Raw genomic sequence first — 72,089 nt, forward strand, 5'->3', positions numbered from 1 at the left:
CATCCCCATGGAAAAGAAATGCAGAAAAGCAAAATGGCTGTCTGGGGAGGGCTTACAGATAGCTGTGAAAAGAGGAGAAGTGAAAAGCAAAGGAGAAAAGGAAAGATTTAACCATCTGAATGCAGAGTTCCAAAGAATAGCAAGGAGAGATAAGAAAGCCTTCTTCAGTGATCAATGCAAAGAAATAGAGGAAAACAACAGAATGGGAAAGACTAGAGATCTCTTCAAGAAAATTAGAGATACAAAGGGAACATTTAATGCAAAGATGGGCTCAATAAAGGACAGAAATGGTATGGACTTAACAGAAGCAGAAGATATTAAGAAGAGGTGGCAAGAATAAACAGAAGAACTGTACAAAAAAGGTCTTCATGACCCAGATAATCACAATGGTGTGATCACTCACCTAGAGCCAGATATCCTGGAATGTGAAGTCAAGTGGGTCTTAGAAAGCATCACTACAAACAAAGCTAGTGGAGATGATGGAATTCCCATTGAGCTATTTCAAATCCTGAAAAATGATGCTGTTAAAGTGCTGCACTCAATATGCCAGCAAATTTGGAAAACTCAGCAGTGGCCACAGAATGGAAAAGGTCAGTTTTCATTCCAATCCCAAAGAAAGGCAATGCCAAAGAATGCTCAAACTACCACACAATTGCACTCATCTCACACGCTAGTAAAGTAATGCTTAAAATTTTCTAAGCCAGGCTTCAGCAGTATGCGAACTGTGAACTTCCTGATGTTCAAGCTGGTTTTAGAAAAGGCAGAGAAACCAGAGATCAAATTGCCAACATCCACTGGATCATGGAAAAAGCAAAAGAGTTCCAGAAAAAACATCTATTTCTGCTTTATTGACTGTGCCAAAGCACTTGACTGTTGGACCAACCTAGACAGCATATTAAAAAGCAGAGCCACTTCTGTACCGACAAAGGTCCGTCTAGTCAGCACTATGGTTTTTCCAGTAGTCGTGTATGGATGTGAGAGTTGGACTATAAAGTAAGCTGACTACCAAAGAATTGATGCTTGTGAACTGTGGTGTTTGAGAAGACTCTCAAGAGTACCTTGGGCTGCAAGGAGATCCAACCAGTGCATCCTAAAGGAAATCAGTTCTAAGTGTTCATCGGAAGGACTGATGTTGAAGCTGAAACTCCAATACTTTGGCCACCTGATGTGAAGAGCTGACTCATTGGAAAAGACCCTGATGCTGTGAAAGATTGAAGGCAGGAGAAGGGGACGACAGAGGATGAGATGGTTGGATGGCATCACTGACTCAATGGACATGAGTTTGAGTAAGGTCCGGGGGTTGGTGATGGACAGGAAGGCCTGGCGTGCTGTGGTTCTCAGTGTCGCAAAGAGTCGGTCATGACTGAACGATTGAACTGATGAAATAACAGCCCTTGGAGACGGAAATGGCACCCCACTCCAGTATTTTTGCCTGGAGAATCCCATGGACGGAGGAACCTGGTAGGCTATAGTCCATGGGGCTGCAAAGAGTCAGACACAACTGAAGTGATGTAGCACGCACACCTGAGATAGCCACGGAGACAGTCCTGCCCTAGGAGTGGCTCTTGGCCCAAACTGGCTGCCCTGTTGGGTCTTAGATGGTAATACCAGGCCAAGTCCCTGTGCCCCAGAAACTAACACAGGATTTTCTAAGCGATTCCTAGAAGGAGGGGAAGTCCTGAGCCCTGGTGTCAGGAATTGGGGCAAGGTAGGAAGGGAAGGTGGTGGAAGGGGTGGATGTATTAGCAGAGCAGCAGGAGTGGCTGAGACATCTAGTTCAGCCACAGGAGTTAAGGTTTGAAGCACCGTATCCTCACTCTCATTTCCTTCCTTTTCTTCCTTTCCCTGATGTAACAGCCCACATGCTTGCACATAAAGGACCTCATCATTCTTCCTTGCTACTTCACAAAAGAGCCATAGGGGAGAAAGCTTTGTAAAGCTGTAAATAGCCATTGGTTCTTTCTAACCATGAAAAGAATGCACTTTTGCTTTGGCACCAAGCCACCGGGAGGAATTCTAGGATGGGGCTTTTGGTGATTTTAAGAACCAAATGGAACCTTTCTCTTTTCCCTGGGAATATCCCACTCTTGGAGAGGAGGAGCTTTTTCCCCCTGTTTCTTTCCTCCATTTGACATCAGTAAAAGTTTTGAATATCACAAATTTGGTTTGGCTGTAAATGGAGAAAAAATTGCTGTTGCTTGGTCATTAAGTCATGTCTGACTCTCTTGCAATCCCATGACATGTAGCCGGCCATGCTCCTCTGTCCGTGGGATTCTCCAGGGGCAAGAGTACTGGAGTGGGTTGCCATGCCCTCCTCCAGGCCATCTGCCCAACCCAGGGACTGAACGTGCATCTCCTGCATTGGCAGCCGGATTCTTCACCACTGAGCCACCCAAGAAGCCCTGGAGCAACAGCACCAAAGAAAAAGAGATGAAAACCCTTAAAGGACAAACAGAAAATCCTAGATAAATCTTCAAGTCTGGTCTTGTGGTTTTACATATACCAACAACACCGGAGAGCACAAACTATGTAGTTAACATGGCACGGTGGACAGAACGTGGTACACAGGGCCCTGTGCTAACCCCACCTAAAACCCCTTGTGGAGACCCTGACACGTACTGAGGCCACACCTTCTTACAATAAAATATCTTCCTCTCAGTCAGGGGTTCATGGCCCTCATTAGAGCACTTGCCCAAAGTGTGCACGGGGGGAATCTTCTTTAGGGGTAGTGAAACATTCCCCCCTTTTAAAGCCAAATTCAAGACCGACAAAACACAAATGGCAGACAAATGCTAGAAAGAAAACAGAGAACTGGTTCACGAACTGGGTGAAAGTTGAACAACTATTTCCTCTTTCCTATTGGGTACCCCTCCTCGAATCCAAAAAAGCTGACTTATTCTGGAGAAAAAGTCCCTACAGAGAGGAAATAAATTTTCTGGGTGTATACACTGGAGCGGCCTACCCCACTGTAGGGAGTATGTCCTCTCCCCAATGTTGATTCCTTCCTCCAACTGCCAAGCGCTGGATCAGCCAGTGCCACCTTGGGGAATTTGGAAGCAAAGACTGGTATCTGCAGCTGCTAAGAGTCTCACCCAGAAACCTCCCAGGGTGGCGAGGGGACTGGGGCATCTGGCCACAGGCAGCAAGGCCCCTGGTTGGCTCTCCAAAATTTGTTACCTTGTCCAAGCTTGCACTGCTTGCTGTGTTGTAGGCACGAGTTCCGGGAAACTCACTCAGGACAATGCAGATAGTGGAGTGCAGTTTATTACACCGGTGGGCCCAAGGCAGCGTCTCCTCTTAGCCAAGGACCCCGACCAGTTTTTGTGAAAACCTTATATACCCTAAGTATATGTGCCCAAACCCACCTCCCCAAATTCTCTGAAACTAGTCTGAACAAAGGAAAAGAAAGATACAATCAGTTAACTGGTATACCTTAAGCCTAGGGAGTTAACACTGGACACTTATCAATAGGCCTGTGGTCATACCCCAATAAGCATAATAGAATGTATGATTCTATTTGGTCACACAGAAAATTAGGGTATTCTTTTAGGCAACGGACAGTCTAGATACGAGCCCTGGGGCTCTTCCTTCCTGGATCCTGGTTTTCCAGTTGGTGTGTCGTTTCCATAGATACTGGGTGTATAGCTCACAGTCCACAGTCTGGCCCAGGATGGATCCTGCTTTCAAGATGGAGCCTGTTCTGTTTCCTCCTTCTTTAGCACTGTATGCCAACAAATCGAGAAACAAGTTGTTGGGACAAGGAAGAATGACTTTATTCAGAAAGCCAGCAGACCAGAAAGATGATGGGCTCAGGCCCCGAAGAATCCTCTTTCCTGAGTTAGGATTCAGGCTGTTTTCATACCAAAAGGGAAGGGAGTCAAGTCAACCATTTCCTGGTTCCAATCAGACTCAGAAGGGATGTGTTCCTTTCTTCCTTCCTGCAGCCACTCACCCGTGGGCCTAGTCGGGGATGTTTCCTGTGAGCTAAACAAAGGTGTTTTAATTTAACACTCCCTACCTGGGAGGCAGGGTTCCCAGAGATGGGCCATTATGTATAATTCAAGCTTACATGCAACATCCCTTTAGTGATTAACTTGCAGAATACAAACGTTCTTCCCTATTACAATGGAATGACATTTTAAAAATGCTGAAAGCCTGAAATTTCATATCAAACAAAATATCCTTGCTAAGCACTCCAAAAAAAATTTCATATAAACAAGGCATATCTGCCCTACAAGAAAAAAATAGTCTGTAAACCAAAAGGAAATTAAATTCAATGATATTTTGGAACTGCAGTTAGAGAGACTATTGACAATATAAGTGGTTTAAAGCTACGTTTCTTTCTTTTCTTAAATTCTTTACAAACAATTGACTATTTTAAATTCATATATAGTGACTGTGTGGGGCTTCCCACGTGACTCAGAGGTAAAAGAATCCACCTGCCAAAGCAGAAGATACAAGCTTGATCCCTGAGTTGGGAAGAGCCCTTGGAGTAGGAAATGGCAACCCAGTCCGGTGTTCTTGACTGGAGAATCACATGGACAGAAAAGCCTGGCAGGCTACAGTCCATATGGTCAGCAAAGGGTTGGACATGACTTAGAGACTAAACAATAAGAACATAATAACTGTATACAGTATAATAATAATAATAATATAATAATTATATTATATATTATAAAATAATAATAATAACAGAGTTACAGTAAATGCAGAAGATGAACTTTAACAATAGCACAAAAGGGAGCAAATGGAATTGTCTTACCTTCGATGTGAAATGGGATAACATTAATTAAAAATAGAATGTTGTAGAGAAATGAAGTGACAACACGGAGTCGGTCAGAACCTCCTGCCCCACTGTCTCACAGCCTCAGACTGCATGTTTATGTTCTGTAAACAGCAATACTGCTGACCTTGGGAGCACTGGGCCATGGGCCACTTTTGTCTGTCTTAGGGTATCAGTAGTCTTTGAAGAGGAGAAGGCAATGGCTCTTGCCTGGAAAGTCCCATAGACGGAGAAGCCTGGTAGGCTGCAGTCCATGGGGTCGCTAAGAGTTGGACACGACTGAGCAACTTCACTTTCACTTTTCACTTTCATGCATTGGAGAAGGAAATGGCAACCCATTCCAGTGTTCTTGCCTGGAGAATCCCAAAGATGGGGGTGCCTGGTGGGCTGCCGTCTATGGGGTTGCACAGAGTCAGACACGACTGAACTGACTTAGTGCCAGGAGCCAGCGTGAGGAACTCCACCTGTGGCAAAGGTCATGAGGAAGGAGGCTCGGCATACGCAAAGGCGGGATCGAGCCTCAGGAGTCCCCCTGAAAATTCTTGAGCATCTACCCCCAAACCCAGAGTCTGCCTATTTTCTGCTTTGTGCTCTCACCTACACCTCTGACTTTTATGGGGGGCTGTCCCCCACTACCTCTCTCTGAAAAAAGAGTTAACTTACAGCTCCTGTTAATAAAGTTCCTGGGTGTGATAGTGTTTCAACCTACAAACTCCTTTGGAAGTCCTCTAGCCTACCTGAATAGGTTTTTCTGGCCACATGTGATTGTTCAGAGCCTCCCAACTGTGAGAGGCATGAGATGTTCTAAACTGTCTAAATACAGATTCCTTTGAGCAGTTAAAAGATTGATTGGAAATTGTATTGGTGAAGGGTTTTTCACTTGTTGGGCCAATGTTTGCTGCTAAGTTTCCATATCCCTTACCTGCTGTGTCCCTGGCAGTGTATTGATTAATATAATTGGTGTAAGTAGTAGTTTTAATGTTTGTAACCTTAGATCCTTGAGTTAATTCTTTTTCTTGTTGTAGCCCACCACACCTTTGCCCTATAGGAATGCAACTTTATCTAATGCTTTTGGAGGGTGGCACCTGACTAATCACCTTTAGAGAAAAATAACTTTTCTAAAGAAAGGGTCTTAAAATGTTAACAGGCCTCAGGGCCAGAAGATAATGCAAATCACCTAAACTTTTACATATGATAAGTTTGCAGGAAGAAAGCCTGGCTTACTGCATGACTCTACCCCTTCCCCCATTATCCTCTAGACATAACTTAAGGTATAAAAACTACTTTGGAAAATAAAGTGCGTACCTTGTTCACCGAAGCTTGGTCTCCCCATGTCGTTCTTTCTCTCACCTTCTGGCTGAATTATTCAGCCTCTTTTCTCCACTGAATTTTCTCGCTGAGCTATCCTTATTTAACCACTCTTTATATCTTTAATTCTATCGTATCCTGATCGCCAAAGCCATCTCCCCTTCGAATTCCCTGGATCCACCGGGGCTGGACCCCGGCAACTTAGCAGCAGCAGTAACAGTCTTTGAAGACTCGCTGCTGCTGCTGCTGCTTCCTGGGGTGAATAAACATGTCTGCAGTCCCCACAGCTCCTCGAGTCTTCTTCCAGCTTCCCTGATCTGCAGTTCCGTTCAGCCGCTCAGTTGTGTCTGACTCTTTGTGACCCCCATAGACTGCAGCATGCCAGGCTTCCCTGTTCACCACCAACTCCCAGAGTTTACTCAAACTCATGTCCTTTGAGTCAGTGATGCCATCCAACTATTTCATGCTCCGATGTCTCCTTCACCACCCACCTTCAATCTTTCCCAGTGTCAGGGTCTTTTCCAATGAGTCAGCTCTTTGCATCAGGTGGCCAAAGTATTGGAGTTTCAGGTTCAACATCAATCCTTCCAGTGAACACCCAGGATTGGTCTCCTTTACGATGGACTGATTGGATCTCCTTGCAGTCCAAGGGAATCTCAAGAGTATTCTCCAACACCACTGTTCAAAAGCATCAATTCTTCCATACTCATCTTTCTTTATAGTCCAACTTTCACATCCACACATGACTACTGGAAAAACCATAGCCTTGACAAGACGGCCCTTTGTTGACAAAGTAATGTCTCTGCTTTTTAATATGCTGTCTAGGTTGGTCATAACTTTTCTTCCAAGGAGTAAGCGTCTTTTAATTTCACGGCTGCAGTCATCATCTGCAGTGACTTTGGAGCCTCAAAAAATAAAGTCAGACACTGTTTGCACTGTTTGCCCATCTATTTGCCATGAAGTGATGGGATCAGATGCCATGATTTTAATTTTCTGAATGTTGAGCTTTAAGCCAACTTTTTCACTCTCCTCTTTCACTTTCATCAAGAGGCTCTTTAGTTCTTCTTCACTTTCTGCCACAAGGGTGGTGTTATCTGCATATTTGAGGTTATTGCTATTTCTCCCAGCATTTGGCATGGACCAAATGTCTTATGGACTTCTTGGATAGGACCAAATACCCTGCAAGGGCAATGACAAGTGTCCTTGTAAGAGGGACACAGATGGAAATTAGAACACATAAGAGAAGACTATGTAAAGATGATGGAAGTAGGGAGAAAAGGTAAAGTGATGTAGGATCACAAGCCTAGGGATGTGGAAAACTTCTTCAGGCTTAAAAGGCAAGGACATAGATTCTCCCCTAAAGACTCCAGAAACTGGCTTTGCCAACACTTTTATTTTTATCCCATAAGACCCACTTAGGGCTTCCCTGGTGGCTCAGAAAACAAAGAATCCTCCTGCAATGAAGGAGACTTGGGTTTGATCCTTGGGTCAGGAAGATCCCCTGGAGAAGGAAATGGCCGCTTACTCCAGTATTCTGGCCTGGAGGATTCTATGGACAGAGGAGCCTGGAGGGCTACCATCCATGGGGTCACAAAGAGTTGGACATGACTGAGCAACTAATGTTTTCACACTTTCACTTTCAAGACCCATTTTAAGTTTCTGACTACCAGAAACATAAGGTAATAATTGATGCTTTAAGTCACTAAGTTTTTAAAATAGTTTTTATTGCAGTATAGTTGATTTACATGGTTTACAATTTTCGGTTAGTTTCAGGTGTACAGCAAGGTGAGTCTGTTATATGTTTACATATATCCACTCTCCTTAGATTCTTTTCCCATGTAGGCCATTACAAAGTGTCAAGTAGAGTTCCCTGTGCTCTACAGTAGATCCTTATTAGTTATCTATTTTATATATAGTTGTGTGTATATGTCAACCCCAATCTCCCAATTTATCTTTCTCCTCCCTTATCCCCTGGTGACTATAAGTTTGCTTTCTGTATCTGTGACTCTATTTGTTTGGTAGATAAGTTCATTTGTATCCCTTTTTAAGATTTCACATATACATATATCATGTGATATTTGTTTTTCTGTGTGGGACTTACTTCAGTCAGTGTGACAACCTTTAGATCCATCCAGTTTGTTGCAAATGGCCTTATTTTTCTTTTTATGGCTGAGCAATACGCTGTTGTACATTTTTACCACATCTTCTTTATCCATTCCTCTGTTGATGGACATTTAGGTTGCTCCCATGTCTTCAGTTCAGTCCAGTCACTCAGTCGTGTCCGACTCTTTGTGACCCCATGAATGGCAGTACGCCAGGCCTCCCCGTCCATCACCAACTCCCGGAGTTCACTCAGACTCACATCCATCAAGTCAGTGATGCCATCCAGCCATCTCATCCTCTCTCGTCCCCTTCTCCTCCTGCCCCCAATCCCTCCAGCATCAGAGTCTTTTCCAATGAGTCAACTTTTCCCATGAGGTGGCCAAAGTACTGGAGTTTCAGCTTTAGCATCATTCCTTCCAAAGAAATCCCAGGGCTGATCTGATCTCCTTGCAGTCCAAGGGACTCTCAAGAGTCTTCTCCAACACCACAGTTCAAAAGCATCAACTCTTCAGTGCTCAGCCTTCTTCACAGTCCAACTCTCACATCCATACATGACCACTGCGAAAACCATAGCCTTGACTAGATGGACCTTTGTTGGCAAAGTAATATCTCTGCTTTTGAGTATGCTATCTAGGTTGGTTATAACTTTGCTTCCAAGGAGTAAGAGTCTTTTAATTTCATGGCTGCAATCACCATCTGCAGTGATTTTGGAGCCCCCAAAATAAAGTCTGACACTGTTTCCACTGTCTTGGCTCTTGTAAGTAGTGCTGCAATGAACATTGGGGTGCATGTATATTTTTTAAATTTTTGTTTTCTCAGGATATATGTCCAGGAGTGGGATTGATGGATCATATGGTAGATCATGTCACTGGATCATCAGTCACTAAATTTGTGGTAATTTGTTACAACAATAATAGGAAACTAATACAGCATAGATCTAAAATCTTATTGAAAATATGAAGTTATGCTATACAATTCGACTTAACCAAGTTTCTGTGATAAAAAGCTAGTCAGAAAACCAAACTTTCACTGATGGCCACATAATTGAATTCAGTATAGTACCTCAAGGCACTTTTAAGGGTACCCAAGACCAAAAGCAATGATGCTGAAGCATTTTGAAAGATCCGTTGGGAAACTTTGTAGGAAGAAGAGAAGAACACCAGAGAAGAGACTTCCAAGGAGACATTTTATTTTCAAATTAGAAGCATGAAAAAGCAAAATTCTTCCCCGAAAGAAGTCTTCTTCAAAGAAGAAAATGGGATATGTTAGCACTAATGACTGACACTGGGTAATTTCAGCTCTGAGACATTTCTCACCGTAAAGGAAAAGCATGACAGCAAGGAGCCAAGCTTCTAATGTTTTGTAATATACAAGAGAATGAAGACAAAACTATTATAGCACTGTGGCCTGAGCAGGGCCTGAGCCCCAATAAGTGGATGGCTTTGTTGCTCGTGTAGACTACCACATTCTTTTGCACTGATGTTTTTTCCCTGATAAGAAACACTTGAAATGGACGATAGTCCCATCAGCAGTATCTCTTCGGGGTGCATTTCCTCTGATGCCAGCCACAAAAAGCATTCTTGAACCCCAAACTGAGCAATATCTGTTGAGTTTTTTCTTTATCTTCTGCCACATGGATATAAAATGGTATTTTTTTTTTAATGCTATACTGAGGCAACCCATTTGCCACATGTGGCCTTGGCCTCGGTATTTGGGGAAAGTGTAACCCATTCTTATCTCACAGGACTGTTCTGTCAGAAACCAAAAGATGGATTTCCCTTCTGAACTCAGAATACCAAATCCTGCAAAATTCTGGAGACAGTGTTCAACATATTTCAAGCTCTTCTCATTTTTTCCCAACTCCGAGTGCTCATTCACAAGCCTTGCATGCGAGACATCCAAGAAGATGTTCTGACAGGTTTATTTCCTGTCAAGAAAAAAATGTACATTTATTCAGCCAACATTTAGAAAGCATCAGGATGGCAGAAAATATGACACCTCCCTTTCCTTAAGGATCCACAGCCCAGAGGAAGAAATAGATGTACACTCCACACACACACACACACACACAACTATTTATATGCCTGTTTCAAAATGTTCCCAAATACTTGAAAGTGAGAAAATCCTCGGTCATTTATGATACATTTAATAGCAGAGAGTCAGCTAGATACAGTATAGCATATCTCAAAAAGTCCAACCAAACACATCAACAAAGGAGAATAACAGTGTATGTTCCTAAAAGAGCAAGGACTATAAGCCGTGCAACCTTCCATGGGGCTGAATTTTCTTTAAAGTTTCTTGTGTGAAAAATGTGGGATTGAGAGGTACAAGTTATGATGTATAAAAGGGATAGGCTACAAGGATATACAGTGCAAGGAAACATATTTATCATGTTGAGATGACTTTTAAATGAAATATAGCCTAAAAAATATTGAGCCTCTATACTGTACACCTGAAACTAATATAATGTAAATCAACTAAACTTCCATTTAAACATTTAGATTTCAAATTATACTTCACAAAATATCTAAATACACAAGACAATGTTTCTTCCAACAGATAGTTCAACAAAATGTACATCTCAGGGAGATGAGAGCCATGTTGATCTTATGGATTCATGTGTCCCAAAACCCATCACCACATACCACTAGAGAAGTACAAAAATGCAGTTTCAGGAGCAGAAACATAGGAAAAAAGGATATTGGATTTTTGTGTGTGTGTGTGGTAATAATCAGGATTTTAGCCCTGATTCTATTATTGGACAAGTTACCTGAGACTGCGTTTTCTCATCTGCAAAATCAGCATTACATCTTCTGTGGGAAGGAGTGGTTGGCGCAGAAGGAAGATCTCAAAGAAGTTGTCCCCCTTCTCAAGGAGGAAGAGTTTCCAGGAACCTGTCAGTTTCAAAGTCACTTCACATTTGCCATTGGGTGGGATCACAAGGGCTCTCAACTGTCTACACATAGGTGAGGCTTTCTCTCTATCATCCTCAAACTGATTCTGGTCCTACTTCCTCAAAGATCTCCAGCATCCTCACGTGCCTTCCTCCTGTGCTACAGTTAAACCCAGAGGGTCAAGATATTCAAATATATATTTGGGTTTAGAGGAAATAAAGAGCCACCTTAGGAGAGACACTTCATTCTAGATTTCCAGTTATAATGTCAAGTATTATTTAATCCCTATCTACCATTTTTCTCCATGCAAACATTTCTTTTACAATTCTGATGGGAACACAGTTGAGCCAGAGCAGGGTTCAAATATTATTGACTCTCCTGGCTAAATCAATTCTATGTGTTTAGTGTATATTTAGATTTCATTTATTTTTTGATGTTACTATTATTATATTATATATTATTAAGTAAGCATAAATGGATATCAGTGGAAAATAATCGTTTCCTTTTTCTCTGATTCCTTATCACACAGTTACCTTCTCCAGAGGCAACTAGTGATGTGACACATTTATGTAACTTTCCAGAGGCGTTGTTTGGAATGTCGGGTGTGCTCTACTGTGATGATGCACTGGCTATATGGTTCTGCCCGTCTTAGTTGTTGCTGATGTTGTTGCTTCACTAAGAATATATTTTTGCTGTTGCTGTTGCTTTAGAATATACTTTTGGAGTTGTTTCCTTATTAGTTCTCAGAGGGCTACTTCATTCTTTTTAACGACTGTATATTATCCCAGCATTTGGACTGTACCATAGTAAATCTATCCATGTCCCTACTGAAGGATGGGTTTTTTCATATGCTATGCTATCATATGTTCATACATCATGCACACCATCCAATTTGGTAAAATCTTCCATGTAATGCATGTATTATTTTACCCAGGCATTTCAATTCTAGGAGTTCAGTTTTCAGTAATAGTTATACAACTTGTGTGATGATCTATTTGTGAAGACATTTATTGCAGAATTTCTGTTATCAGGAAGAACTGGAGAGAAATCAAGTGTGTAAATACGGGCACACAGAATTGTACATCTCCCTCTTGTGGTCTATGCAGCTGTCAACATAAATGAAGGATGCCTGTACGAGCTTACGTGAAAGATCTGTATAATACATTGCTGAGTGAAGAGTAAACTGCAGTAGAGGCATGCATACGTGGCAGAGAAAAAAAAACAACAAAACAGCTCATACATACAAAGTTCTAAAAGCAATGCTAAGAGTATCTACATGGGGACAGAAAGATTTTTGGAAATCCAAGTGGGCAAGCCTTCACTTTTTACTTTGTATATTTGTATCCTTTGCATAGGGCTTCCCTGGTGGATCAGTGGTAAAGAATTCTGCACTGCAAGAGATGCAGGTTTGATCCCTGGGTTGGGAAGATCCTTTGGAGAAGGAAATGGCAACCCACTCCAGTTTTCTTGCCCAGGAAACCCATGCACAGAGGAGCCTGGCGGGCTATAGTCCATTGGGGTTGCAAAAGAGTCAAGTACAACTTGGCGACTACACACACATACACACACACGCACACACACACACACACACCCAGACTTTGCATAGTATGAAGCTTTTTTTTTTTTTTTTTTTGGTCAAAAAATGAATAGTTTCAGTAAAAGTTTTTCAATTCTACCATGATGTCCAATATTCTTCCAGGAGCACTTTTGTGAGATCTAAGGAAGTTGATATGTGGAAAATAACCTACTCTAACAAAGTTCCTGCCCAAGCTCAACAAACATTACCTAACACGGTTCCCTTTCTTACCTGTGCAGCTCTGAACACCATTATAATTTAGTCTCAGATCCTACATTTACAAGTCTGGCCCATAGGGCAACTGAACTAGTCTATCAGAAATTTCAGAAGCAAAAGGTAAAAATCTCTCCTTTTATCTTCAAGCACTTTAGGAATTTTTAATAACTTCATCAAATCCATCTTGTCACCACTCGATGCCTCGAGTGTTGGTTTTTCAAACACAAAAAGCACGGTTCTCAGATAATCCACCTGCACTGATTTTGAAGCTGCAACTTTTTGTATTGCCTCGCCCAAGCTCTCTTGACATCCTGTGGAGAGGAGAAAAGCAAACATCATTCCCCCCCCTTTCATATCTACTATAAATTAAACGGGACATCTTTGGCTTTAATTTAGACCAGTCACCTTGAATCTGGAAGGCTTGTTCCCAGTTGATGACCTGCGGGCACGCTAGGACTTCCTCTAACTTGTCAGGAGCTTTGGTGAAGATGTGCTAAGTGTTGGTATAATAATCCAGGTCATCCTTCATCTCCTGACATAACAAACACCAATCACATTTACATAGTGATAGCGTTCACAAAATGCTTTGCCTTTGTCCCGAGTGCTAGAGACTAATTTGCTGGATAAGCTTTGTTGTTGTTGTGTGAGAGAGGTGCAGACATTTCCGTGGACTCCCTTGTAGAATAAGCCACTGGAAGGGGCTCCTTCCTGGTGGTGCCCTGGAGTCAACTGCCCTTGGGACGACGGGCAAGCAGTCCCAGTGTCTGAGATGGAAAGTGCAGCAGAAAGAGTGTGTGTTAAAGGCCTGAGAGTGGGGGCCTGAGGGGTGGAGGGCTGGGGTCCAGGCTCCTGGTCTGTGAGAAGGTGCCACCTCCGCTAATTCTGAAAGTGAATTCCCAGGTGGCGCTGGTAGCAAAGAACCCGCCTGCCAGTGCAGGAGACGTAAGAGATGCTGGTTCAATCCCTGGGTCAGGAAGATCCCCTGGAGGAGGGCACTGCACCCCACTCCAGTATTCTGCCCTGGAGAATGCCATGGAGAGGGGAGCCTGGTGGGCTACAGTCCACGGGGTCACACAGAGCAGGACACGACTGGGCCACTGACACTTTCGGGTTAGTTCTGACCCAGCCCTCTGGAGCTGGCACGGTGATCTGCGCTCGGTGTGCCCGTGAGAACAGAGCACTGATAGAAAATGTCCCCACGCCGAGCCATGGCGCCAGAGCGCACAGAAGCACCCATGCACAGGGCCCGCTGTGCCCCCAGCCGCCTGTATGCCCCCTGCTGCTGGCTTGCCCCTGGGGCCCGCTGCAGGTGACACTGTGTTCTAGCACCTCTGATGACTATCTATACGGATAAGGGGGACGGGCCTGTTAAAGTATTGCTACTCCGGGAAGGATGGGATTCGCGACTCATACTCCCCTGAAAGATGAAGACGCTCATATGAAACGAACATGGCATCTACTGTTTCACAAACCTCTGACATCGTCATTTTTGTCAACTTCATCTTCTGTGTTAGGAAAGCAGCGGTCTTAGACCTCACACTCAGCACTGCTCGAAGTACTGTCGGATTGCGGTATGGAGTCACAGGGAAAGCAAAACACTTCCTGACCATTTGCAACCGCAGGCATCCAGGTTGAGGTGGATGCCTCTCATCCGAGTCTTGACAGGAGAGAGCTGACTGAATGGAGTTCTAGAGCAACTTCCAGGTCCTGGACTATTGGCTCTGCGGTCTACTCCCGCACTTCGTCTCACCATCCTGCCCTCTCCTCCAAGCAACCCTTCCCAAATCTGCATGAATCAGATGTGTCAAGATCCTTCCCCCTGCCCCCCGCCCTGCAGGCCCCTCACTGCAGCCCCTCATCCCTGTCCTGAGGGTGAGTGGCCTGACCCTCAGGAGCCAGGGTCTCACCTCCTTCTGAGGCCGTATGACGACTGTCTGATACTCTGGTCAGGTGTCCACCAACACCTCCAGGTTGAACAGGTTTTTATTTCTAATGTGAAAAAGTGCCGGGGTCCAGCCCCGGCTGATCCAGGGAATTCGAAGGGGAGACGGCTTCGGCGAACAGGATACAATAGCTTTATTTAAATATTAATTAGAGATATAAAGAGTAATAGAATGAGGATAGCTCAGCAGGAAAATTCAGTGCAGAAAAGAGGCTGAGTAGCTTGGTTTACACGGAAAATCAATATAACCTGTGACATCAGGTTAGCTCTGACCATGGAGGCTGCAGGCGCCCTCTTGAATAGCGGAAGGTGCTGCACCTTAGGCACCTTCTCGAGTTGATCTTAGAAGCCCAGACAAATAAGTGGTCGCAGAGGACCTCCGTGCTCCAGATGGAAACTCAGCCAGAGGTTGAGAGAAAGAATGACATGGGGAGACCAAGCTTCGGTGAGCAAGGCCCGTAGCTTTATTTTCAACAGGGGCTTTTATAGCATAAGTTGCACATAGAGGATAATAGGGGGTGTGAAATCATGCAAAGTCAACAGTCTTTGATCTTTATCAAAACCAGCGTTTCTTTTCTGCAAATTTATCGTATACAAATGGTTTAGGTGATTTACATCATCTTCTGGCCAGAAGGCCTATTAACATTTTATGACTCTGACAAAGGTTTGTCAACCATAAGACTTATTTTCTCTAAGAGTAATTATTTTAAGGTTTGGCGCCATCCTCCAAAGGTGTTAGATAAAGTTGCATTCCTATAGGGCAGAAGTGCAGTGGGTTTACAACAAAGGAAAGAATTTATTACCTTAAGGGTCTAAAGTTGCTAACACCAAGGCCACTACCTATTTTTTCTACCTACCAAGTATATTAATTAATACACATCCAAGGATACAAAACAGGGGATGTGGAAACTTGGCAGCAAGCATTGTCTCATCAATGAAATCTTTTACTAGTTTTATTCTGACAGTTTTCTGACTCTCCGAGAGGCTCTAAGCTATTTGAATATCTTAAGCTTCCCATGCCTCTTGCGGCTGGGAAACTGTAAACAATCGTATGCATAGCTGTAGGAGTCCAGGTAAACTTGTCAGGCGAGTTAGGGAGCTATCTGAGGGGGTTGGATTTAAACACTCCTAATGTCCAGGAACTTTATTAACTGGAGCTGTAAGTTAACTCTTTATCAGAGAGAGCGAGATGGTGGTGGGGGACAGCCCCCGTAAAGTCAGAGGTGAGAGCACAAAGCCATAAAGTAGGCAGACTCTGGTTTTGGGGGTAGATGCTTGAGAATATCCAGGGGGACTCCTGAGGCTCGATCCCACCTTTGTGTATGCCGAGCCTCCTTCCTCATGACCTTTGCCATGGGCGGAGTTCCTCACGCTGGCTCCCGGCAGAAAAGGCTGCCATACACCTACAAGAGCAACAACAAAGCAGGAGAGGATGAAGTTTCTCTTTGAGACAGGGTCTTGTCTGTGGCACAGGAAGTAAAAGCAGGAGTTAGAAGGACTTGATGGGGGACTTCCCTCATAGTCCAGGGGCTAAGACTCCCAGCCCCCAGTGCAGGGGGCCCAGGTTTGATCCCTGGTCAGGGAACTGGATCCCACTTGGCACAGCTAGGGGCTCACGTGCTGCAGCGAGAGATCCCATGCGTGAGAGAGGCCCGGTGCAGCCACAGAAGCAAATAAACATTTTTTTAAAAGAAGGACTTGAAACAGCAGGACTGGTGGTTCCAGGATGGCATGTCGCACTATTCATCGAAAGACAGCCACACGTCGCACTATTCATCGAAAGACAGGCACACGCCTTCATGGTGATTGCAGCCACAATTTATTCTTCCCTCCACCATGCTCTGCCCCCCGTCATGTCCTCAGACCCCTCCACCCTGGCTCCCACTCAGGGCCACTCACAGAGGCTCACAGTTCCACTGGTTCCAGTCACAGGGCATGGGCACATGGTTGAGGCTCTGACTCATCTTCTGCATGATCTGGTTCTTGGGGTCCACGTGAGAGTACACGGGGAAGCCCCGCTTGAGCAGACACTGGGCCTGCTGGTAGACGGCATGGGTGACGAGCCCCTGGGCCCGGTACTCAGGCAGGGTACCTGCCATCCGCATCTCTCCCGTCTGGTCCATCAGGGACCAGGACACAGGGGTCCCCTCAAGCCCCAGCAGGCAGAAGTTGGGGAAACTCCGGATACAACGCTCGATGAACCTCAGGCTCCTCTCGTTGCCGCCAAAAAGCCAGAATCTGTTCACCACAGCCGCATGGCTAAGATCCGCAGATGAGAGCTTAAACATCTCTGGGTTGCTGTGGGTGTTCCAAGAGAAAAGCACAGTCTGTGAGTTTAGAGGTTTGCATCTGTCCCCACCTCTATTGTCCTGAGAGACAGAGGAGGCAGAGGAGAGAGGGCACGCAGAGTCCTGTACTGTGGCTGAGCTTGTGAGGATGGAGGATGAGAAAGAGTCTGCTGCTGCTGGACTGAGTGAGCTAGAAGGGCAAGACAGGTCAGAGAGGGCCACGCAGGCCTGACACATCCAGAGGAGAGGGCCTGGTGGCCTATTTTAAGCAGGGATAAACACAGCTTGAATTACATTTTTTCAAAAAGCTTATTCTGGCTGCCTTGAAGAAGATGGATTGTGGGGACCCAAGGTAAAAACAGGCAGAGAAGGCTGGAGGCTACTTGTGTATGAGAGGTGTAAGTGGTGCAGAGTAGCTTTTATCAAACTCACATGGCCTTGGGTTTGCCATCGCCGACTGGTAAGTTCTTTACATCCAGCAGGGATGGAGTCAGTTCCTTTAGTGTCTCAGATGCCACATAGAGAATGTTTTTATATCGCTTGACTTTGAAGGATTTCGTGGCTGCAAGATTTTGTATTACTTCATTCAGGCTGGACTGTGTACCTAGATGGAATTATAAGGAGACATGCCATGATTTAAGTCCATCTAAGGAAAAGCTCTCCAGTGGAGTAGGAGTATCTGAGGGTTTATAGACAGAGAATTTGGGGGGATGGGCTTGGGGCTGCTTCCCTGGTGGCTCAGCCAGTAAAGAATCCTCCTGCGATGCCAGAGACCTGGATTCGATCCCAGGGTTGGGAAGATCCCCTGGAGAAAGGAATGGCAACCCACTTCAGTATTCTTGCCTAGAGAATTCCACTGACAGAGGAGCCTGAAAATCTACAGTCCATAGGGTCACAGAGAGTTGGACAGGTCTGAGCCACTCACACGTTTGTGGTGCTGCTGTATGACTGGGGTTATGTAGTCAAGATCTGTACAGTTTTCCTTGTTTTACAAAATTGAAAACATGTCTAGGAATTCATTCAGTCATGGTCATACCAAGACCTAAGTCTCCTGGGCTACATAACCATGCGGTTCTGACGACCAAAGAAGGTGAGCTATCATCATTATAGTTGCCACCATGTATGGAGAACTTACTGTGTTTCCAGTATGGTAGATGATTGCAGAGATGATTGCAGGAATGGTCCTCAGTTTGCCCACATGTCCTTGTATCCATTCCCTGGAATAGCCCCCCTCCTGCACTGCATCTGACCTTGACCATATGACTGGATTCCACCAATTGGGAAAGAGTATATTGATGCAGGGAGGGGCTTAAAAATGCTTGCACATTGTGGCTCACCATGTCTTTGCATTTCTGTTTCCTTGAGATCAACACTGCGTGAATAGGCCTAGGCTAGCTCGCCGAGGACGTGTGCGCCTATTGTATGACCACAAGTAGCCAGCCCTGACAGTCAGACCATCATTCAGACATACGCTAGGCCATGCTAGAGAAACCAGCCAATGGCCCACCCATCAGCTGACTGCAGTTGCATATGAAAACCCAGAGGAGACCAACAGAACAACCGCCTTGCCAAGCCCAGCCCACCTGTCAGTTCACAGATTTATGAGCTTTCCTATGCAGTGAAATGGACTGAAACATCCGGGCATTGTACTCAGCAATTCCTGGTCAAGATTTCACTGAATCTTTTCAACAATGCTTTGTTTTGGGTCCTTCATTGGAAGGACTGATCCTGAAGCTGAAAGTCCAATACTTTGGCCACCTGATGCGAAGAACTGACTTGTTTGAAAAGACCCTGATGCGGGGAAAGATTGAAGGCAGGAGGAGAAGGGGATGGCAGAGGATAAGATAGTTGGATGACATCATTGGCTCAATGGACATGAGTTTGAGCAAGCTCCAGGAGTTGGTGATGGACAGGGAGGCCTAGCATGCTGCAGTCTATGGGGTCACAAAGAGTTGGACACAACTGAGCAACTGAACTGAACTGAACTGATTATTCTCAATTCTATATATATAAATCATGATCTCAGATAATGTGTCTGGCTAGGATCATATAGCAAAGTCACAGGCAAATGCCATCCTAGGTGGTCTGACTCTGGAGGGGATGCTGTTAACCACGACAGCTGTTCTCTGTGACCTGAGAGGTGATCTAAGAACAGAAGTCTCTGGGGCAAGCTCTGCTCTGATACCCAACCATCCTAAGATATCCTGCTTATGTCTGCAAAGTGTGGCACAAATCCTTGGCTATCTGGGGACTATATACAGTCCTCTATAGAAGCCATACAAGCTTGGAGGGCGTTTCTTCCCCCCACCCCTTTTTTTTTTTAGATAGGAGATTCATATTTTATTTCTCCACTGACATATTTACAGCGAATATAAATTAAAGGCCTGCTTGCACACCAAACCCAGGTCCTTTTGGTGGTTCAGTCAAAGAGGTAAGACCTCCAGCTGGCTCACAGGAGAAGCGTGCACTCTTCGGCCCAGGTTTTGGGCTTTTGCCAGCCTTCAGTTCATCAATAATTTCTTCAATATCTTTAGGTGTCAGATCCTCATAGTAGTTGTCATTTATTTGAACCATTGGTGCATTTACACAGGCCCCTAAACATTCGACTTCTATAAGAGTGAAAAGTTTGTCAGGTGTAGTCTCTCCAACCTTTATTCCAAGTTTTTTCTGAATGGCTTCCAGTATGCTGTCGGAGTTTCGGAGCATGCAAGGTGTGGTAGTGCAGACTTGAATGTGATACTTTCCAACAGGCTTTCGATTATACATTGTATAAAAAGTTGCTACTTCATACACTCTCATTGGAGGTACTTGTAAAATTTCTGCAACCTTGTTCATAGCAGAGATGGGCAGCCATCCATTCTGTCTCTGGGCTAAATCCAGAACTGGAAGCACAGCTGCTGCCTTATGCCCTTCTGGGTAGTTTTTCACAATGGCCTCTATCCTCTTATAGTTTTCTGGTGTGAAATCAAATGGAGTATCTGGGTTATTCTCAGGAGTATCTCTGTGCACAAATAAGGCTCCTCCAGCTCCATTCTGAACAGCTGTCTTATGCAGATTTCTTATATGTTTTCCCCAGTGGGCGGCGAGGCCGGCCGCGAGGGCCCGTAGCGCCGCGGAGAGGCGTTTCTTCCCCTTTACATGTACAGTTGTAGTTGAACAACAACAACAAAAATGTTGACAGCAGGCTGAGGGTCTGGAGCTTGGAGAAGGGACATAGATGACAAGAAGAAATTGCTAGGATGGAGATGTGAGTCCATTCCTGTTACTTACTTTGGATCTGCAGATGCTGTTTCCAATTGATGACTTCTGGTAAGTCAAGGAATTCCTGACAATTCTTAAGATCTTCAGAGTAGACATGGTAAGTATTAGTGTAGTGATCAAGGTCATCTTTCATGTCCTGTTATCATAAAGAAATGGGGGACAAAATAAATTTCTTATTTTTCATAACTTTAATACTTTTTTCCTAAAATCTACTAAACTGTGGTATTTTTCAGTACTAAAATATTGCTGTCTGTATTTGTGCACTACGAATTTTTCTGAATCATTTAAGCTATGAGGTATAAGCTATAAACTATTCAGATATTCAAATTATGATGAAAAACTGAAGAATATTATATACATTGTGTCAAAATTTCCACTCAAACAAAGGCACAACTATCTAGAAACCACTTTTCTATATTTTCATTTCCTCAACAGGGATAAAAGCAATTGACAAGGAAAAGTTTCTGTTGCAAGAATAAATTTTTCTTATTTCAAATACTTGTTGAATATACCAACTAGAGGATGACAATATTAAATTTAGATATTGATAATTCTGGGTTGAAATTTCTATCTATACTTAATTAGGACAAAGAAGATGAAAACCTATTTGAAATGCTTACTTACAATATTAAACTAGTTGAACAAACTGTAATTACAGAAAAACAATGAAATCATTTATGCAGAAAAATCCTGTCAAATTATTAAAAAAGGGGTGAGATTATGTGGAAGAAAAAGTCACAGAAAAACATAACAGCTAGTGCAGAATTATAGAATTTTTAAAATGTTTGGAGTATGTTTCATAAAAATACATTCACAACTCAGCAATGACATCATTAACAAATTTTGTTTATTAATATCCCATTGAAGATAAAAGATCAAATAATTTTATTTCAGTTCAGTTTTTATCAATATAAGTTTATTCATTAAATATGTTTTTTTGTTTCCAGTTTTTAAATAACATTATTTTTAGGAAAAGTATATTTACATATTTATAAAGCTATAATTTTGCTGGATATTTTTAATGAACTTAGAATGTTTTGTCTTTGAAATGTATTAACTATTTAGTTTTACTATTTTTTAATATTTTTCCAAAATGCATACAGAAATTCTAATATAAGTTTGCTTTTATAATCACCTTAGCTAACTGTCTTATTTTATACCTTCCTATTTTTGTCCTTGCTACTTTCTCTGGTTAGAATGGCCTCCATTCTTTTTCGGCCTAACAAAGATGTATTTATCAACAAAATCCAGTTCCGATGAAACATCCATTCAGAGGTGTCTCTCACCTGATTCTGTAACGTCCGTCTTCAACCTCCACAGCTCATCAGTTTTTACCAGTGATTTCTTTGTATGCTGTACATTTTCTATTCTTGTACACTTTGTGCTAAATTATCATTTATTTATCTATCTATATTTCCCTCCAGACTCTGAGGTTCTTGAGGACAGGGGCCTGTTCACTATCACTGCATTTCATCTCCATATCTCCAGGGTCCACCACACTGCCAGGCACATGCTAGGCACACAGCAAAGATAAACATAACACATTCATTCCACACCTGGTCCCTTACCTGCTCCTGAGGGCGGATAACCACTGTCTTAAAATCAGGCCACTTGTCCACCAGGGCCTTTAGATTGAATGGGTTTCCATGGTTCATGTGCACGACGGTCCCATAAACCTGCAGTGTGCAGAGAAAGTGAGGGGGTCAGCCTATCAGGAAGGGATAGCAAAGTACCTTCTTTGATCAGGACAAGGCTTATTTCTATGAAATCATGAAATTTTATAGTGGGAAAAAGACAAATAGGGCATCTATGTCAAAAATCTCCACGTGAAACATTTTTTTTTTTTTACCTGAAATGAGAAATTTTTCTGCCCATCTAACATAAATCAAATTGCCAACATCTATTGGATCATAGAAAAAGGAAGAGAATTCCAGAAAAACATCTAATTCTGCTTCATTGATTACACTAAAGCCTTTGACTACATGGATCACAACAAACTGTGGAAAATTCTTCAAGAGATGGGAATACCAGACCATCTTACCTGCCTCCTGAGAAAGCTGTATGCAGGTCAGGAAATAACAGTTAGAACTGGACATGGAACAATAGACTTGTTCCAAATTGAGAAAGGAGTACATCAAGGCTATATATTATTGCCCTGCTTATTTAACTCATATGCAGAGTACATCATGCGAAATGCCAGGCTGGATGAAGCACAAGCTGGAATCAATATTTCCAGGAGAAGTATCAATAACCTCAGATATGCAGATGACACTATCCTTATGGCAGAAAGTGAAAAGAAACTAAAGAGCTTCTTGATGAAAGTGAAAGAGGAGAGTGAAAATGCTGGTTTATAACCCAGCATTCAAAAAACTAAGATCATGGCATCTGGTCCCATCACTTCATAGCAAATAGATGGGGAAACAATGAAAGCAGTGGCAGATTTTCTTTTCTTGGGCTCTGAAATCACTGTGGATGGTGGCTTCAGCCATAAACTTAAAAGATTGTTCCTTGGAAGAAAAGCTATGACATACCTAGACAGCATATTAAAAAGTAAAAACATCACTTTGCTGACAAAGGTCTGTCTAGTCAAAGCTATGGTTTCTCCAATAGTCATGTATGGTTGTGAGAGTTGGACCACAAAGAAGGTTGAGCACCAAAAAATTGATGCTTTCAAGGTGTGGTGCTGGAGAAGACTCTTGAGAGTCACTTGACCAGCAAGAAGATCAAACCAGTCAATCCTAAAAGAAATCAACCCCAAATATTCTTTGGAAGGACTGATGTTGGAGCTGGAGCTCCAATACTTTGGCCACCTGATGTGAAGAGCTACTCATTGGAAAAGACCCTGATGCTGGGAGGGATTGGGGGCAGGAGGAAAAGGGGATGACAGAGGATGAGATGGTTGGATGGCATCACCGACTCAATGGAGGTGAGTTTGAGCAATATCTGGGAGATAGTGAAGTACAGGGAAGCCTGTTGTGCTGCAGCCCATGGGGACCCAAAGAGTTGGACACGACTGAGCAACTGAACAACAAGAAATATAAATCATACATGCATATGGCAAAATATTTGGACAAATAAAGTTAGTGATCTTAAGAACATCATTCTTTTTTTTTTTTTTTGTAGAATTTGTTATCTTTTCCCAGACTGTCTTCTAGTCATACCCATGTGCTATGCTTAGTCACTCAGTCATGTTTGATTCTTTGCCACCTCATTGACTCCTGAGACCTCATGTTTGACTCTTTGCCACCCGCCAGGCTCCTCTGTCCACGGGATTCTCCAGGCAAGAATACTGGAGTGGGTTTCCATGCCCTCCTCCAGGGGATCTTGCTCCTCCAGGGGATCTTGCCAACCCAGGGATCGAATCCCGGTCTCCCACATTACAGGTGGATTCTTTACCATCTGAGCCACCAGAGAACTTCATGGACATACACAATTTTACAAATGTAAAATGATCAGATACATGATCTTCCCCCCACTGAATAAATCGTGGAAGTACTTCTATGTTCATAAATATAAAATTTTTAAAATTGTGTTCTAATTGGTGCAGAGGATTCCATTATATAGAATCAGTACTACAGTTCATTCATACCTTTGCCTGTTAAAGGTCATTTCAGCTGGTTCCAAATTTTCATTTTAACAGATAGTTCTTCAAAGAGCATGTGTGCACAGACATCTTTGCATGGGCACCTGCTATTTCCTTACATTATCCAGAAGGTAATTACTAGTTGAAAGGTTATGGACACATTTAAAACTCTTTCACATGTCTTCATAACCCCTTGGTGGCAATTTCCTCCCACCAATAAGCAAAGGCTACAGCAAAATGCTCAAGAGAATGGACTGTGGAATCTGGCGACCTGAGTCCAGTCTGGGAATCCCAGCCCCACCATGTTGCACAGGCTGTTGAGAGAGAGGGAAAAGCAAGGAGAGAATGTATGAGGGCACCCGTGGGTCTTAAATACTCTAGTTGTTTGGGGGTTGGGGAATGCAGCAGTGAATGAATTCTACCATGGGCCTCGTGACTCTTGTGGACATGAAACCTCTGCAGATACCAGCATGGAAACTGCCAGAGACCAAAGGTGAAAATAAAAAAAAAACAAGTTATCCAGTTGAATGACTTCTACCATGGTTAATGATGACCAAAGACTGTTCAACATCTTTCCCTCCTCCCACTCTCCACCTCACGTGAACTATTGATGTTAGATCATGGAAAAAGAGGAGAAAAGTCTATGTTGACTGATCTTACCCGAATGTATTGTTTTCAGCCATGAATGGAGGCTTGAAATAGAAATTCAGCGGAGTCTGGCAAAATACTGGTGTTTTTACACATCTGCATCTGGGGGGTGTAAAACTATTTTATGCGCTTGTGTTTAGTCGCTCAGTCGTGTCTGACTCTCTGCAGCCCCATGGGCTGCAGCCCACCAGGCTCCTCCATCCATGGGATTCTCCAGGCAAGAATACTGGAGCGAGTTGCCATTTCCTACTCTAGAGGATCTTCCCAGCCCAGGGATAGAACCTGCGTCTCTTGCATCTCCTGCATTAGCAGGAGGATTTTTTACCACTAGCACCACCTGGGAAGTCTGTAAAACCATTTTATATTAATATATGATTCATTACAAGACCTGAAAATATGTGTAACTGTTACTCTTTCTTATTCCTCTGGCTGAATTAATTAAAACCTTTTTTCTATTGAACTCGGAACATAGTGAGTCAGGCAACTACTCTAAATTGACTCAACTGGAGTTCACACACAAAATGTACTGAATAGCCAACACTTAGAAGGGCAGATAGACATTATCTGAACTGAGACTCAAGTACTGAGTTCCAGGTTACAGTTCCATTAAAAGTACCTGGCAAACAACTACTGTAGATTTGAACTAGAGTATAATGTGCATCTCCAATATACAACCAATGCTGTTTCTTCAGGAAAGCTGGGGACCCAAGAGGACCACCTTTTCTTAACACAGAGATGCTCCAAATAAGGGCCCTTGGACCCACCAACAGTTTTCTCGAAATGTTTGGAGTCTACTTAACTTGAGGAGAAAGTTTTAGGCTGAAGAATATTAAAAAATAGCTACTCACCATAAAAAATATCTTAAGCAAATGTTCTTAAAATGTATGACTGATGCTATCTCTAAGAAAAAATTGACTGTTTCTCTGAGAGTTTGCCTGGATCTTAAGGATTTATCAAGTGAAAGAAGTTCACTAAAACTAGGTAACAGAGATTTGTATTTAGTGGGATCCACTGAAGGGGGTGCTTTTTTAGTTTTAAATTAGTTGATCTGGAGTCATTTTCAGGCAGTAATTTAAAGACAGGGTGAGTTGTTTCATTCGTCTATTTCGCTCTTTTTCAATATTTATTTCGCTGCCCCAGGTCGAAGTTGCAGGATGAGTGTCTCTGGTTGCTGCCTGTGCCCCTTTAGCTTGGCACGTGGGATCCAGTTCCCTAGCCAGGGATCGGAACTGGGCCCCCACCTTGGAGTGTGGTGTCTGAACCACTGGACCATTAGGGAGTACCCCCATTAGTCTATTTCTAATAAATGAAGCCATATGATCTAGAAATAAAATACTGCTAACATTTTCCACCTTTATACTGAAAGAAGGAGCAGAAAAATCTATTAGAGAGTGAGGGGGTGAAAAATGCATTTACCTAATCTCAACTGTATGCATCTTGTAGGAGTGTCTGACAAAACAGTAGAAATCTAGTTTCTAATCTGACCTAAGAAACAAAAAGTATTTCAGGGAAAAATGATTGTTACACACACACACACACACACACACACACACACACACATTGTTGCTGTTGTGCAGTCACTCAGTCATATCTGACTCTTTGCAACCCCATGGACTGCAGCACAGCAGACCTCCCTGTCCTTCATGATGGCCCAGAATTTGCTCAAACTCCCCACAGACACATGGTTGCATTTAAATTCCACTGGAACAGACACCATCCCTTTCATTGCTAAAGAAAAACATAGGCGAGGACCTCGGCCAATCAGTAGAGCTGCTATGGAACAGTGCTGGATGGGGGCGTTTATGAGTATTCCTTATTTAATCCTAACGTTTCTGATCAATTGTCCTAGGTGAACAGAGATCCTCAGTGTCAGCCTGACTATCAAAATAGCCTGATGTGCAGTATGTTCAGAGAAACTTGGAAATTTAAGTCAAATAGAAACTGAGTCATTGGTAATTTCAAAGGCGGCTCATGATCTGGCAACTGTTCCTTTAGGGAGAAAAAGTTAAAAATTAACATGCAGTCTTAGCTAATTTTGTAGGAGAGCTCTGGGCAAATTCCCAGTGCTATTATGGAATGTTTCTTAACAAGGAGCAAGGGAACACTTTTTTATTCAACTTGGAGAAAAAAAAGCAATGTTAGGTCTCAGGCATTCCTATGTTCATACCATAGCACTGCAGCTCACTATCTGGGGCACCGGGCAAATCACTTCACCAAGCCTCCATCTTCACAGCAGTGATGTGGGCATAACAGCGAACATCTTGCAGAGAGGTTATGCACATTAAACCAGAGGAAACATGCTCTAAGGCCTGGCACAGAAGAGGCACTTAGCAAACACTAGTCTCTCTTCTTCATTCACAGGAACTTCCTAGTCCTCACTCTCCAAGGGGAAAACTCCCCAAGAATTTGCCATTCTGACCTTTAAGGACATAGGAAGGCTCTTCCTCAAGGATTTCTCCAGCATCTGCAGCATCTGGGCACCTTGCAGCAGGAACATCACGCAAGACACGTAAGCCTAGAGAGACAACCAGGAAACAGCCATGAGTGAGAGGAGCTGGAGGAGATTCAGGAGCAAGAGGAGTGAGTTCTGTGCTCATTGCCAGAGCCCGTTTCAGTGTCTCTCTTCTATTTCTCACATGTATACAGCTTATAGTCTAATCATCTCTAGTTATAAACCAATATATACATAGTAATATAGAAAAACCAAGCAAATACATTGTCCGATTTTCAATACCTAAAAATGAAATGTCTATTTGATCCATGTGTCAAAGAACTGGCTCATTCATTCACATTGTATTTGTTTTTAAATTTTTTTGTTGGCATATCGCTGATTTACCATGCTGTGATAGTTTCTACTGGACAATGATCCCTGTTTGTTTCTTACTTCAGACAGAACAATCACTCCCTTTTCTCTGCTCTTGTAAGTGCTTTTGCATACCTGCATTACATAACTTGTTACTCTGGGCTAGAGTTTACTTTTCCAGACTGTATTCACCTCTGGGGCAGGAACCTCATCTTATTTATTATCTTATCTGTTACAATTCTTGCACTCAGTTCAGTTCAGTCGCTCAGTTGTGTCCGACTCTTTGTGACCCCATGGACCGCAGCACACCAGGCCTCCCTGTCCATCACTGACTCCCAGACTTTACTCAAACTCATGTCCATTGAGTCGGTGATGCCATCCAACCATCTCATTCTCTGTCATCTGGCACATAACATGCCCTCAGTAAATGGGTGATGAGGATGATTTGATGCAAGAAATGCTGTATTTACCTGTTTAGTAACTCCACCTTCCAGAGACATAGAGATTGATTAATCCAGTCAACATATATGTATTGAGTACATAATATATGCTGGACATGGGAAAGGTTTCCAGTTGCTTTGTACTAAGGTATGTCTTGAAGAAAAGTCCAGACCCTTGTCATGTATTGGAGGATTTTTTAAAAAATTTTATTTATTGTATCTATTTACTTTTGGTTTTACTGGGTCTTCCTTGCTGTTCAGGCTTTCCTCTAGTTGCAGCGAGCCAGGGCTGTTCTCGAGTTGCAGTGCACAAGTTTCTCACTGAGGTGCACGAGTTTCTCACTGAGGTGCACAAGTTTCTCCCTGCATGAGTGAGTTTCTTCCTGCAGAGCGCGGGCTTCTCATTTTCTTGCGCAGGCTTCTTGCTGCCCAGCACGAGTTTCTCCCTGCAGTGCACGGGCTTCTCATTGCAGTGCAGGAGTTTCTCACTGCAGTGTGCGAGTTTTTCACCGCAGTGCGTGGGCTTCCCACTGCAGTGGCTTCTCTTGTCACAGACCATGGTTTCTAGGGCACGTGGGCTCAGTAGTCATGGCCCCGGGCTCCAGAGCACAGGCTCAGTAGCGGTGGTGCACAGGCTTACTTGCTCCGTGGCATGGGGGATCTTCCAGGAACAGGGGTAACACCCGTGTCGCCTGCATTGGCATGCAGACTCTTTACCGCTGAGCCACCAGAGAAGCCCTATTTCAAGATCTTAGGACTGTAAAAAGGATAGCATTCCTGAAGGCTAATCTTACCTTTCATCTCGAGGCAACTCATAAGGAATTACCCGAGTATAAGATGACCCCTGTGGGGTGAGGCCAGAATAGCCATCATTAAAAAGTTTAGGAATAATAAATGTTGGAGAGGCTATGGAGAAAAGCGAACCCTCCTCCACTTCTGGTAGGAATGTAAATGGATGTCGCGGCTATGGAAAGCAGTATGGAGGTTCCTAAAAAAACTAAAAATAGGGTTGCCCTTTGATCCAGCAATCCCACTCATGGGCACATATTCACACAAAATAGTAATTCAGGAAGATACACGCATCTTCTGTTCATAGCAGTGCTGTTTACACCAGCTGAGACATGAAAACACCCTGGAGGCCCATCGCGAGAATGGACAAGGGAGACACGATATAATATATATACACACACGCACACATATATATACACAGTGGAATAGTACTCAGTCATAAAACAGAATGAAATAATACCATTTGCAGCAACATGGACGGATCTAGAAATTATCATACCAAGTAAAGGAAGTCAGAAGTAGAAAGATAAATACCGTGTGATATCACCCGGAAGTGAAATCTAAAATGTGACATGAGGGAACATATATGTGAGTCAGAAACCAACTCACAGACCTGGAGAACTGACTTGCGGTTGTCAAGGGGAATGGTGGTCGGGAAGGGAAGGATTTGGAGTGTGGGGTTAGCAGATGTGAGCTATTACATAAAGGATGTTAGGGTCAAAAGCAAAGTTCTGCCGTACAGCACAGGGCACTATACTCAACATCCTGTGATAAACTATAGTGGAAAAGAAAGTCAAAAGGAATATATAAAAATATATATGTGTTCAATATGTATAACTGGAGAATTTTGCTGTATAGCAGAAATTAACACAACATTATAAATCAACTATACTTCAACAAAGTTTTTAAACAATCTGTGGGGTGTAATATCACCATATATCCTGAAAAGCATAGGGTTTAGAACCATCCTTCAAGGATCCACACAGGAACCAACAACCAAGCTTGGTGGGTAGACTGAAAACAACTGAGCCCGAGATTCATCAATCAAGTAGACGGACAGCAACCAAAACAGGAATCTGGACAGACTACAGGGCTTTGGACACGCTCACCAAAGAGTGTGTAGTTCTGAGCTGCAGAACTGGGTAACATGCAGCGTCCTGGGGAGTGAAATCCGAACCTTTGACTTAGTTATTCCCAGAAGAAGAAATTAACCCAAAGAAAACAATCCAAAAGGAACAAAAAACGCTCTCAGCAGAAACTGATTAAGCTACATGAACATAATAAGCAAGGACTGAACAACAGCACAGTGTGCAGCCATGAGAAAGGAAATATGAACTATGATATAACTCCATGATGGTCACGTCATTCTTCATACACAGCGACAGGCGAGAAACAGCTCATATACCACATATGTAGGCATAAATTCAAAAGAGAACACAAAAAGATGGATTGTGGTGGTAGCAATATAAGTGAATGGTAGTAGCAATATACGTGAATTCTTTAAAGCAAGTTTATTACAGCAGATCTGCTCTGTATTCTTGTCCTTACTCATCTGCTCATTTCCTCTCTGACATGAAGTACAACTTTCTTATCATTCAAGGAGACAAAACACTGCCTATCTTAAAATATGACCAGAAGGATTAAACAGGGTGATGTTTAGAGTGTTGTCTTCACATATTCAGTTCAATTCATTTCAGTTCAGTTGCTCAATCGTGTCCGACTCTTTGCGACCCCATGAATTGCAGCACGCCAGGCCTCCCTGTCCATCACCAACTCCCGGAGTTCACTCAAACTCACATCCATCAAGTCAGTGATGCCATCCAGCCATCTCATCCTCTGTCGACCCCTTCTCCTCCTGCCCCCAATCCCTCCCAGCATCAGAGTCTTTTCCAATGAGTCAACCCTTCGCATGAGGTGGCCAAAGTACTGGAGTTTCAGCTTTAGCATCAGTCCTTCCAAAGAACACCCAGAACTGATCTCCTTTAGGATGGACTGGTTGGATCTCCTTGCAGTCCAAGGGAGTCTCAAGAGTGTTCTCCAACACCACAGTTCAAAAGCATCAATTCTTCAGCGCTCAGCTTTCTTCACAGTCCACTTCTCACATCCACACACGACCAAAGGAAAAACCATAGCCAAGTGCTCCATTTACCCACACACTTCCGGGAAAAGCCCCAATATTTCCTCATTCCTTTATTAGTTCAGATCTGGAAAATGCAAGATTTTTTTCATGGTACCTAACAAGTTGCGTTTTCCAGAATAGGTGCTGGATACACTTTTCTTAAGTTCAAGCTATTCCTTTCTCTTATATTTATCATTGTATTCTGAGCATAAGACAATATGAGCACTTTGATTTGTCTTACGTAAGTGGAGAAGATGTCACAGAGCAATGATTATCCTTTTTTTTTGGAACGGGTACTTACCTGGAAAGCTGTCTTCACACCAAGCCTTGTGGGAACACCTGAAGAGGAGCCCTCTGTAGATGATGAAATTTCTCTTTGCTGCAGTCAGTTTGGTGGTGTCTTGCTGAGTGCCTTTAGGGATGCTTTCTGCAGAAATTGCTAAGCGGAGGCTTGCGATGTGGACCTTGCACTGAGGCAAACAGTTAGGAGCAAGTGTTCATGAAATCCAGCCCTTGCTGTCTGGGTCTCGTGTTGCAGGAACGGGTTCTGAAAGGTTGGGAGGCTGCCAGTGTGCACGTGAGCTCCTCTTTGTGAAACACCAGGCTGCTCTTTGCCCACAGGCCCTGCCGTTACTCTGCAATCCAAGCTGCAGGAAACCAATAGGCCGGATCCCGGGTCACGCTTGGTAGACAGTACCTCCCTCCTCCCCTTCCCGGTCTCTGTTGTCGCCGTTGTTTAGTTGCTAACTCGTGTCCAACTCTTTTGCAACCCCATGGACTGTAGCCCGCCAGGCTCTTCTGTCCAGGCAAGGAACTGGAGTGAGTTGCCATTCCCTTTGTCAGGGGATCTTCCCCACCCAGGGATCAAACCTCATCTCCTGCATTGGCAGGTGGATGCTTTACCGCTGAACGCTGCAATGAGTAAGATATTAGGAAAGATAGGGCTCCAGTGTGATTTGCATAATTTGATCTCCCTTTTTACGTATATTCAGAGCCGATCATTTGCAAGAATCCTAAAGCTGTTGGGATCCTCCTTTTCCTAGGATGAGCTGTGTTCTCTTCCCTGTCCATTCTGAGGCTACAGTTAAACATCCCCACAATGGGTCAACTTGGGCCTGAGTTTCACTTTTATCGAAAAGGAAACTAAGACTCAGTGTGGCTGAGTTAGACAGAATTTCAGTCCAGAGCCTTTCACGCCAAAGTGCCCTGGATCCCACCCAAACACTTGTCCTACCACCCTCAGAAAGGAAGGAAAGTCGGGTTCATAGAGAAGATAGTCCATTGGGTGAAACAACCAAGGAAGGACGTTTGAATTATATGGGTTCTTGTCCTCATCACTCTTATCCTTGTTTACGGGTCAGTGGGCAGTTTCTTTATGGAAGGAAGGAGTCATTCTGGTTAGAGGAGCAGGGACAGGGTGATTAATGTCTGGAAAGTCGAAAAAGCTTGTGCGCTCCTTCAGTCCATAGACCAGCACAGCACAAGTTTACACACGGTTACCTCTGCCTTCCTAGAATATTATTGCTCCATCTTGTTTCCTAAATTATTCATTACTCTTCCTCCAAGGTTAAAGGCTGTGGAAGCGCTTTTGTCTCAGAATGGCCATCATCAAAAAGTCTACAAATAACGAACGCTGGAGAGAATGTGGAGAAAAAGGAGACCTCCTACATTTTGGTGGGAATGTAAATTGATGCAGACACCATGGAGGATGGTATGGAGGTTCCTTAGAAAAACTAATGGACGGACCATATGATCCTGCAATCCCACTCCTGGTCATACACACGGACAAGACAAAAACTCTCATTCAGAAGGACACGTTCACCTCAGTGTTCATAGCAGCACTATTTACAATATCCAGGACATAGAATCAACCTAAATGCCCATTGACAGATGAAATGAAGAAGACGTGGAATAGCTGTCTTCACTCCCATGTTCATTACAACATTATTTACAATAGCCAAGATAAGGAAGCAACCTAAATGTCAGAATGATGGATAAAGAAAGTGTGGTACATACCTACAGTGGAGTATTACTCAGCCTTGAAAAAGGAGGAAACACAGCAATATATGACAACGTGGATGAAACTTGAGGACTTTATGCTGAGTGAAATTAGCGAGTCCCAGAAGGACATGACTCCACTTACACGCGGTATCTAAAGTAGTGCTGCTCGTGGAAACAAAAAGTGGAGTGGTAGTTAGGAGGAGAGGGAAACAGGATGAGCTGCTTATCATTGAGTATGAAGTATCCACTGTGTAAGATGAAAAAGTTCTAGAGGCCCGCTCTATGATAGTGCGTTCACAGATAACAACACTGTCCCATACTCTGAAATATTTGTTTAGATCCCATACTATTTTTCAAGTATAGTAAAATAAATACATAAAATTTAAAAGTAGGGGGACAAAGCAGTCAGAGACACAAAAGACATATTGCATTGAGGGAACAACAACAATTGCCCTTGGCTTCTTATCACTACAAAGTTAGAAAGCACAGCATCAACAGCATAAAAAAGGCTTCAGGAAAAACATTGAAAAAATTCTACATTCAGTGCAAATATCCTTCAAAGTAAGCAGTTAATGTACTTCATTACTGGAATCTGTGCTGTTTTATGTTTTCAGTACTCAGGAAATTCCAGTGATATGATGATGATCACAGATGTGATATAGAAATCCTGTCTTAGATCAGCAGTTTCAGTTCATCTTCCTGAAATGAGGAAGTACTTCTTCCTCAATGTATCAGCTTGGAGAATTTTTTTTTTCTACCACTGATACAACCCCGGTATCTCTCTTCTCTGATAATCATACCCGTGTTACACTAATTCATTAGAGATGTGAGCATTTTGTTGTCTTAAAGTTTTGTGCTGTGCTGTGCTTAGTTGCTCAGTCACGTCTGACTCTCTGCGACCCCATGGACTGTAGCCCGCCAGGCTCCTCTGTCCATGGAATTCTCCAGGCAAGAACACTGGAGTGCGGTGCCGTTTTCCCTCCAGGGGATCTTCCCGACCCAGGGATTGGCAGGTGGCTTCCTCACCACTGAGCCACCGGGGAAGCCCCGTATACTCTAAATAGAGAGAAATTCGACAGTGCTGGAAACAGTAGTGGAACACTGGAATAGGGAGTTGCATTCATCCTTTATCGATTAAGGGCACTTCCTTACTAGCCATAAGTGTTACAAGAAACTTATGAACCTGTGAAATAAACCAGACAAGGAACAGGGATACTGCCAGATGATATCACTTAGACATTTTTTTAATGTTTCTTCAAAGCATTAACTTTACTCTTTTAATTTATTTCTTAATTGGAGGGAAATTGCCTTACAAAGTTATGTTGGTTTCTGCCATACAATAGCACAAATCAGCCATATTTATACATATATCACCTCCCTCTTTATACATGGGGGTCTTGAAAAAAAGTTGAACTCATAGAAGCACAGAATAGCGTGGTGGGCGCCAGGGTTGGAATATGGAGGAAGCAGGAGGGTGTGCAGGACTGAAAGGGAAGTCCGTGGGTGAGCAATGAGCAGGGACTCTGGGGTTCTGTTGACCGTTCACCGTGCTCCCACCCCAAACAGCCCACGCTACTTCCCCACTGATGAGGATTCATTCTTCCTTCCCGCCCAGCCCTCTGCCTCTTTGGCCACGTGTCCAGCTGACCCGGCGCTGTCTGGGTGGAGGCCCACTTCACAGGGGCTCACAGTTTCACTGGTTCCACCCATGGGGGATGGCGATGTGATGCAGGTTGTGACTGATTCTCTGCATGATTTTGTTGGCTTTGTCCGTGTGGTTATATGCGGGGACACCGAGCTGGTCCAGAGCCTGGGTGTGGACAGCCAGCATGTGGGAGATGAGTCCGTGGACTCGGGCACCGTGGCCCCCATCCGGATCTCTCCCGTCTGGTCCATCAGGGACCAGGAGGCAGAGGTCCCCTCGGGCCCCAGCAGGCAGAAGGTGGGGAAGGCCCAGATACAGCACTCGATGAACCTCTGGCTCCTCTCATTGCCACCAGAATGCCAGAATTTATTCACCAAAGTGGCATGGGTAGGATCCATGGATGAGAGCTTAAACATCTCCTGGTTACTATTGACAAAAAGGAAAAAGAAAATAAAAACTCGTAAGTCATACATACTGAGAAATATTATACATATTGTTTGCCCCCAAATGGTCTTCAGATGATGCATTTGAGAGCACAGGGAAAGGCACAGATTCTGCAAAAAGGCTACCCAGATTCGTAATTCAAAAGCTGTGTGATTTCAAACAGGAAACATGCTGTCTCTCTGCCTCCTTCCTTTATAAAGTGAGCCTATCAATCGTACCTTCCTCAAAAACTGATAAAAGAGCAATTACACCGTAAGGACCCAGGACTTTTGCCTACCCGCAGTCAGTTCAATTCAGTCACTCAGTCATGTCCGACTCTTTGCAACCCCATGAATCGCAGCACGCCAGGCCTCCCTGTCCATCACCAACTCTCAGAGTTCACACAAACTCACATTCATCGAGTCAGTGATGCCATCCAGCCATCTCATCCTCTGTTGTCCCCTTCTCCTCCTGCCTCCAATCCCTCCCAGCATCAGAGTCTTTTCCAATGGGTCAAGTCTTCGTATGAGGTGGCCAAAGTACTGGAGTTTCAGCTTTAGCATCAGTCCTTCCAAAGAACACCCAGGGCTGATCTCCTTCAGAATGGACTGGTTGGACCTCCTTGCAGTCCAAGGGATTCTCAAGAGTCTTCTCCAACACCACAGTTCAAAAGCATCAATTATTCAATGCTCAGCTTTCTTCACAGTCCAACTCTCACATCCATACATAACCACTGGAAAAACCATAGACTTGACTAGATGGACCTTTGCTGGCAAAGTAATGTCTCTGCTTTTGAATATGCTGTCTAGGTTGGTCATAACTTTCCTTCCAAGGAGTAAGCGTCTTTTAATTTCATGGCTGCAGTCACCATGTGCAGTGATTGTGGAGCCCCAAAAATAAAGTCTGACACTGTTTCCTCATCTATTTCCCATGAAGTGATGGGACCAGATGCCATGATCTTCGTTTTCTGAATGTTGAGCTATAAGCCAACTTTTTCACTTTCCTCTTTCACTTTCATCAAGAGCCTTTTTAGTTCCTCTTCACTTTCTGCCATAAGGGTGGTGTCATCTGCATATCTGAGGTTATTGATATTTCTCCCAGAAATCTTGATTCCAGCTTGTGCTTCTTCCAGCCCAGTGTTTCTCATTAGGTACTCTGCATAGAAGTTAAAAAAGCAGGGTGACAATATACAGCCTTGATGTACTCCTTTTCCTACTGGAACTGATCTGTTGTTCCATGTACAGGTCTAACTGTTGCTTCCTGACCTGCATATTCTCAAGAGGCAGGTCAGGTGGTCTGGTATTCCCATCTCTTTCAGAATTTTCCACAGTTTATTGTGATCCACACAGTCAAAGATTTTGGCATAGTCAATAAAGCAGAAATAGATGTTTTTCTGGAACTCTCTTGCTTTTTCCATGATCCAGCAGATGTTGACAATTTGATCTCTGGTTCCTCTGCCTTTTCAAAACCAGCTTGAACCTTTGGAAGTTCACGGTTCACGTACTACTGAAGCCTGGCTTGGAGAATTTTGAGCCTTACTTTACTAGCGTGTGAGATGAGTGCAATTGTGCGGTAGTTTGAACATTCTTTGGTATTGCCTTTCTTTGGGATTGGAATGAAAACTGACCTTTTCCAGTCCTGTGGCCACTGCTGAGTTTTCCAAATTTGCTGGCATATTGAGTGCAGCATTTTCACAGCATCCTCTTTCAGGATTTGAAATAGCTCAACTGGAATTCCATCACCTCCACTAGCTTTGTTCATAGTGATGCTTCCTAAGGCCCACTTGACTTCACATTCCAGGATGTCTGGCTCTAGGTGAGTGATCACACCATTGTGATTATCTTGGTCATGGAGACCTTTTTTATACAGTTCTTCTGTGTATTCTTGCCACCTCTTCTTAATATCTTCTGCTTCTGTTAGGTCCATACCATTTCTGTCCTTTATCGAGCCCATCTTTGCATGAAATGTTCCCTTGGTATCTCTAATTTTCTTGAAGAGATCTCTAGTCTTTCCCATTCTGTTGTTTTCCTCTATTTCTTTGCATTGATCGCTGAGGAAGGCTTTCTTATCTCTTCTTGCTATTCTTTGGACTTCTGTATTCAGATGGTTATATCTTTCCTTTTCTCCTTTGCTTTTCGCTTCTCTTCTTTTCACAGCTATCTGTAAGGCCTCCCCAGACAGCCATTTTGCTTTTTTGCATTTCTTTTCCTTAGGGATGGTCTTGATCCCTGTCTCCTGTACAGTGCCACGAACCTCTGTCCATAGTTCATCAAGCACTATATCAGATCTAGTCCCTTAAATCTATTTCTCACTTCCAGTGTATAATCATAAGGGATTTGATTTAGGTCATACCTGAATGGTCTCGTCGTTTTCCCCACTTTCTTCAATTTAAGTCTGAATTTGGCAATAGGGAGTTCATGATCTAAGCCACAGTCAGCTCCCAGTCTTGTTTTTGCGTACTGTATAGAGCTTCTCCATCTTTAGCTGCAAAGAATACAATCAGTCTGATTTCAGTGTTGACCATCTGGTGATGTCCATCTGTAGAGTCTTCTCTTGTGTTGTTGGAAGAGAGTGTTATCACCAATGCATTTTCTTGGCACAACTCTATTAGCCTTTGCCCTGCTTCATTCCATACTCCAAGGCCAAATTAGCCTGTTACTCCAGTAAGAAGTATCTAAAAGTTTAGTATGATTGCTGTCGGCAAAGCAGCGACTCAGCATTTAATGAGGGAATTGATAAGACTGCATTTTAACGATAAGAAATCTAGGTAAACAGAAAATAGGTGAGTGCCCCAAAGCACATGCTAGCAACTGTGGTTAAAGCCAGAGCTTAGGAACCATGGAATCGTAGAATGTTGCTGTCAGAGTGTTCTTGGCCACTATGGGAACTGAAGTCCAGAGAAGGGGTGTGATGTGGAGTGCAGGCAGCCCCAGAAGCACAGAACACTGAGCCTGAAGTCATCTTCAGGCTGTAAAGGGTTTGGAAAGGGTCTAGAGATGGGGAACTAGGGGATCTGTACTCAAGCCCCTCACACCGTTAACTATCCACGTGACCTGAACAAGCTATTTCATCATCCAAGCCTGTTTCTGTCAGGCAAATAGGGATAATGTCTCCTATCTTGTCTACCTCCGGGGTGGACAACAGAATCAAATGAGGTTATAGATGTGAAGGCGTTTTCAGGTATAACAGGGGATGTTGCTAAGTCGCTAAGTCATGTCCACCGCCTTAGTGCCTCCATGGACTGCAGCATGCCAGGCTCCTCTGTCCTCCACTGTCTCTAGGAGTTTGCTCAAATTCAAGCCCATTAAGTCAGCCATGCTGTCTAACCATCTCATCCTCTGCCACCCCTACACCCCTTCATGAGTCACAGCCTTGTCATGGCGAAGGGGCTTACGTAAATCAATGAACCTATGAGTCATGCTGTGCAGAACCAGCCAAAACAGACGAGACATGGCGAAGGGTTCTGATATAACATGATCCACTAGAGAAGGAAATGGCAACCCACTCTAGTATTCTTGCCTGGAGAACTCCATGGGCAGTGATGTATGATACTGTGAGTAAAATGTTTCCAGTCATTTTAACACACAGAGGACCATAGGTCTGGGCATCTCTGAAGAAATGGCATCTGAGAGTATGAATGACAATAAAGAGGCAAGTGTATGAAGATCAGAGGGAAGGACATTGTGGGAAGACAAAGTGCAAATGCAATGGCCCAAAGCCATGCCTGGGTGCATGGGATCAAGTTGTATAAACAGGGTCAGAGCCGTTAGTGGGAGTGAGCAGGGGCGACAGGATAAAGTCCGAGAGGTGATGAGTTCCAGGTCTTATAGGACCCTGGAAGTTCATAGAGGAGTTTGACCTTGATTTTATTTTCTTAGGCTCCAAAATCACTACAGATGGTAAATGCAGCCACACACACACACACAAAACAAACAAACAAACAAACAAACAAAAAACTTTCTCATTGGAGGAAAAGCTATGACAAACCTAGACAGCATATTAAAAAACAGAGATACCACTTTCCTCACAAAGGTCCATCTAGTCAAGGCTATGGTTTTTCCAGAGTCACGTATGGATGTGAGAGTTGGACTGTGAAGAAAGCTGAGTGCCAAAGAATTGATGCTTTTGAACTGTGGTGTTGGAGAACACTCTTGAGAGTCCCTTGGACTGCAAGGAGATCCAACCAGCCCATCCTAAAGGAAAGCAGTCCTGAATATTCATTGGAAGGACTGATGCTGAAACTCCAATACTTTGGCCACTTAATGTGAGGAGCTGACTCATTGGAAAAGCCTCTGATGCTGGGAAAGATTGAGGGCAGTGGGAGAAGGGGACAACAGAAAATGAAATGGTTAGATAGCATCACCGACTCAATGGACATAAGTTTGAGCAAACTCCTGGAGATGGTGAAGGACAGGGAAGCCTGGCATGCTCTATGTAGTCTGTGGATTTGCAAAAAGTCAGACAAGATTTAGCAACTGAACAACAACAGCAAGCTGAGAATCCTCAGTGGCTCTTCAGCAGGTGAATGGATGTAACCCACATCACACTCTAAAAGCATCGCTCTGGAAATGGATTGCGGGGAGCCAAGAGTGAATATGGGGAGAGAAGTTGGGAGGCTACTGCAATGGTGAAAGAGCATCTTTTTTCAAACTCACATGGCTTTGGGTGGGCCATATCCAACAGGTAAGTTCTTTGTCTCTGGCAGGGAAGGAAGAAGTTTCCTCGCTGTCTCCGGCATCACATAGAGAATGCACTGTGTGTGCTCCACCTTAGCAAATTTAGTGGCTGCAAGACTCTGTATCACCTCATTCAGACTGGACTGTGAACCTAGATAGGGGTAAAGTTAGGGGAGAAGTAACTGCCCTTGTAGATGCTCCTGGAAGCTTCCCAACAGACATGTCCAGGATTGAAAGTCAGCAACTTTGCTTCTGGTGTTGCAAGTGACCGTGTGACCATGGCCTTATCACTGCCTCAACCTGTTTGCTCTTACTCAATACAGAGATAACACTAGAAATACTGTGGAATCAAGGACACTAGGCATTTAAAAAATCGTAGCAAAACTTGGGCTTCCTTGGTAGTCCAGTGGTTAAGAATGTGCCTGCCAATGCAGAGGTCATGGGTTCGGTCCCTGATCCGGGCAGATGCCTTGGAGGGACTAAGCCTGTGTGCTTCAGCTTCTGAAGCCCACTTTCTTAGAACTTGTGGTCCACAACACGAGGAGCCATGGCAACGAGAAGCCCACACACCGCAACGAAGAGCAGCCCCTACTTGCTGCAACTAGAGAAAGCCTGCAGGCAGCAACAAAGACCCAGCACAGCCAAAATAAATTAAAAAAAAAAAATAGTAGCCAACCTTTGACATGCCCTGGTATTGGTCTAATACCACATTTAATTCTTACATTAACCATATGTATTGCATGCATGCTCAGTCATGTGCAACTCTTTGCAACCACATGGACCACAGCCTGCCAGATTCCTCTGTTCATGGGATTCTCCAGGCAAGAATACTGGAGTTGGTTGCCTCCTCCAGGGGGATCTTCCCAACCCAGGGATCGAACCCACATCTCCTGCATCGGCAGGTGGTTTCTCTACCACTGTGTCCCTTGGGAAGCCCAGCCGCAAGTTTCAGGTACTTCTATTATCTTCATTGTTTATTGCCGGGGTCCAGCCCCAGCTGATCCAGGGTATTTGAAGGAGAGACGGCTAGGCGACCTATTCAAATGTTAATTAGAGATAATAAAGAGGAATAGAATGAGGATAGCTCAGTAGGAAAATTCAGTGGAGAAAAGAAGCTGAGTGGCTTGGTTTACGCGGAAAATCAATATAACCCGTGACACCAGGTTAGCTCTGACCACAGAGGCCGCAGGCGCCCTCTCGAATAGCGGAAGGTGCCCCACCTTAGACACCTTCTCGAGTGGGTCTTAGAAGCCCAGGCAAATAAATGGTCGCAGAGGACATCCACGCTCCAGATGGACACTCAGCTGGAAGTTAAAGGGAAGAATGACATGGGGAGACCAAGCGTTGGTGAGCAAGGCCCATAGCTTTATTTTCAACAGGGGCTTTTATACCCTAAGTTACACATAGAGGACAATAGGGGATGCAAAATCAGCAGTCTTTGATGCTTATCAAAAACCAGGGTTTCTTTCCTGAAGATTTATCGTATACAAATGGTTTAGGTGATTTACATCATCTTCTGGCCAGAGGCCTATTAACATTTTATGACTCTTGACAAGGACTTATCAACAAAGACTTATTTTCTCTAAGAGTAATTATTTTAAGGTTTGGCGCCATCCTCCGAAGATAAGATTACGTTCCTATAGGGTGGATGTGTAATGGGTTTACAAAGGAAAGAATTTACTACCTTAAGGGTCTAAAGTTACTAACACCAGGCCACTACTTATTTTTTCTACATACCAACTATATTAATTAATGCACATTCAAGGATACAATTCAGGGGATGTGAAAACTTGGCAACAAACATTGGCTCATCAATGAAATCTTTTACTAGTTTTATTCTGACAGTTTCTAATTCTCTGAGAGGCTCTAAGCTATTTGAATATCTTAAGCTTCCCGTGCCTCTGGAGGCTGGGAGACTGTAAACAATCGTATGCATAGCTGTAGGTGTCCGGGTAAACTTGTCAGGCGAGTTAGAGAGCCATCTGAGGGGTTTGGATTTAAACACTCCTAATTGCCCAGGAACTTTATTAATTGGAGCTGTAAGTTAACTCTTTGACAGAGAGAGCGAGATGGTGGTGGGGGACAGCCCCCAGTAAAGTCGGAGGTGAGAGCACAAAGCAATAAAGTAGGCAGACTCTGGTTTTTGGGGGGTAGATGCTCGAGAATATCCGGGGGCACTCCCGAGGCTCGATCCCGCCTTTGCGTATGCCGAGCCCCCTTCCTCATGACCTTTGTCACGAGTGGAATGTCTCTCGCCGGCTCCCGGCATCTCCCCCTTTTTTATTTCTTAAAACAGCCAGATGTAGCTCAGTCGCGAGCCTCTGAATGCTCTGCCGAAGAATCCTGACAATACAAGGAAGAATGAATATGAGAAGCAGAATTAAAACAGCCACCGTAACATAGCTAAGGAAGGTAGACAGCATATTTTTTCCTGAAATGTAGTTAGAGAAAGTATGGAAGAAATCATTTGCTGTTCCAGCGGCAGTAAAATCTAATTGGGAGTGCTCCATGGTTGCTATTTGATTGTGAAGTTTCCCTAAGTCTAGACCAATGTCAGAGCTGTTCCAGATACCTGAAATATGGTTTTTAATCTTTTCCCATTCAAAATCTGTCTCATTTACTTTCAGGGGTGTTACACATATCCACCGATAGTCAGCATGACAGGACAATGCCATTTTCACCTTTAAAGCCTGCAATTCAGTCCCAATATGTATTACTGCTTCCTCTAGGGCGTCTACCCTCATTTCTAACTTCCTGTCTATAGCTTCCTGTGTAGCCAATGCTAAAGAAACATTTTTGGACATAGAATCAACATATTGAGCAGTATGTACTTGTTGAGTCAATGATATTGCTGCCACAGTAACAGAAGTGATTGCACTTATCAAAGCTGCTATTCCCAAGATAAGTAAGCCCACAAACCGTCGGGTTCGCATTAAATCCTGCAGTTGTTGTAATACAGCCAAACCGTAATTATCATACCAATAAGAACGCACAGACACAGGTATCATGAGATAGGGTGGGCGTTTCAACACAACAAAAGAACAAACATTATATTGGGGGGTCAAACAAGATGAAAGCATACATTGTTCACAACACCACTACCACAAAGGAGCAAACATTATATTGAGGGTTTAAACAAGATGAGCCAGGAAGCAGCTGCAGGCGTCGGCCCGGGGGAGCAGTGTCCCCAGCATCAGGAGGCAGAACGCGAGCGGCAGGCTGTGGGCCTCGGCGCTTACAGCGGGCGGAGGGGCGGGGATCACGGCCTTGGGCTAGCCTCCGCGGCTTGGGCTCCCAGCGTTTCCCTCTCGCCTGCGGGAGCGCGCTGGTCTGGACTGCATTCCGCGGGCGCGCTTTCCTCTCTGGCCCTCACTCACCGCACAGACTTCTTTGCTCTAGGTCGCAGGGTGCAGCGAGAAGGGTACTGGGCGCTGCTGGCGGCGCGGAGGCGAGAGCTGGCTGGGGGAGGGGGAGCGAGCGAGTGCGCGCCGCGAACCTGGTCTTTGGGGAACGTGACATGACGAATTTGTCTGAGATCCAAATTGAAGAATCTGCATTCTGTAGAAATATACAAGCATACCCTCTCCCACAAGTTAGCAACACATCTGGCCTTTTTCACTCTCCAGTATGGAGGTCTTTTTACTTGACCAGGGGCCGAGTCGTAGCCTGTAATTCAGGCATCTAGTGTCTCATCATTGTAGTCTGCCCCTGTGTGTTTACGTTTAAGTGATTAATTACAATTTGGACATAACTATTTGTCTAGCTGTTTTTCTAGATATGAAATTTATACCTTGAACCAGCTGCATTTTGATGGTGAATTTTGTGAGAATTTTTGGCCTTATCAATCTTTTTATTTAAGTTTAAAACAATTACTTTAGTCAATGCATCTGCCAAAGCATTTCCTTCATGTAAAGGGCCAGGCAAGCTGGAATGGGCTCTATGTCCCACAAAATATTTTTTATCTCTGTGTTTAATCTTTCTGTAACTCAGATAACAAGGAGAAGATAGTAGTTTTATTTTTTGGAATATTAGCAGTTTCAATATGAGGAAACAACCCTACAATATATCAGGAGTCAGTCAAAAGATTAAAGGTGTGGTCTCCTAAATGTTGAAAGGCCTAAATAACTGCTTGTAACTCAGTCTTGACATTTTATTCCCTTGAATTAAAAGATCTTTTAAAGGCCTTGGAGCTGTAACTTCCTGCACCCAAAAGGCTAGATCACTAGATTCAAATGTTTTGTGGCTCTTAGCTTGAGAAGTCAAGTTTTTTCTTTTCTGATAATAAGGTAAAAGCAAAAGCTATGTTACTCTTTGACCTTTATTAATTTATACAGTTTTGGTAGGCAGTGAGATCAAGACTTTAATTTCTCAATATAATCAGAATCTACTACACCATGCACCACCGAAATTTCTTTCTTTCTTTCTTTTTTTTTTTATTTGAAAAGAAAGCGAGCTACGCCCCAGGACAAATCTTCCAAAGTCCTCGGGTAGGGGGCCAGCCACTCCTGTTGGAATTGGAGTAAGCGGCACGTCAGGGGTTAATATTATTGCTCAATCCTCTTGTCTTTTCTCCTAGCCTGGGTGAGACCCCCCCTGAGGGGGTTTTCTCCAAGGAGCACGCTCTGCATATTGTGTACTAAAAGCTCCTTTGTTTAAAAAACTTTTTATCTTCCTCAGGCTTAGGCAACGCTTTGAGAGGCTTTGGGGGGCAAAGTGGGGAACTCCTGGGTCCTGGGAGGCACAAACGGAGGCGGTGGCAATCGCCTTAAATCAGAAAGTGGTGGATAAGTTTTTTAAAGGTTTGCGCAGAGGGGGAGGGAGCTCGCCAGGGCGCTCAGCCGCAGCGTCCTGTAAGCCCTCTCCTTCCTCGGGAGGTAAAGCACTTTCTCCCTCTTTTTTTTTTTTTTTTTCCAATAGCAGAAATTATGATCTGTGCAGAAAGTGGTGATTTTTTTTTTTCAATAGCAGAAATTATGATCTGTGCAGAAAGTGGAGACTCACCACCATCCACCGCTATAGCCTCTCCCATAGGCTATTTAACAGCCTCATGACGGAGGTCCAGGACATGTCTAATCATAATACACAGAGCCAATAAACATTTGTCTATTCTTAGATGCAGAGAAACCCATTTTTTTTTTTTTGAGAATATTTTTATTTATTTTGAACCCTCTTTACCCTATCTAAACTGCAGAGGGGACTAAAAAAGAAGCCTCAAGGTGAGGATTAAATTTATCCTCGGGACTAGAGAAAACCCCTTTCCGGGAAACTCTTAGCGGAGGCCCTTTACCCCCACATGGAGGAGGAGGCATGGGGGGATGGGAGCGTCCCGTATTTCTCTTCTCCTGTTTTGGAGATCTTTTAACTGTTTGGTGACTAAATCTTACAGACTGTCTGATAAGGGATGTTTCCCTCAAGCTCCTAGGAGCGGGTGGTCTGACAGGGGAAGTTTCTCTTAGGCCTTTTGGGGCATCATTGTTTAAGAGATGCCGATCTCCATCAGAGTGATATTTAGCTATTATCTCGCCTAAATTCTCTTTTTCTTTTGGGGAAGGCTGATCTTGTTTCTCATCCCTAACTTTAAGTTGTTCCTGAGTAGTCATGGCTGCTAACATTTTTCTTAGTTGCCGATAGTCAGGTGGGTCTTCATTTTTCTCATTTTCCTGAGGTTTAACTACAGTTTTGACCTCATTTTCCTCTTTAAAGGTTACTTTTTTAGATTCAGGGGCAGGTTTAGCCACAGCAATTTCTTCACTATCCCCTTTAAGATGTACTTTTTCTGAATCGGGGGCAGGGTCTAAGACATCTCTAATGATGTTCCATAAGGAAAAAGTGTCATTAGGAACATTTTCTGAGCCATGTTCGGCATGGTAAGTTTTTAGCTGTTTTCCTACTTTTTCACAGACATCTAAGTTAACAGAGCCTTCGTCTGGGAACCAGGGACAGTGCTCTTGTACAAATGAAAAAAATGATTGAATGGCAGATTTTTTAACTTGGATTCCTCTTTTATTTAATAACTGTAAGATTACTCCTATAAAGAGCTGTCTTTCATTTGATTCAGTGTTACCCATGTCAGAAAATTAAGTATAGTAAAAGATTTTGCTTTTAGCTATCAAAAGATCAGGCTTTTCTTTGGCCTTTTAACTTCAGAAACTGTTTTCTCTCTCTAAGTCTAACACTTTAACACTTTCAACACTTCCCACTCCTCTCGCCCTGTCTGTCCTACAGGGGGGTCCGCGGCACCCTTGAGTGGGGTCCTAGCCGTCCCGAACACTGGAAGGACAATGGGGCTGATGACCCAGATTGTCCCGGGTGGGGGGGGAACAGAAGGCTGGTGACCCAAACTGTTCCGAGGGGGAACAAGAGAGCTGATGACCCAAACTGCTCCGTGGGGGAACAAGAGAGCTGATGACCCAGTTGTTCCGAGAACGGGGGAGCAAAAGGGCTGATGACCCTAATTGCTTTGGGGAGCTTACCTTCGAAAATCCTGTCTCGGGCGCCACCTGCCAGGGACCAGCCCCAGCTGATCCAGGGTATTCGAAGGAGAGACGGCTAGGCGACCTATTCAAATGTTAATTAGAGATAATAAAGAGGAATAGAATGAGGATAGCTCAGTAGGAAAATTCAGTGGAGAAAAGAAGCTGAGTGGCTTGGTTTACGCGGAAAATCAATATAACCCGTGACACCAGGTTAGCTCTGACCATGGAGGCCGCAGGCGCCCTCTCGAATAGCGGAAGGTGCCCCACCTTAGACACCTTCTCGAGTGGGTCTTAGAAGCCCAGGCAAATAAATGGTCGCAGAGGACATCCACGCTCCAGATGGACACTCAGCTGGAAGTTAAAGGGAAGAATGACATGGGGAGACCAAGCGTTGGTGAGCAAGGCCCATAGCTTTATTTTCAACAGGGGCTTTTATACCCTAAGTTACACATAGAGGACAATAGGGGATGCAAAATCAGCAGTCTTTGATGCTTATCAAAAACCAGGGTTTCTTTCCTGCAGATTTATCGTATACAAATGGTTTAGGTGATTTACATCATCTTCTGGCCAGAGGCCTGTTAACATTTTATGACTCTTGACAAGCACTTATCAACAAAGACTTATTTTCTCTAAGAGTAATTATTTTAAGGTTTGGCGCCATCCTCCGAAGATAAGATTACGTTCCTATAGGGTGGATGTGTAATGGGTTTACAAAGGAAAGAATTTACTACCTTAAGGGTCTAAAGTTACTAACACCAGGCCACTACTTATTTTTTCTACATACCAACTATATTAATTAATGCACATTCAAGGATACAATTCAGGGGATGTGAAAACTTGGCAACAAACATTGGCTCATCAATGAAATCTCTTACTAGTTTTATTCTGACAGTTTCTAACTCTCTGAGAGGCTCTAAGCTATTTGAATATCTTAAGCTTCCCGTGCCTCTGGAGGCTGGGAGACTGTAAACAATCGTATGCATAGCTGTAGGTGTCCGGGTAAACTTGTCAGGCGAGTTAGAGAGCCATCTGAGGGGTTTGGATTTAAACACTCCTAATTGCCCAGGAACTTTATTAATTGGAGCTGTAAGTTAACTCTTTGACAGAGAGAGCGAGATGGTGGTGGGGGACAGCCCCCAGTAAAGTCAGAGGTGAGAGCACAAAGCAATAAAGTAGGCAGACTCTGGTTTTTTTGGGGGTAGATGCTCGAGAATATCCGGGGGCACTCCCGAGGCTGGATGCCGCCTTTGCGTATGCCGAGCCCCCTTCCTCATGACCTTTGTCACGAGTGGAATGTCTCTCGCCGGCTCCCGGCAGTTTATATGTGAGGGGACTGAAAAATAGATATGTTACACTACTTGCTCAAGATCACGAAGCAAATAGTAGGCAGAACAGGGACGTCACCCAAGGGAGTCCGATTCCAACACTGACAGGTTTTCCTGTGACTGGGGACGTGCTCTATGGCACAAGGACTTATCATTCCAATTGTGGCTCAGTGGCAAAGAGTCCACCTGCCAGTGCAGGAGACACAAGAGCCGCAGGTTCGATCCCTGGGTCGGGAGGATCCCCTGGAGAAGGAAATGCAACACGTTCCATCAAAGTCATCTGCCATCTCCTGTGTGGTTGGGTAATATAAATAAATCAAACTGATCATATCCAGTGATTGGAATACTTGTTTGGTATTTCAGTATACAGTGCTATTTTACAAACTAAATATCGCTATTCTTCTTGGTGTGCTATCATCATTTCTGAATCATTTTCACCATACGACTAAGTCAGGGATTTAATGAATGATTCCACTTACAAGTAAGAAAAACTTGATGAAGGTATTTTTCTGTTGCAAGACAATTTCAAATCAACCAAACACTTATCAGTTTAGAATGCATCTTCAGTGATTTTACAATCCTCAGGAGAGTTGCAAGAGTAAATGTTATTCTGTTTCAAAGAGTCTTAGAACAAATGGATTATGAGGACAATATTGAAATGGACACAGGTAACCTTGCATTAGAATTCTCACATGTGATAAAGCTATGCAGAATGAAGACCCAGGATGCCTTAAAAATGTAAACTGCAATGCACTGTTTAAAAAATAATTCATATTTCCAAAAAAGCTAAAACAAAATTTGCTCAAAAATAATGTCTCAAAATTAACAAATAAAAGATGATGAGATTATTTTGAAGCTGAAGGAAGAAATCAAAGAACAACTACCCAACAAGAGCAAAATAGCTGGAAATTGTTGCCCAGAAATGCCCTTCCCATTAATACCACCAACAATCAGTTTTTTAAAGTTGCATTAAAAAGTGAATATTGTTCCCTTTTTAGATTTCAATAATTAAAGTATCTTTACTTTTGTATTCTGTTTAATTTGGTACTTTTTTTTTTTTTTACATTTTTTTTTAAATTTTATTTTATTTTTAAACTTTACATAACTGTATTAGATTTGCCAAATATCAAAATGAATCCGCCACAGGTATACATGTGTTCCCCATCCTGAGCCCTCCTCCCTCCTACCTCCCCATTCCATCCCTCTGGGTCGTCCCAGTGCACCAGCCCCAAGCATCCAGTATCGTGCATCGAACCTGGACTGGCAACTCGTTTCATACATGATATTTTACATGTTTCAATGCCATTCTCCCAAATCTTCCCACCCTCTCCCTCTCCCACAGAGTCCATAAGACTGTTCTATACATCAGTGTCTCTTTTGCTGTCTCGTACACAGGGTTATTGTTACCATCTTTCTAAATTCCATATATATGCGTTAGTATACTGTAGTGTGGAGATTCCTTAAAAAACTGGAAATAGACATGCCTTATGATCCAGCAATCCCACTGCTGGGCATACACACTGAGAAAACCAGAAGGGAAAGAGACACGAGTACCCCAATGTTCATCGCAGCACTGTTTATAATAGCCAGGACATGGAAGCAACCTAGATGTCCATCAGCAGATGAATGGATAAGAAAGCTGTGGTACATATACACAATGGAGTATTATTCAGCCATTAAAAAGAATACATTTGAATCAGTTCTAATGAGGTGGATGAAACTGGAGCCTATTATACAGAGTGAAGCAAGCCAGAAAGAAAAACACCAATACAGTATACTAATTTGGTACTTTTAAAAAGATCACTATACATTTAACTTTTACTTCCAAATAATTCATCAAATGATACTATACGGTTACATATTTTTGCATATTGGAATTTTTATACTTTATTTTCAATATGCTTATAACATATTTATATTTGAAACAGATTAACAACTTAGTCTGAGTGATTTTTAAAAGTCTAGTACTGAAAATATATTCCCAAATACGAGCATCATAATTTGTTATTTTTATTTCCCTAACGTTATCATTGGAGTAGGAAATGGCAACCCACTCCAGCGTTCTTGCCTGGAGAATCCCATGGACAGAGGAGCCTGGTGGGCTGCCATCCATGGGGTCGCAGAGAGTCAGACATGACCGAAGCGGCTTCGCACACAACGTTGTCATATTTACCTTCACACATGTTGGGGTGTTCCTTTCGCTGCTTAGAACGCAACCTCTGTTCTTGTCAACCTGTCAAAAACCTATTATTCTTCAAAATTCCCTTTTGACAAAACGTCTTCCGTGAAAGCTCTCTGGTCCTTGCCCCGCATCCTGACCTCTGTAGCCTAACCGTCTCTTGGCCAGCGCTACTCCTGTTTCTCCGATACTTATTGTACCTTGTCACACCTTGCTGTATTTGCTTTGCTTGTCTGCTTCCCTCCAGACTCGGAGGTTCTTGAGCACGGGGGCCTGTTCACTGTCACTGCATTTCGTTTCTGTATCCACAGGGTCTACCACATTGCCGGGCACCTGGTGGGCGCATAGCGAATACAAACACAGACGCACATTCCTTCTGCCCCTGGCCCCTTACCTGCTCCTGAGGGCGGATAACCACTGTCTTAAAATCAGGCCACTTGTCCACCAGGGCCTTTAGATTGAATGGGTTTCCCTGGTTCATGTGGAAGACGGTCCCGTAAACCTGCCGTATCCCGAGAAAGTGAGAGGGTCAGCTTATCAGGAAGGGATGGTGAAGCACCCTGTTTGATCAGGACAAGGCTTATTTCTATGAAATCAGGTTAAGTACCTAATAGGGCCTTTATTTTGGTCTTCAGGTTCTACTTTATTACTCCAAATGGAAATAGACTTTGGGGTCAAACAGTGAGAACATTATATTGTGTGTATGTGTGTTAGTTGCTCAGTCATGTCCAGCTGTTTTTGACCCCATGGACTGTAGCCTGCCAGGCTCCTCTGTCCATGGGATTCTCCAGGCAAGAATACTGGAGTGGGTTTCCATTTCCTTCTCCAGGGGATCTTCCCAACCCAGGAATAGAACCCAGATCTCTGCCTTGAAGGCAGATTCTTTACTGTCTGAGCCACCAGGGAAGATCAAAAATTTTATTAGTATATTTTAAAATCCAGATAAATAAAATGAATAAATTAAAATCATCTACTAACACATTGTAGAATTTAGTGTTATATCTTTCCATTTTATTCCATTTATTTACACACACACATAGTTTTCAGGGTTCCCTGATGGCTCAGTCAGGGAAACTAAAGAAACTGCCTGCAACGCAAGAGACCCAGGTTCAATCCCTGGCTCAGGAAAATCCCCTGGAGAAGGGAATGGCAACCCACTCCAGTATTCTTGCCTGGAAAATTCCATGGGCAGAGAAGCCTGGTGGGCTACAGTCCACGAGGTCACAAAGAGTTGGACACGACTGAGTGACTAACACACACACATACAGTTCTTAAACATGAAATCAATTACCTAATACATATTAATTTAACATCTGTTCCCCCCCCCCAACATACACATACACACTATACTATGAGCTTGTTTCCACATCAATAAACAGAAATCTATATAATCATTTTTAATGGCTGCGTAATATCCATTATATGGAAGGACTACTTCAATTTTACTGTCTTAATGCTCGTCATTTCAGTGTTTTCTAATCTTTAAGAGTTTACTTTTCAATGAAAATTGCTTTTGCATAAATCTTTGCAAATATGTCTGATATTACAAATTCTAGAAGGGGAATTTCTGGGTCAAACACCAACTGTTGTTTAAATATTTTATTTTTCTTGCACACGTCTCTGAATCACCTTCCATAAAGGTTAAATGAATTCCTGTCTATGTAAAAAGTAGAGACAGAGCATGGTGTTAACAACACAAGCTTTGGTGGCCAAGGTCCAAGGGCAACACTTATTGGGCAATTTTTTAAATCTTTGCAACCATCTGTTCAAACATTGGTGCCCTCAAAACATTGAAGAGCCCGAGAAAGAGATTGTCCAAACTGGAATGAGCCACATGGTTGTGGGGAGAGGAAAAACAGCAATCCATACCAGGGTGGACCTTAGGACCTGGATGCATTGAAACAAGATGCCTTAGCAGAAGGCATGGAAGAATGCCAAAGACCAGGGCCGACGGAATGGTGACTATTTCAGACAAAGGACCACCTCTCACCCTGTGCTTCCCTACTCTTGCCATGAAATGTTCATGTCAGACTAAAGCGAAAGAGGAGGAGGCAAACTTTGACTTTGTCTTTCAAACTTTGACTTTACTGAGTTTTTATAAATTAAATTTCTGCCGTTAGCAGATGCTCAATATAGAAATTAAATGCAGCTTTAAGGAAAATAAAATACATGCTTTTCCACATGACGTTTGGAACCAGTGGCATTTATATACACGTTTCTGTGCCCGTGATAGTGTCATTTAACCGGAACATAGTGACTCAGGCAGCCACTGCAAATGGAAGGGACCGAAGCTACAGGCGAGCTAAACCCACATAGTTTCCTCTGCTTGGGAGATAGGTGGGCAGTCCTTCAGGCTGCAATACCCAGATTTTTCTCTCACCTGAGACTTATTAGCAACTAGTCAATGAGTTTTAGGTCATACATTTGTAACAAGAATAAATTTTACAAATATCCTAGATTTCTGCTTCTGGGGAAAAAGCTATGTCATCAAAGAATCAGGTGAGTAGAGAGGAAAAGAACCTCATTAAAACTGAGGATCTCATATTGAGAGTTACTTTGCCTTACAGTAGAGTTGGGCTAAGACTAGTCGTGCCAAGAATTTTCTCCAAAAAGTTAAGATCCACTTGACACAAAAAGTAAATAACAATTCAAACCCCAGACATACAGCATAAAAGAAAACAATTTAACTTGAAAAATTTTCCAAGTAGACTTGGAAAAATTTTCCAGTAAAGAGAAAATTAATTCAGGCACATAACTGATTTAGTTCCTTCCCCTCCTCCTCCTGAAAAAATACTTTTGAGGTTATATTGAATACATGGTGTAGTTCCTGATATTTGGCAAGTGTTGTGGCACCCTACTCCAGTACTCTTGCCTGGAAAATCCCATGGACGGAGGAGCCTGGTAGGCTGCAGTCCATGGGATCAGTAAAAGTCGGACACGACTGAGTGACTTCACTTTCACTTTTCACTTTCATGCATTGGAGAAGGAAATGGCAACCCACTCCAGTGTTCTTGCCTGGAGAATCCCAGGGACGGGGGAGCCTGGTGGGCTGCCATCTATGGGGTCGCACAAAGTCAGACACGAGTGAAGCGACTTGCAGCAGCAGCAGCAAGAAGTATTGGCTATTAATTTTATTATATCTTAGTTAACCCTCCAAACATCTCTGCAAGGTAATGATAACACTGCTTAGGGCTTCCCTGGTGTTTCAACTGATGAAACATCTGCCTGCAAAGTGGGAGACCTGCGTTTGATCCCTGGGTCGGGAAGATTCCTTGGAGAAGGAAATGGCAACCCACTCCAGTATTCTTGCCTGCAGAATCCCATGGACAGTGGAGGCTGGCAGGCTACAGTCCATGGTCTCAAAGAGTCAGACTCGGCTGAGCGACTCACACACACACAACCCTGTTCAAGGTTGAGGAGTGTCTACCAAGAGTATTTACTTTCTGGCTTTACTCATTTTACATGCAAGAGCACTGAGATTTTTGCAGTGTTACCCAGAAAACAATGAATTTGTGGGATCAAAGCCGTCTGACTCCTGACCTTGTTCCTCTCAAGAGCTGCCTACCCTACCCCTCAGTGTAGCATGCCTCTGGGCTACACTAAGCGCCCCTGGCCTAGCCTACACATGACCCCTAAACACAGTGTCAGGGCACCAAGGAGAAGATGCGTTCGGTGCTTTGCCACCCCATGGACTATAGAGCTCATGGGACTCTCCAGGCCAGAATACTGGAGGGAGTAGCCGTTCCCTTCTCCAGGGGGTCTTCCCAACCCAGGGATGGAACCCAGGTCTCCTGCACTGCAGGCAGATTCTTTACCAGCTGGTCTACAAGGGAAGCTCCCCCCAAACCCCCGGCCAAAAAAGGATATAATACGATGCTATTCCTTTCAGGTTTCCCATCAGCATGATCAGTATAATTAACTCTACTAAATTCTATGTCATATTCATGCTGCCCTGAGAAGTCTGGAGCTGTGATTCATCAATAAAAGGAAAAGCGTTTATTTTCCAGACAAGCCCTGTATGCTAACAGAGTTTATACTTAAGGTTTTTTTGTTGTTGTTGTCTACTGTTTTTGTCTAACTTATAAATTGTATTGATTTTTAATTCCAATTGTCCATTGCTAGTACATGGAAAACCAATTTTTGTATTTTGTATGTTCACCCTAAGGCCTTTGCTAAACCTAATTGTACATCTAGGAGCTTTGGGATTTTGGTAGATTCCTTAAGATTTTTCTCATTAGACAATTATACCAGCTGTGAATAAACACTACTTTATTTTTTTCCAATATGTATTAATTTCTTTTTCTTGTCTTATTGTGCTGATTAGTATATCTAGTACCATTCCCACTGGGACTGGTGGGAATGAATATCTTTCCCTTGCTACTGACCTTAGCAAGAATATTAAATCTTTCACTATTTAGTTTATTCCTAGGCATAGATTTTTCCAGTACACGTTTTATCAGGTTGAAGAAATTCCCTCCTATTTCTAGTTTGCTGAGAGTTTTATTTTTATCAGAAACATTACATTCTGTCAAACATTTTTCTGCATCTACTGAGAGAAGATCTATGGCTTTTCTCCAGTCTGTTGATAACAGTGAATTGAACTGATTGATTTCTAAATGTTGAATCTGCCTTGCCTTTCCAAGATGAACTTCCCTTGGTTATGATGTATTATCCTTTTGATATGTTGATGGATTTGACTTGATATCATTTTGTTAATGGATATCTCTGTTCACAAAGAATATTGTTCTGTAGTTTTCATTTTGGTGTCAGGGTAATTCTGGACTCATAAAATGATTTGGGAAGTGTTTTCTCCTCTGCTCTATTCTGCAAGGGTTTTTGTGGAAGTGATATTTTTTCCTTACGTGTGTGGTAGAAATTGCCACTGACAATATCTGAGCATGGAATTTTCTTTGTTGGAAGGTTTTAAACTACAAAGTCAATTTCTCCAAAGGATAGAGGGCAATTCAGGTTGCATATTTCTTCTTCAGTGACCTTTGGTAATTCATGCTTTTCACAGAATATACAAAGTGAAATGTATGGACTTAGTATTGAAAATTGTTTTCACTGGAAGTGCCAAGTCTTAACTATTGGACTGCCAGAGAAGTCCCTAGACTGTTATTCTTTTTTAGTATAAGCACTTAATGCTATCTGTTTCTCGGTTACCAACTGCTTTAGTTGCATCCCAAAGCTTTTCATATATTGTATTTTTGTTTTCATTCAACTAAAATGTTTTCTAATTTTCCTTGGAATTTTAAACATGACTTATTTAGAATTCCAGTTGAGCTATTCCAAATCCTGAAAGATGATGCTGTGAAAGTGCTGCACTCAATATGCCAGCAAATTTGGAAAACTCACCAGTGGCCACAGGACTGGAAAAGGTCAGTTTTCATTCCAATCCCAAAGAAAGGCAATGCCAAAGAATGCTCAAACTACTGCACAATTGCACTCATCTCACACGCTACTAAAGTAATGCTCAAAAGTCTCCAAGCCAGGCTTCAGCAATATGTGAACTGTGAACTTCCTGATGTTCAAGCTGGTTTTAGAAAAGGCAGAGGAACCAGAGATCAAATTGCCAACATCCGCTGGATCATGGAAAAAGCAAGAGAGTTCCAAAAAAAAAAATCTCTTTCTGCTTTATTGACTATGCCAAAGCCTTTGACTGTGTGGATCACAATCAACTGTGGAAAATTCTGAAAGAGATGGGAATACCAGACCACCTGATCTGCCTCTTGAGAAATTTGTATGCAGGTCAGGAAGCAACAGTTAGAACTGGACATGGAACAACAGACTGGTTCCAAATAGGAATAGGAGTTCGTCAAGGCTGTATATTGTCACCCTGTTTATTTAACTTCTATGCAAAGTACATCATGAGAAACACTGGACTGGAAGAAACACAAGCTGGAATCAAGATTGCCGGGAGAAATATCAATAACCTTAGATATGCAGACAAAACCACCCTTATGGCAGAAAGTGAAGAGGAACTCAAAAGCCTCTTGATGAAAGTGAAAGTGTAGAGTGAAATAGTTGGCTTAAAGCTCAACATTCAGAAAACGAAGATCATGGCATCCGGTCCCACCCCTTCATGGGAAATAGATGGGGAAACAGTGGAAAGAGTGTCAGACTTTATTTTTCTGGGCTCCAAAATCACTACAGACGGTGACTGCAGCCATGAAATTAAAAGACGCTTACTCCTTGGAAGGAAAGTTATGACCAACCTAGATAGCATAGTCAAAAGCAGAGACCTTACTTTGCCAACAAAGGTCCGTCTAATCAAGGCTATGGTTTTTCTAGTGGTTATGTATGGATGTGAGAGCTGGACTGTAAAGAAGGATGAGTGCCAAAGAATTGGTGCTTTTGAACTGTGGTGTTGGAGAAGACTCTTGAGAGTCCCTTGGGCTGCAAGGAGATCCAACCAGTCCATTCTAAAGGAGATCAGCCCTGGGATTTCTTTGGAAGGAATGATGCTAAAGCTGAAACTCCAGTACTTTGGCCACCTCATGCGAAGAGTTGACTCATTGGAAAAGACTCTGATGCTGGGAGGGATTGGGGGCAGGAGGAGAAAGGGATGACAGAGGATGAGATGGCTGGATGGCATCACTGACTCGATGGACGTGAGTCTCAGTGAACTCCAGGAGTTGGTGATAGACAGGTAGGCCTGGCCTGCTGCGATTCATGGGGTCACAAAGAGTCAGACACGACTGAGTGACTGATCTGATCTGTATACTTTTAGAAATTCAGGTATTTTCCAGATATCTTTCAGGTTTTTTTTTTTTTTTTGAGTTTAATTCTATATTGTTCAAGAACATACTTGCTATATTTCAATTCTAAAATTTTTAAAAATATTGTCTATTTTGCTAAACATTCCATGTGCACTTGAAAATAGTATGTACCCTGCCATGGTTGTGCAAAGTATTCTATAAATGTCAGTTTATTCAAGTTTGTTCATAGTATTTCGTATACAATAAGTTCACATATGTATTTATAGGTTTTCTGCCTATTCTACAAATCACTGAGCAAGAAGTGCTGAGCTCTTCACACCTATGTGCTTCCAGATTTCTTCTTTCAGTTTTCTCAATTTCTGTCTCATGTCCTTTGAGCCTCTGTTGCCAGGTGTATGCATTTCAGGTTTTCTTACATCTTCTTGGTGAATTGATTCCTGTATCATAATAGTGGCAGTCTTTAGTAATAGCCTACTCCCTTTGTAATATATTATTGCAAGAAAAACACTTCCACTTCTCTAAGGTACAAGATCATTCCTTAAACACAATTTCTGTCTCATTCAAAGTTAAACATAATCCTTGGGGTTTGACAAAAAACAGAATTTGACCAATTATTAATTACAAAGAAGAACCATAATGGATAGCTTCTCACCAGGCACTTGATTGTTTGCTAAGAATAAACATTGACTTTGCCAATTCTGGAAAAAACAAAAAACAAAACTTCCAGAGTTACATAACATGAGCTGAAGGGCATGAGGGAAAGCTTTGGCATCATCACACAACAAAGATCACAATGGGTTCAAATCATAGCCCTGCCACTCACCGCTGGCATGATCTTGGTCAAGTCATATGACTGAGCCTGCCTTTCCCCTTTGGTTCTACAGACATGACATAGCTGCCTTGCAGATAGGTGAGGTAAACCAAACGAGCAGCCAGGTGGGTGAGCTTGGCTCAGAGTAGTGTTCAGGGATTCCTTGTTCTCTTTCCCACCTTCCCTCAAGCTGTCCCTAGCCCTTTTCCCCTTAAGAATGCTCCACTCTCACCTTTAAGGACTCAGGGAGACTCTTCCTCAAGGATTTCTCTAACATCTGCAGCAGTTGTGGGCCTTGTAAATGGAACATCTTGGCAGGTCCCTTAACCTAAGAGAGGATCGACAGACAAGGAATGAGAAGTGCTGGAAGACACACAAAGATGCCCAAGTCCCTGTTTCCTGGGAAACAGCAATGGTTAAAAAGCAAAACAGAACAAAAAACCCACCACTCCCTTCATGTTTCTGAGTGTCTTCCTGCAAGGAACTGCCCTTCTCCCATTGGGCTTAAGACTCATCATAACCGTCATGTTGTCTGTGACAAGGCTACTAATCCTTCAAACTCCCCCTCTTCAACAGCTCATAGAAGTCAACATAAAAAAAACTTCAAACAAACCAAAAGCCAAACAACCCCATTAAAAGGGCATACGGACTGGATTCTTTCTGTTTACTCTCCCTTCCTCCATGGTTAGGTGGATGGTTTATCCCTGCTGAACAATGGCAACAAAGTGTTCTAACGGTTTAACAAAGATTAAAGCTTGACAAAACGTTAATCCGTTAATCCATCTTCTCTCCTGCACACAGTCCTCTGGCTGTGATCCACCCTCAGCTCAAGCCAACACTGGCATTCAGAATGATCCTCCATGAAACTTTGCTGACTCCTTTCCATGAAATAACCCCTTTCTGCCTGGCCTTTCAGATGTTTGTAGATCTTACCATCTGAGAGTTCTTCTGTTGAAATAATACCCTCTTCCTATTTCAGCACTCCTTTTCCCTCTTGAAATAATCCTTTCAAATAAAGTCTCTCCTTACCAAAGTCTGGCTTTGATTTTTTATTTAATGCTTTTTTGGTATAGTTTCATTATATTTTAAATAGACTTTTGTGACTAGACTGGAAACCTAAGTATTGCTTTGTTCATCTATGAGTCATTCATTTATTCAATCACTCAGTAAGTGTTAATATTTATTGAGAACTTAATGTATTCAACAAATGAGGTGTCACCTAAGCTAGGCTGAACTACATTTCCCAGAATTCCCTTCCCTTTATGTTTCCACTTAGGGCGGACCACAGAGATTCTCTGGTAGCTCAGCTGATAGAGAATCTGTCTGCAATGCAGGAGACCCCAGTTTGATTCCTGGGTTGGGAAGATTCCCTGGAGAAGGGATAGACTACCCACTCTAGTATTCTTGGGCATCCCTGGTGGCTCAGTTGGTAACAAATCCACCTGCAATGCGGGAGACCTGGGTTCAATCCCTGGGTTGGGAAGATCCTCTGGAGGAAGGCATGGCAACCCACTCCAGTATTCTTGCCTGGAGAATCCCCATAGACAGAGGTGCCTGGCAGACTACAGTCCATGGGGTCACAAAGAGTTGGACACGACTGAGTGACTAAGCACAGCACAGCATGGAGAGACTCCTATGGAAAACCTGGGTGCTGTTGTTCAGTTGCTCAGTTGTGTCCGACTCTTTGTGACCCAGTGGACTGCAGTACGCCAGGTTTCCCTGTCCCTCACTATCTCCTGGAGTTTGGTCAAACTCATGTCCATTGAGTCGGTGATGCCATCCAATCATCTCATCCTCTGTTGCCTCCTTCTCCTCCTGCCCTCAATATTTCCCAGTGGAAAACCCGGAGAGCAAAATTAAAGCAGCGGGCATTTTGCAGCTAACCTCAGGGATTCCCAGGTGGCTCAGTGATAAAGAATCCACCTGCTAATGCAGGAGACTCAGGAGATGTTGGTTCGATCCCTGGGTCAGGAAGATCCCTTGGAGGAGGAAATAGCAACTACTCCAGTATTTCTGCAGGAAAATCCCATGGACAGAGGATCCTGGCAGGTTGCACAAAGTTGGACATGGCACAGTAACTCAGAATATAAGGTAGTAGCTGGGCTGGAAGTGCTTCTCTCTCCTCTGGGTCTACCTTCAGCCTGTCTGTCACCTGGGACAGGGGAATATTAACCCCTTAATGGTTTGCAAATGTTTTCTCCTATTCCATAGATTGTTCATTTTGTTGATTTCTTTTGCTGTACAGAAATTTTTAGTTTGATATAGCCCCACGTGTTTATTCTCTGCTTTCAATACTTGAGCTTTTGTTGCCATATCCAAAAAAATCATTGCCAAGACCATGGTCAAGTTCCCCTCCCACCCCACACCATGTTTTCTTCTAGGAGTTTTATGATTTCAGGTCTTAATACATTTAAGCCTTTAATCCATTCTAGGTTTTTTGAAGTGGTCTTTGTATCTTGATTGTAGCTGCTGTGGGCAGTCACTGAGGCTGGTAGGAATCACTTAAGTCCTGTAAATATAAGTTTTCTTTACTATAAGGTGAAGTGTGCTAGTCTCCTCTGTTGTCCTTCTTTTCCACACAGGGCCACAGAATATTTCTTTAACTCAGTATCTGATTTAACAAGTCTGGACTGTCTTCATTTTATTTAGGCCCTAATTCCAGAAGACCTTCAAAATCCAGCTTTTGTTCCCATTTCAATGTCTTACTCAAATTTCCCTGTTCTCTCTATTGACTCCCTTTAGTTCCTCAATCCAAATGGAACAAATCACTCTCTTTTCTGTACCCCCCAAAGATTATGTACACATTTCAATCAAAACTTATTACAGCCCATTACAGTTTGCCCTCTAGCTTATCAGTCCTCTGGGCAGGATCTTAAATCATTTATTCTATTATTCTCAATGTTTATTACACTGTTGGGCACACAGCAAGAACTCAGTGTTTATTGATTTAATGTATGACATGCTTGCATAAACACAATCATCTCTTTAGTCACTCTGCTTACTAAGGGAAAAGACTCATTCTTTCATTCAACAGGTGTCAGTAGAAGAACCAACTACATTCTGGGCTTGGGCATTCTTACCAGATGTTTCTTTGAAAAAAAGGCTCAGACAAGAATAGAAGTACCTGTGCCATATCTTGGAAAATATCAAGACAGTAGAAGTGTATCATTTCTAAACATTAATTAGACATCGCATCTGTGCTAAGCTGCTTCAGTTGTGTCCGACTCTTGCAATCCTTATGGACTGTAGCCCACCAGGCTCCTCTGTCCATGGGATTCTCTAAGCAAGAATACTGGAGTGGGTTGCCATGCCCTCCCCCAGGGGATCTTCCTGACCCAGGGATTGAACTCCTGTCTCTTATGTCTCCTGCATTAGCAAGTGGGCTCTTTATCATTCATGCCACCTGGGAAGCCCATTCAGACATTAGCTAGGAGCATTTCACAAAAAGACTGCATGAGAATAAGAAAAGTTGAATTTGATGCCAGATTACTGGGATAGAATACTAAAGTTCTGACAAGTACATCTGGGAAAACTTTTTGCACTTGCATATATGCACACACACACACACACACAAAATGAACACAAATGTAATGTTCAATAACTGCAGTTGACTAAAACTGAGGAGATTCATTTTAGGGGGTGCCAGCCTTGATAACAGCCAAAGTCCTGGGAAGCACAGTTTGAAACCTTTGACAAATCCATTCCAGTAATGGGAATTTATCCAAAGAAAACAGTTCAAATGAAGAAAAAGACTCTGAAAAAGTTTGAAAGCAATACAATATTAACTCACAGGCATGTACAGGACACAATCTCAGTGTCCTGCTATACATATAATTCATGTAAATATGACCTATCATTCTTTTACTACTCTAAAACCCATTTTAACATGAAGGTTATATGTTGCCATGTGAGAAAGTCTTCAAGATGAACATGAAAAGGAGGGACATGACACTGCAAAAATAACTAGAGGCCTTTTTGTGTGCATATTTACATAAATCACAGGTGATAAAAATTTAGAAGGAAACACCAAATTATATAGGAGCATTATAACTGAGATTTTAAAAATTACATTTCTTTTTTATGGTTTTAAATTAATATTAATCTCATCTGGATTGTAGTCTGTTGACTACAGTCTACCTCGTCTTTTGGAAACTTTAAGAAGGGCACTTAATTTCCCTGGCCATCATTTATCCAAGGGGGGAAAAAATCTGACTACCATATGTTTCTAGGGAATTGAATAAGATCATGTTTGCATATTATGTCTGCAAACTGTTCCATAAATATCACCCAAACCCACATACTTCTTCCCAGAAGCTGTTACCTTTTCTGGCACACCAGCCATTAACAGGAAGTTTCCAAATCATGCCACATTTAGGTACCAATTCAGAACAAAAGCCTGTCCTTATCCAGGGAAAAGTTCTTACAGAATCAGGACACTACCCCGTACATGGTACATGCCTGATGCCGATTTCTCAAAGGGAACCACTTCCTTTTCGCCTGGCATAACTCTCAGCACTCAGAAATTCTTATCCACATGCAACGTTTTGGTTCATCCGCTTCAGTGAGGAGACAGGGGCCGAGGCGTCTCAGAGCAGTGATCCTCCTTGGCTCTCACCTGTGACACTGTCTTCCCACTCAGTCTCTGTGGAGATCCCCCCCAGAAACAAGAGGCAGAAGATCATTCCAGAAGATGACACGTATCTTCTGGCTACTGTGGTCTTGAAAAATGTGCCTATTGGTCTGATCCCCAACCTGCTGAGCTGAGAGTCTTAACTGAACCCACGCACCAATCTGACTACCATATAATGTTTCTAGGGAGTTGAATAAGATCAATTCTTATTGTGTGTGGGGAGTCCCTCCTCCCAGGTCCCATGTTTGGCAGAGTGCTCCCCTGAGGCTCATTTTTTTCCAGAGGTCTGAGCTGCTTTCTGATCCCAGAGGTCCTTCCAATCCCCCCAGTCCTCAGCAACTCTGAACTGTGAGATCCTGGAGGCAGGATTTCTACAGGCAACGCCTGGTGCGCTCCGGCCGTTTTCATGAATACCTGCAGCAAAAGCAAGAGACGGCCACTGTTTGAACTTGATGTAGAGAATCAGAGCTCTTTTTTTAACCATAAGAAATTACTAACTTGGAAAGACTTAAAGGGCCTAGAAAGTACCCCACCCCCCACCCTCACCTTTAGGATAAGTTCGGTAAACCTCAAACGGAATAAACAGAAGGAGAACCACTCCCCAGACATATCATAATTAAACGATTAAAAATCCCGGATAGACAGATAACCTTAAAGGAAGCCACAGGAAAAGCACGTTTGACACGTAAGGGAACATAGGTGCAAACAGTGGCTGGCTTTCAGAGGTGCACGAGGTCGGGAAGACAGTAGTGTCAGTGAGTCCAGTCTTATACTGCTTGCAGCTCCGTAGTCTAGTAAAGGAACGGTGACTATTCAAAGGCCTGGCAAGGAACGGTGACTATTCAAAGGCCGGCAGGCCAAAACGACAGCTGGCTTGTGTCCCAGAGAACCGTCTTGGCTGAGCTAGAACTCAGGCTTCTTTACTACTTAAAGGGGAGGAATTAAAATCAAACATTTCCTAGTTTGGGTCAGCCTCTGGATGGGACTTGTTCATGTCTTTCTTCCTACAGTGATTCGCAGGTGGGTCTGGTCATGATGTTTCCTGTGAGCTTAACAAAAGTATTCTAGCTCGAAGCTCCTTATCTGGAAGGCAGAGATAATAGGGAATTATGCAGATTATACATAATACCCATCTCTCATTCCCAGAGATACAATTGAAGCTTAAAGGTAGTACTGCTTTAGTGAGTAACTTGTAATAGAATACAAAGGTTCTTCCCTTGTAGGTTTCTGCACTGTCAATGTTCATTCCACAAACTTGTGGGGAAAAGGATTAAGACCACTTTGGTCATTTCCTGCCAAATGGGGAGATGAATATTTCATAGAATCTTCAGTCAGTGTAAAAATCCTCTTTCCTTTTTTATCTACAGCTGTTTGAATCTGATAAAACCCTTAAGCACGTTGTCCCACCAGCGTTACCATCTCTAGGGATGACTTTCCAATGCTTGAAACAAGGCATGTTAGCACTTGGCTCCATCATGTTGTCACTGTTCTTGCCAGAAACTGCATGGATGCTACTGTGTCAGGGTTGGAGTCAATTTTCTTCATGCAGGTGCTGAATTTCTTAGCAAAGTCCTCGTCTCTCCTGGCTGTAAAGTGGCTCAGTGGGATCTGTCATTACGTCCAGCAACTAGATATGTCACACCAAGAGTGGAAGCTAGAAGAGCATGCCAAGGGTCTGCCCATTCGTGGAGATACCTCTTTCAAATTCCCCGGCAGCAACAGCAATCAGGTGAGCCTCATCAGTGTCGGATGTCCCGTGATCACGTTTCTGATAAGGTCCCTGTGTCCTGGGGCATCAGTCACGGTACTTGCTGGTCTCCATGTCCACAGGGAGATATCAATGGCGATACTTTGCTGGTGTTCAGCTTTCAGTTTGTTCAAGACCCAGGCATCCTCTTCAGAGACTTTCTGTCCAAGTGGGATATGCTTTCACCCACACTGAAAAAAATGTCCACAAATATTAGTGGCTATCTTTTCACAGACCCAGGAGGGAGTGCAGTTGGTAAAGCAGGGAAGACTTCTGTCTCCTTTTCTGGGGTTTCCATGTGCACCATCTGTATAGGCTTAAAGTGCAGTCTGATGGGACTCTGATGCCAAGCTCTTGGTGAAAAACTTCAGGACGAGGTCTATCGCCAGAAAGTTCATCAGCTCATCCTGCACCATTTTACCCTGGGCTCCTGTGGGGAATTAGGCATCTCAAGTCCAAGGAAGCCACGGGCCTTGTCCTTCATCACTGTGATCATCTCTACCGTATGAGAGGCTCTCATCTTTTATCATTTTTCTTCTTATGTTTTGGCCTAGGGCAATCACTTCTTCGTGTTGTCTTTCTTGCCGTTAAGGGCATTATTCCTTCCTCATTAGTGCTCTACCTGTCTCCAGGTTACTTGCCTTTCAGATGTTCAATGCTGCCCCCAGGAGAGTGGCATTTTGCCTTGCATCTTTCTTCTGCTGTTCCCTGTTGAACACTTTATAAGCAACACCAACCGAGAAGTGTTCATTTTAAATGTAATACCTAATCTTTGCAACTTTCTCCTGATTGAGGTACTTTGCTCAAAAAAAGGTCAAATTTACCATTCTAATATTTTCAGGGGCTTCCCAGTCTGCATTAGTATGGCATCTGTGTGTGTTAGTCACTCAGTCATGTCTGACTCTCTATGGCCCCGTGGACTGTAGCCCATCAGGATCCTCTGTCCATGGGTGTCTCCACGTAAGAATATTGGAGTGGGTTGCCATTTCTTTCTCCAGGGGATCTTCCTGACCCAGGGATCAAACCTGTGTCTCCTGCATTGGCAGGCAGATTTTTTACTGTCTGAGCCACCAGGGAAGCCCTGTAGTCTTGATAAATCCTTTCTAAAACTTGAGAGAGGTCTTCATTTGTTTTGCTGAATTTCCTGAATATTGTTCAAACTCTTTAGCCTTGGTTTCCCTTTTCAAAGCCCTGCCCAATGCATAATAAGTGGAGTCCTAATAAGGGCAGCCTTCCCTCATGAGGTCCCAGTGTGGTTCAGCCGTGGTTACTGCCAAGCATGCTCAATGTGTCTTGGATCCTCCCTATAGGGACGGCTGTGATCTCGCCACTTACAGACGCCTGAGAAACCCAGCAGGCTGGCCATTTGCATTTAGCCTCCGCATAACATTCACGGGGTTCTCAAGAATACTGAAGTGGTTTGCCATTGCCTTCTGCAGTGGACCACGTTTTGTCAGAGCTGTCCACCATGTTGAAAGTGAAAGAGGAGAGTGAAAAAGTTGGCTCCAAAATCACTGCAGATGGTGATTGCAGCTATGAAATTAAAAGACACTTACTCCTTGGAAGGAGTTATGACCAACCTAGATAGCATATTAAAGAGCAGAGACATTACTTTGCCAACAAAGGTCCATCTAGTCAAGGCTATGGTTTTTCCTGTGGTCATGTATGGATTTGAGAGTTGGACTGTGAAGAAAGCTGAGCACCAAAGAATTGATGCTTTTGAACTGTAGTGATGGAGAAGACTCTTGAGAGTCCCTTGGACTGCAAGGAGATCCAACCAGTCCATCCTAAAGGAGATCAGTCCTGGGTGTTCATTGGAAGGACTGATGCTGATGCTGAAACTCCAATACTTTGGCCACCTGATGTGAAGAGTTGACTCATTGGAAAAGACCCTGATGCTGGGAGGGATTGGGGGCAGGAGGAGAAGGGGATGACAGAGGATGAGATGGCTGGATGGCATCACCGACTCGATGGACATAAGTTTGACTGAACTCCGAGAGTGGGTATGGACAGGGAGGCCTGGTGTGCTATGATTCATGGGGTCGCAAGGAGTTGGACATGATTGAGCGACTGAACTGACTGAACTATGTTGGTATAGCTTTTCTTCCAAGGAGTAAGTGTCTTTTAATTTCATGGCTGCAGTCACCATCTGCAGTGGTTTTGGAGCCCAAGAAAATACAGTCTGTCACTGTTTCCCCTGTTCCCCTATCTATTTCCCATGAAGTGATGGGACCAGATGTCATGATCTTCATTTTCTGAGTGTTGAGCTTTAAGCCAACATTTTCACTCTCCTCTTTCAGTTTCATCAAGAGGCTTTTGAGTTCATCTTCATTTTCTGCTATAGGGGTGGTGTCATCTGCATATCTGAGGTTATTGATATTTCTCTCGGCAACCTTGATTCCAGCCTGTGCTTCTTTCAGCCCAGCGTTTCTCATGATATACTCTGCATAAACGTGGAATAAGCAGCGTGACAATATACAGCCTTGACGTACTCCTTTTCCTACTTGGAACCAGTCTGTTGTTCCATGTCCATTTCTAACTGTTGCTTCCTGACCTGCATATAGGTTTCTCAAGAGGTAGGTCAGGTGGTCTGATATTCCCATCTCTTTCAGAATTTTCCACAAGAAACACCTGGAGTAACAGGCAAATTTGGCCTTGGAATACGGAATGAAGCAGGGCAAAGGCTAATAGAGTTTTGCCAAGAGAATGCACTGGTCATAGCAAACACCCTCTTCCAACAACACAAGAGAAGACTCTACACATGGACATCATCAGATGGTCAACAACAAAATCAGATTGATTATACTCTTTGCAGCCAAAGATGGAGAAGCTCTATACAGTCAGCAAAAACAAGACCAGGAGCTGACTGTGGCTCAGACCATGAACTCCTTATTGCCAAATTCAAAGTGAAATTGAAGAAAGTGGGAAAACCACGAGACCATTCAGGTATGACTTAAATCAAATCCCTTATGATTATACACTGGAAGTGAGAAATAGATTTAAGGGACTAGATCTGATATAGTGCTTGATGAACTATGGACAGAGGTTCGTGGCACTGTACAGGAGACAGGGATCAAGACCATCCCTAAGGAAAAGAAATGCAAAAAAGCAAAATGGCTGTCTGGGGAGGCCTTACAGATAGCTGTGAAAAGAAGAGAAGCGAAAAGCAAAGGAGAAAAGGAAAGATATAACCATCTGAATGCAGAGTTCCAAAGAATAGCAAGGAGAGATAAGAAAGCCTTCCTCAGCAATCAATGCAAAGAAATATAGGAAAACAACAGAATGGGAACGACTAGAGATCTCTTCAAGAAAATCAGAGATACCAAAGGAACATTTCATGCAAAGATGGGCTCGATAAAGGACAAAAATGGCATGCACCTAATAGAAGCAGAAGATATTGAGAAGAGGTGGCAAGAATACACAGAAGAACTGTACAAAAAAGGTCTTCATGACCCAGATAATCACGATGGTGTGATCACTCACCTAGAGGCAGATATCCTGGAGTGTGAAGTCAAGTGGGTCTTAGAAAGCATCACTACAAACAAAGCTAGTGGAGGTGATGGAATTCCCGTTGACCTCTTTCAAATCCTGAAAGATGATGCTGTGAAAGTGCTGCACTCAATATGCCAGCATATTTGGAAAACTCAGCAGTGGCCACAGAATGGAAAAGGTCAGTTTTCATTCCAATCCCAAAGAAAGGCAATGCCAAAGAATGCTCAAACTACCACACAATTGCACTCATCTCACATGCTAGTAAAGTAATGCTCAAAATTTTCTAAGCCAGGCTTCAGCAGTATGTGAACTGTGAACTTACAGATGTTCAAGCTGGTTTAAAGGCAGAGAAACCAGAGATCAAATTGCCAACATCCACTGGATCATGGAAAAAGCAAAAGAGTTTCAGAAAAACATCTATTTCTGCTTTATTGACTGTGCCAAAGCACTTGACTGGTGGACCAACCTAGACAGCATATTAAAAAGCAGAGCCACTTCTGTACCGACAAAGGTCTGTCTAGTCAGCACTATGGTTTTTCCAGTAGTCGTGTATGGATGTGAGAGTTGGACTATAAAGTAAGCTGAGCACCAAAGAATTGATGCTTGTGAACTGTGGTGTTCGAGAAGACTCTCAAGAGTACCTTGGGCTGCAAGGAGATCCAACCAGTGCATCCTAAAGGAAATCAGTTCTAAGTGTTCATTGGAAGGACTGATGTTGAAGCTGAAACTCCAATACTTTGGCCACCTGATGTGAAGAGCTGACTCATTGGAAAAGACCCTGATGCTGTGAAAGATTGAAGGCAGGAGGAGAAGGGGACGACAGAGGATGAGATGGTTGGATGGCATCACCGACTCAATGGACATGAGTTTAAGTAAGCTCCGGGGGTTGGTGGTGTGCTGCGGTTCTCAGTGTCGCAAAGAGTCGGTCATGACTGAACGATTGAACTGATGAAATAACAGCCCTTGGAGAAGGAAATGCTAGCCCACTCCAGTATTGTTGCCTGGAGAATCCCACTGATGGAAGAACCTGGTAGGCTATAGTCCCTGGGGTTGCAAAGAGTCAGACACAACTGAAGTGATGTAGCACGCACACCTGAGATAGCCACGGAGACAGTCCTGCCCTAGGAGTCGCTCTTGGCCCAAACTGGCTCCCCTGTTGGGTCTTAGATGGTAATACCAGGCCAAGTCCCTGTGCCCCAGAAACTAACACAGGATTTTCTAAGCAATTCCTAGAAGGAGGGGAAGTCCTGAGCCCTGGTGTCAGGAATTGGGGCAAGGTAGGAAGGGAAGGTGGTGGAAGGGGTGGGTGTATTAGCAGAGCAGCAGGAGTGGCTGAGACATCTAGTTCAGCCACAGGAGTTAAGGTTTGAAGCACCGTATCCTCACTCTCATTTCCTTCCTTTTCTTCCTTTCCCTGATGTAACAGCCCACATGCTTGCACATAAAGGACCTCATCATTCTTCCTTGCTTCTTCACAAAAGAGCCATAGGGGAGAAAGCTCTGTAAAGCTGTAAATAGCCATTGGTTCTTTCTAACCATGAAAAGGATACACTTTTGCTTTGGCACCAAGCCACCGGGAGGAATTCTAGGATGGGGCTTTTGGTGATTTTAAGAACCAAATGGAACCTTTCTCTTTTCCCTGGGAATATCCCACTCTTGGACAGGAGGAGCTTTTTTCCCCCTGTTTCTTTCCTCCATTTGACATCAGTAAAAGTTTTGAATATCACAAAATTGATTTGGCTGTAAATGGGGAAAAAATTGCTGTTGCTTGGTCATTAAGTCATGTCTGACTCTCTTGCAATCCCATGACCTGTAGCCTGCCATGCTCCTCTGTCCATGGGATTCTCCAGGGGCAAGAGTACTGGAGTGGGTTGCCATGCCCTCCTCCAGGCCATCTGCCCAACCCAGGGACTGAATGTGCATCTCCTGCATTGGCAGCCGGATTCTTCACCACTGAGCCACCCAAGAAGCCCTGGAGCAGCAGCACCAAACAAAAAGAGATGAAAACCCTTAAAGGACAAACAGAAAATCCTAGATAAATCTTCAAGTCTGGTCTTGTGGTTTTACATATACCAACAACACCGGAGAGCACAATCTATGTAGTTAACACGGCACGGTGGACAGAACGTGGTACACAGGGCCCCGTGCTAACCCCACCTAAAACCCCTTGTGGAGACCCTGACACGTACTGCAGCCACGCCTTCTTACAATAAAATATCTTCCTCTCAGTCAGGGGTTCATGGCCCTCATTAGAGCACTTGCCCAAAGTGTGCACGGGGGGAATCTTCTTTAGGGGTAGTGAAACATTCCCCACTTTTAAAGACAAATTCAAGACCAACAAATCACAAATGGCAGACAAATGCTAGAAAGAAAACAGAGAACTGGTTCACGAACTGGGTAAAAGTTCAACAACTGTTTCCTCTTTCCCACTGGGTACCCCTCCTCAAATACAAAAAAACAAAAAACAAAAAAACAAAAAACACCTGACTTATCCTGGAGAAAAAGCCCCTACAGAGAGGAAATAAAGTTTCTGGGTGTATACACTGGAGCGGCCTACCCCACTGTAGGGAGTTTGTCCTCTCCCCAACGTTGATTCCTTCCTCTGACTGCCAAGCACTGGGTCAGCCAGTGCCACCTTGGGGAATTTTGAAGCAACGACTGGTATCCACAGCTGCTAAGAGTCTCACCCAGAAACCTCCCAGGGTGGCGAGGGGACTGGGGCATCTGGCCACAGGCAGCAAGGCCCCTGGTTGGCTCTCCAAAATTTGTTACCTTGTCCAAACTTGCACTGCTTGCTGTGTTGTAGCCACAAGTTCTGGGAAACTCACTCAGGACAATGCAGATAGTGGAGTGCAGTTTATTACACTGGCAGGCCCAAGGCAGAGTCTCCTATTAGCCAAGGACCCCGACCGGTTTTTGTGAAAACCTTATGTATGTGCCCAAACCCACCTCCCCAAATTCTCTGAAACTAGTCTGAACAAAGGAAAAGAAAGATACAATCAGTTAACTGGTATACCTTAAGTCTAGGGAGTTAACACTGGACAATTATCAATAGGCCTGTGGTCATACCCCAATAAGCATAATAGAATGTATGATTCTATTTGGTCACACAGAAAATTAGGGTATTCTTTTAGGCAACGGACAGTCTAGATACGAGCCCTGGGGCTCTTCCTTCCTGGTTTTCCAGTTGGTGTGTCGTTTCCATAGATACTGGGTGTATAGCTCACAGTCCACAGTCTGGCCCAGAATGGAGTCCTGCTTTCAAGACGGAGCCTGTTCTGTTTCCTCCTTCTTTAGCACTGTATGCCAACAAATCGAGAAACAAGTTGTTGGGACAAGGAAGAATGACTTTATTCAGAAAGCCAGCAGACCAGAAAGATGATGGGCTCAGGCCCCGAAGAATCCTCTTTCCTGAGTTAGGATTCAGGCTGTTTTCATACCAAAAGGGAAGGGAGTCAAGTCAACCATTTCCTGGTTCCAATCAGACTCAGAAGGGATGTGTTCCTTTCTTCCTTCCTGCAGCCACTCACCCGTGGGCCTAGTTGGGGATGTTTCCTGTGAGCTAAACAAAGGTATTTTAGTTTAACACTCCCTACCTGGGAGGCAGGGTTCCCAGAGATGGGCCATTATGTATAATTCAAGCTTACATGCAACATCCCTTTAGTGATTAACTTGCAGAATACAAACGTTCTTCCCTATTACAATGGAATGACATTTTAAAAATGCTGAAAGCCTGAAATTTCATATCAAACAAAATATCCTTGTAAAACACAAGCCAAAAAAAAAAAAAAAATTCAGATAAACAAGGCATGCCGAGGTCCAGCCCTGGCTGATCCAGGGTATTAGAAGGGGAGACGGCGTCGGCGACTTATTCAAATATTCATCAAAGATATAAAGAGTAATAGAATGAGGATAGCTCAATAGGAAAATTCAGTGGAGAAAGGAGGCTGAGTAGCTTGGTTTATGCGGAAAATCCATATAACCTGTGACACCAGGTTAGCTCTGACCACGGAGGCCGCAGGCGCCCTCTCGAATAGCAGAAGGTGCCCCACCTTAGACACCTTCTTGTGTGGGTCTTAGAAGCCCAGGCAAATAAATGGTCGCAGAGGATATCCGCGCTCCAGATGGAGACTCAGCTGGAAATTGAGAAGAAGAATGACATGGGGAGACCAAGCTTTGGTGAGCAAGGCCCGTAGCTTTATTTTCAACAGGGGCTTTTATACCCTAAGTTACACATAGAGGATAATAGGGGATGCAAAGTCAGCAGTCTTTGATACTTATCAAAAACCAGGGTTTCTTTCCTGCAAATTTATTGTATACAAATGGTTTAGGTGATTTACATCATCTTCTGGCCAGAAGGCCTATTAACATTTTATGACTCTTCACAAAGGTTTGTCAACTGTAAGACTTATTTTCTCTAAGAGTAATTATTTTAAGGTTTGTCACCATCCTCCGAAGGTGTTAGATAAAGTTACATTCCTATAGGGCAGAGGTGTAATGGGTTCACAACAAACGAAAGAATTTATTACCTTAAGGGTCTAAAGTTGCTAACACCGAGGCCACTACTTATTTTTTCTACATACCAACGATATGAATTAATACACATTCAAGGATACAATACAGGGGATGTGGAAACTTGGCAGCAAGCATTGTCTCATCAATGAAATCTTTTATTAGTTTTATTCTGACAATTACTAACTCTCTGAGAGGCTCTAAGCTATTTGAATATCTTAAGCTTCCCATGCCTCTGGAGACTGGGAGACTGTAAACAATCGTATGCATAGCTGTAGGAGTCCGGGTAAACTTGTCAGGCGAGTTAGAGAGCCGTCTGAGGGGTTTGGATTTAAACACTCCTAATGCCCAGGAACTTTATTAATTGGAGCTGTAAGTTAACTCTTTGTCAGAGAGAGCGAGATGGTGGTGGGGGACAGCCCCCAGTAAAGTCAGAGGTGAGAGCACAAAGCAATAAAGTAGGCAGACTCTGGTTTTCTGGGGGGTAGATGCTCGAGAATATCCAGGGGGACTCCTGAGGCTCGATCCCGCCTTTGCATATGCTGAGCCTCCTTCCTCATGACCTTTGTCACGAGTGGAGCGCCTCTCCCCGGCTCCCGGCAAAGCCATATCTGCCCTACAAGAAAAAAATAGTCTGTAAACCAAAAGGAAATTAAATTCAATGATATTTTGGAACTGCAGTCAGAGAGACTATTGACAA

The 72,089-nt window shown here is 43.4% G+C and overlaps 2 protein-coding genes and 2 pseudogenes across 2 annotated transcripts; all 4 read right to left on the reverse strand.

The window, feature by feature from the left end:
- Positions 1-9,719: 9,719 nt before the first annotated feature.
- On the reverse strand, positions 9,720-16,660 carry LOC129627961 (glycine N-acyltransferase-like protein 2; annotated as a pseudogene).
- A 57-nt stretch (positions 16,661-16,717) lies between these two features.
- LOC129628605 (glycine N-acyltransferase) lies at positions 16,718-27,294 on the reverse strand. Its single transcript, XM_055548053.1, has 5 exons — positions 27,022-27,294; positions 21,940-22,047; positions 20,381-20,507; positions 17,543-17,714; positions 16,718-17,120 (listed from the first exon to the last, which is right to left on the reverse strand). Exons 1-5 carry the CDS (start codon positions 27,097-27,099, stop codon positions 16,718-16,720), a joined length of 888 nt encoding a protein of 295 aa, XP_055404028.1. The 5' UTR covers positions 27,100-27,294.
- Positions 19,436-20,248, reverse strand: LOC129628675 (NADH dehydrogenase [ubiquinone] flavoprotein 2, mitochondrial-like; the record flags this gene model as incomplete). Its single annotated transcript, XM_055548156.1, has 1 exon — positions 19,436-20,248. A coding segment is annotated over one exon (762 nt), but the record flags the coding sequence as incomplete, so codon positions are not given.
- A 6,890-nt stretch (positions 27,295-34,184) lies between the features above and the next one.
- On the reverse strand, positions 34,185-57,592 carry LOC129627962 (glycine N-phenylacetyltransferase-like; annotated as a pseudogene).
- Positions 57,593-72,089: the final 14,497 nt, after the last annotated feature.

The sequence above is a fragment of the Bubalus kerabau genome, chromosome 15 (genome assembly GCF_029407905.1).
Source record: "Bubalus kerabau isolate K-KA32 ecotype Philippines breed swamp buffalo chromosome 15, PCC_UOA_SB_1v2, whole genome shotgun sequence".
NCBI lineage: Eukaryota > Metazoa > Chordata > Mammalia > Artiodactyla > Bovidae > Bubalus > Bubalus kerabau.

What these genes read in the sequence shown, in the direction of transcription:
- LOC129628605 (XM_055548053.1), bottom strand. Translation starts at nt 27,099, where the DNA reads ATGTTCCTGCTGCAAGGTGCCCAGATGCTGCAGATGCTGGAGAAATCC. An exon ending in GCCTTCCTATGTCCTTAAAG is followed by an intron (nt 22,048 to 27,021) that starts GTCAGAATGGCA and finishes TGCACACTGCAG; the next exon opens with GTTTATGGGACCGTCGTGCA. An exon ending in ACAGCATCTGCAGATCCAAA is followed by an intron (nt 17,715 to 20,380) that starts GTAAGTAACAGG and finishes AATTCCATCTAG; the next exon opens with GTACACAGTCCAGCCTGAAT.